The sequence below is a fragment of the Mercenaria mercenaria genome, chromosome 1 (assembly GCF_021730395.1).
Source record: "Mercenaria mercenaria strain notata chromosome 1, MADL_Memer_1, whole genome shotgun sequence".
NCBI lineage: Eukaryota > Metazoa > Mollusca > Bivalvia > Venerida > Veneridae > Mercenaria > Mercenaria mercenaria.
In genome coordinates this window covers 107,832,077-107,904,165 of record NC_069361.1, presented here as the reverse complement: position 1 = coordinate 107,904,165, position 72,089 = coordinate 107,832,077, and the positions used below count along the sequence as shown (strand labels likewise).

The following is a 72,089-nucleotide window of genomic DNA, read 5'->3' as shown; positions in this document are numbered from 1 at the left end:
GGGTCGAAAACTAGGTCACCAGGTCAAATCAAAGGAAAAGCTTGTTAACACTGTAGAGGCCAGATTTATAACTGTATATTCATATCCTAATGAAAATTGGTCAGAATGTTAATCTAGATGATCTTTAGGTCAATATGTCAGGTGAGCGATACAGGGCCTTTATGGCCCTCTTGTTTATAAAAAAATTCGATAGTTGCAAAAGAAAAAAATGATTTCAGGTGAAAAACGATGCCAAGATGTTATATGTTTTTGGTTTGCGCATGATGTCATTTAATTAAAAAATACCGGTGTCTCAAAAATATTGTTAAATGATAAGGCAAAATTGTTAAATCTGTCAATATTTGTAAGAAAATTATTTCTTTTTTTTAACCAGTAATACAGACTCTCATTCTCCAATATTCATCATTTGTTTTACTGTCATCCATTCAACTTTGTGTATTTTGTCATATTATATCATGCAAATAAGTTTTCTTCTTTTTTCATATTGATCATTATTGTTTTGTTTTCTTGCCATTTGTATATGATATTCTGTTTGTTGTTTATTGTCATATCACATGCCCAGTCGGGCCTTGATTTATTCAATAAACTAAACTAAACTAAACTAAACTAAAGCTGACATTTTTTCTGGAAAGGTTCAACTGATTCATGAACTTTTTCGAAGTATATAATTCAGTCCTCATTTCATTTCAACCTATGTCTGATAAACTTTTACATCTCAATTTATTTTCACAGGATGTAAAAAACAAGCCATATTTTGGGGAAATGGAGTAGGAAGACGTTGGCTGGTTACAGTGGCATTTTAACAGTAGGTATTTTAGTAACACTGTTTTTTATCTACGGAACTGGACCCGTATTGACAATCGGCAATTTCCGTTTGTTAACGTTATATTGATATCCGTATGCGATTTCGACATTTTCCGAAGGTACGTAAAGTCATATTTTGCTTCTGACCACCGATGAATGCCGAAGTAGCGTATGAACACCGAAAATTGCCGAAAGTCATTATGTGTCTGCTATCTTATACCAATCAATTGGTATCGTGACCTTTTTTACAAGTACAATTAATACATGTCATGTAGTAACATTCAGTCTGCTTTCAAGTTCCTTTGTTGAGTTAAATGGTTCTAATGAGACATTTTCTAACCTATTACATTACAGACTGAGAGTAGATTAAATTAAAAACACACTGTAATATAATTACTAGTATGTTTATTGTGCGTCTTTAAACTGTCCGAATTATTTTCAACTTAAAAAATGGATGAGAGCAGTAGCAGCCCTAACACCTTTTCAGTTGCGATTTTCAAAAGAAAAAAAAAATATCGTGAAACCAAACATTTATGTTCTACTGATAAAAAATTGAATCGCGAAACCGAAAAGATGTTTGTCCAACGTTTGTTTTTTATTTCTTTATGTTTTTGGAGTGATGGTGGTTAGCCTGTATGTTTGAAAACAATCTCTGACAATAGCGTAATGGAGTCGGCTTTTTGGTTCTGGTATAAGCATTGAACTAGCAACCGAACTACCCGGATTCGAATCCCGCCATAGGCAGTTGTGATTTTTCGTCATAAAATGCTTTTTGATTTGTTACTGCTCAAACTCTTAAGAATACAATATTTTATCATATGCATGCAAGATTCATACTTGTGCGAGTGAATTCATAAATCGCATGAAACTGATGTACTGTATATCTTTGCAAACTGTAAATCTAGCAAATGCCGTATTGAATTAATGCCCGAACATGCATTTTTCTGCTTGAGATGGACGGTCGATGGAAGCGAAAATGAGTATACTCAGTGGGTTGTAGCTTTCTTATATAAGAGTTACCACCCTTTTTTCTTTTTCTGTAGCAGTGGGAGTATAAGTATGTGAAAATATGATTTGCTAGAAATTGTTGTAAAAACGGTATTAAGTAAATGGATAGAGCAGCCAGATTTAATAGTGTCTAGATTTGTAAGGTGCACCGGGTCTACAACAATACATAATTAAATTCTTATCATCAGATTTGTTCTAAATGTGCTGTGCTGTCACAGCAAATACTAGTAGGTAAACATTTAAATAATTTCTTTAAATTATCAGTTTACCAAACCTAGTCAGAAGCAAAGTCAGATGGTTCAGGCCTTCTTCAGATAAGCGCCTTAGGCCCATTTGGGCCTTTTTTTTAATAGTAGGAAATCTGTATCGTAAGCTAATAACCGGAGGCGGGCACACTAACAGGTTTTTAAATAAAACTAAAAAATTTGTTTTCTTTAAATTGTCATTTTCTTACATGATTAAGAAAGAATTTATAGCAAACCCGTATTTAAACATTATAAACGCAATAGGCGTAATAATTGCACGAGAGCGCAGCACTTGTGAAATAATTTCGAACGACGTATTGCTACCCATGTGTATAAATAGTGTTCAAACACGGCTTTGCTATAAATTATTTCTTTTCTAATATGTTTTTTTTTTATTTTAATCAGACAGTTGTGTAATGCATTTTTCGTGTAAAGTAATCAGAAAGTTGTGCAATGTCACAGTTCATTTTAAACATGCTAATATGTAAGATATTTGATCAAGTTTGAAAACGTTGAAAGTGGTGTTGCGGACACTACATAGAAGACATGGACACTTTCTAATGCACACATATTTTTCAAAGATGGCAAATTTTAGGTTTAGTCGTGCTAATAACCCACCTAAGGCTCACCATAAACATTTGATAAAACTACATTTTATTTGTGTATATTTTTGTTTATGCATAAGCAATGTCATCTTATTAAATACCATTTATCATACCATCATACAAGATATAGCACAAAATCGACCTGCCTAAAAAACTTTGCTTTATCTAGTCAGTGTCAAGATATCACTTTTGCGGGAACTTTTGAAATCACATATTTTATCAAAATTTTGCATTTAAATCATCACCATTGTATTGGAAATGTCTGAACATAGAAAATGAGTGAGTCAAATCAAGGGTTTTTATTCTGAAACAGAAAAGTTATTGCTATTTTGCACTTTTACAGCACTTCAGCCGGAAATTTTGAAAACATTTTTTTTCCGAATTTTTCATTGACCTGTTATCATTGTATTGGAAATGTTCTAACTAAGAAAATAAATGGTAAAATCACAAGTTTTTATCCAGAAACAAAAAAAAATGTTATTGCATTTTTTCGATTTTCCACAAACTGAATTACACTTGCAAACGTCATATTATATGACGTCAAGTCTGCACGCTGTTACTCTTTCCAATGACCTTTTTCCCAATTTCCTGAGCAGGTAGGATAAATAGAATATTAGATTACTGTCTGAAATTTTTTTAATTTATTCGGCTCGTCTACGAAAAAAATATTAGGCTCGGCAGAGCCTCGCCTAATATATTTTCTTCCACTCCCCTAATAAATTTAAATTTATCAGACAGTAACCTAATATTCTCTATTTATCCCCATGTTGTGTTCCAAGTATCCAACTTATTATTGTATGTTTTATTACATTTTAGTGTCAGGATGCAATAATGCATATTCCAAATGGTTTATTGTATTAAAATTCCTCTTATATTTGAAAACAGGTACCGCAGTAGATGTTTAGGAAGTGCTGATGATTACCTAGCAGAGCAAAACAGTTCCACAATCCAGAATTCCAGAAACAAATGATGCATCATAGTTGGACTAGTGTAAACGGAATTAATGCAGTGGACTTTTATTTGTTGGACAATCCATATTATTCGTTTGACAATTGATTTATAAAGACACCTGTCAAAATGTATTAGGCAGGTATAAAACAAAATAAAAGGCTTCTTATGGTCAACCTTCAGACTATAGTAGCCTGTTGTCAGAAAATTACCTCTTACATTATTCAGGTTACTGCAGACTATTTGGAATAATGATCTTTCCTCGGACATTAAATGTAAAAGCTAATTGCAGGTGACCAGTACATGAAACCTGTTATTCTAGCGACCAGTAGGTTTAAGGTCAAGGTCGGGTGAGCGATTAGAATCGATGAATGTCCGTTGTCCGTCCGTTAAATTTAGTCTGTTTACACTCTAGCATCAACAATTTTAAAGCAATTTTAATCAAAATCAAAGGAAAATCTTGTAAAAACTCTAGAGGTCACATTTATGAACATATCTTTCTGAAACTTGGTTAGAAAGTTTATCTTGACGATCTTTAGGCAAGTTTCGAAACTGGTTCAAGTGAGGTCAGAAACAAGGTCACTTGGCCAGATTAAAGGAAAATCTTGTTAACTTTCTGGAAACTACTTTTTAAATTTAAAACTCATGATAGTCAGATTTTTTTGTCCTGATAACTTTTAGGTTAAATTTGATTCTGTGTCGAATCAAAGGAAAACTGTATGTGTGTGTGTAATAGGGTGTGCATTTTACACTGAATCTTCATGAAATTTGATCAGAATGTTTACCTTGCTGTAATCAAGGTCAGCTTTGAATATGGGTTATCTGGGTAAAAAACTAGGTCACCCGATTAAATAAAAGAAAACTCTGTGTGTATGCAATAGGGGCTGCATTTTATACTGGATCTTTATAAAATCTGATCAGAATGTTTGTCTTGATGCATTCTAGATCAAGTGTGAATATGGGTCATCTGGGGTCAAAAAATAGGTAACCCGGTCAAATAAAAAAGAACAAAACCTGGTGTGCAATAGAGGCCGCATTTTTCACTGATCTTCATGAAATTTGATCAGAATGTTTGTTGTAATAAAATCTAGGTCAAGTTTGAATTTGTATCATCTGGGGTAAAAAATTAGTTTACCTGGTCGAAACAAAGGAAAACTGTGCGTATGCAATGGGGGCTGCATTTTTCACTGAATATTCGGTAAATTCGATCAGAATGTTTGTCTTGATTATCTTTAGGCCAAGTTTGAAACTGGGTCATGTGGGGTCAAAAACTAGGTCATGAGGTCAGAATTAAGGAAAATCTTGTTAACACTCTAGAGACCACATAAATTTAAAACTCATGAGAATTAGTCAGAATGTTTGTCTTGATGACTTCCCGGTGAAATTTGAAAAGTAGGTTACCCGATCAAAAATAACGAGAAACCTATATATGCAATAGGGGCAGCATTTAAAACTAGGTCTTCATGAAGTTTGATCAGAATGTTCGTCTTGAGGAAGTCTAGCTCAAGTATGAATATGGGTCATCTGGGACTAAAACTGAGTCACCCATTCAAATAAAATAACATTGTGTTTGCAATAGGGGCTGCATTTTTCACTTGATCCTTATGAAATTGGATCGATCAGTCTGTCTTGAGGAAATTTAGGTCAAGTTTAAATATGGCTCAACTGGATTTCAAAACGTGGTACCTGGTCGAATCAAAGGAAAACTGTGTGTATGCAATAAGGGCTGCATTTTAGCTCACCTGTCACAATGTGAGCTTTTGTGATCGTCAGTCCACTATTGCTTGTGAACATGATAGAGACCTCAGTTTGCAATCAATTTTGATCAAACTATGCACACAACTTGTATTGGCATAATATCTCGATTCCTTTAAAAAACTAGGCAGATCCCATCATGGGTTCTAGAGTTATGATCCCTTACAGGGACAAAATTTGCTATTTATGGCTTGTGAACTCGATAGAGATCACATTTTGCAACCAATTTTAAACTTGCACAAAACTTATATTGGCATAATATCTCGGATCCTTTCGAAAACTGGCTAGATTTCATCACTGGTTCCAAAGTGATGGCCCCTCAAAGGGCCAAAATTTGCTATTTTTGGCTTGTGAACACGATAGAGACCACATTTTGCAATCATTTTTGATCAAACTATGCACACAACTTGTACTGGCATAATATTAATATCCCGGTTCCCTTCGAAAACTAGACAGATCCCATCATTGGTTTTAGAGTTATTGGCATAATATCTCGGATCCTTTCGAAAACTGGCTAGATTTCATCACTGGTTCCAAAGTGATTGCCCCTCAAAGGGCCAAAATTTGCTGTTTTTTTGGTTTGTGAACACGATAAAGACCACATTTTGCAATCCATTTTAATCAAACTCGCACACAACTTGTATTGGCATAATATCTCGTTGTCTTTCGAAAACTAGGCAGATCACAGTATGGGTTCTAGAGTTATGGCCCCTTAAAGGGCCAAAATTTGCTATTTTTTGGCTTGTGAACACGAAAGAGACCACATTTTGTAACCAACTTTAATCAAACTTGCACATAACTTGTATTGGCATAATATCTCGGATCCTTTCGAAAACTATGCAGATCCCACCATGGGTTCTAGAGTTATGACCCTTTAAAGGGCCAAAAGTTGCTGTTTTTTGGCTTGTGAACACGATAAAGACCACATTTTGCAATCATTTTTGATTAAACTATGCACACAATTTGTATAAGCATAATATTTCGGTTCCTTTCGAAAACTAGGCAGACCCTATCATGGGTGCTAGAGTTATGGCCCCTTGCAGGGTTAAAATTTGCTATTTATGGCTTGTGAACACGATAGAGACCATATTTTGTAACCAACTTTAATCAAACTTGCACACAACTTGTTTGGCATAATATCTCGGTTCCCTTCGAAAACTGGCTAGATTTCATCATGGGTTCGAGAGTTATGGGCCATTAAAGGGCCAAAATTTGCTATTTTTGGCTTGTGAACGCGATATAGACGTTTTGAAATTGATTTTAACTAAACTTGCAAACAATTTGTATTGGCGTAATAACGTGGTTCCTTTCGAAAACTGACCAGATCCCATCATGGGTTCTAGAGTTATGGCCCTTTCAAGGGCCAAAATGTGCTATTTTGGCTTTTGCAGCCATATAGAGACTTCATTTATGGTTTGATTTGATACAAACTTGCAGAATATTTTTAACAACAATATCGCTTGGATTCCATGATGAATCTGTCAGATCCATTCATAGGTTCCCGAGTTACGGCCCCTGATTGACCCCTGAAAAAGCCAAAATGTGTTATTTTTACCTTGTGAACACGAAATAAGTGACATTTTATATTTGATTTTAACCAAACTGACACACAAGTCACAATAAGATTCCATCACGAGTTCTAGTTACTGCCCCTGAAAGTGGCAAAATTTTCTATTTTGGCCATTTCAGCCATATCGAGGTTTGATTTATGCTTTGAGGTAATACAAACTTGCTCAGAATATTTATCTTGTCGATTCCTAGGCCAAGATCAAAACTGGGTCATATTGGGTCAAAAACTAGGTCACCCGGTCAGAGCAAAGGAAAAGTTTGTAAACACTATTGAGGCCACACGTATCTATCTTCATGAAACTTGGACAGAATGTTTATCTTGATGATTCAAAGGCCAAGTTTAACAGGTGAGCGATATATGGTCACCATGACCCTCTTGTTTACTGATTATTCGTGGACTTTGATCAGAATGTTTGTCTTGGTAAAATCTAGGTCGTTTAAATATGGGTCATCTGGGTTTAGAAACAACGTCACCCGGTCAAAAAAGGAAAAAAAAAATACTGTGTGTGTGTGTGTGTGTGTACAACAGGAGCTGCATTTTCACTGAATATTCGTGAAATTCGATCAGAATGATATTCATGAAAAAATCTAGGTCAAGTTTAAATATTGGTCATTTGTCGTAAAGAACTAGGTCACCAAGTCAAATCTGACAAACACGTTGTGTAAGCAATTGGGGCTGCGTTTTCTAACTGGATATTTGTGAAATTTGAACAGATTGTTTGTCTTGATCAGATCTTGGTCAAGTTTAAATATAGGTCATATGGGGTCAAAAAGTTGGATCATTCTGTCAACTTATAGAAAAACTTGGTGTGTGCAAGAGGGGCTGCATTTTTATCTGATATGCATGAAACTTGGTCAGAATGTTTGTCTCCATGAAATCTCTAGTTTGTTTATCTGGGTTACGTCGGTTCAAAAACTAGGTCACCATGTCAGAAAAAGCTTGTTTACACACTAGGGCCACATTTTTCATTTAATCTTCATTGAACTTGGCCAGAAAGTTTGTTTTCACAAAGTCTTAAAGGATTTTGAATCTTGGTTACGTGGGGTCAAACACTAGGTTACTAGGTCAAATCAAGGGAAAGGCTTGTTTACACTGTAGATGCCACTCTTTTGCTCCAATCTTTACAAATCTTTGTTAGAATATTTGTTTCTGTAAAATCTTGGACGAGTTGTAATTTAGGTCTTATGGGTCAAAAACTAGGTCACTATCCCAAATCTTGTTTATACACTAAAGTATACATTTGTGCTCCAATGTTCATGTAACTTGGGCAGAATGTTTATTACATGAAAAACTCGGACGAATTTGAAATGGATGTTTACACTGTTATGGTGTGTTTCTCAGGCGAGCGACCTAGGGCCATCTTTGCCTTCTTGCGTATGATTTTTTTTTCACTGGTATCGACGCAGATTTGTGGAATTTTCAAATTTACTGTCTCTTGCCCCCATTTTCTTAATAATGTCAATAGAATTTGATGTCTTATAAAATTATTAGTTATTTTGTGATGTTATGACTTGTATATTGTGTGACATGTTATGTATAAATCAAAACTAATAAAAAAATGTATATTCCGAGGCATTGTATTCTGTTATAATTGCAGTTTATGAAATAATAGATAGCAGAACCAAGTTATCATGTATTTAGACAATGTTTAAGATAGGTCAGTGAATGATGTCCCATACAAATGTTTAGTCCTAGCGTTCAAATAAAATGGCGAAATATTGTTTTGGTGGGAATTATAGTATGTAGATACGGCAAACACTACTTAAGTAGATACGGGATATGCACGATATACACAGTTTTGGTAATATACTCAGCATACACTGCTACCGTAGGCACATGGTATGCACGGCATACACTGTAGACTGACGTACCTATTCCTAATCTAAGCAGAGTGTATGCATAGCATACCTTTTTTTTGTGGTAGATACATGGTATGCATTGTATACCTTTTTGTAGTATAAGCAGGGTATGTATAGCATATCATTTTTGTGGTAGACTCATGGTATGCATCGCATACCTTTTTGTAGTATAAGCAGGGTATGCATAGCATACCTTTTGTGGTAGACACATGGTATGCATTGCATACCTTTTTGTAGTCTAAGCAGAGTATGCATAGCATACCTTTTTGTGGTAAATACATGGTATGCATTGCATATCTTTTCCTAGTGTAAGCAGGGTATGCATAGCATACCTTTTTGTGGTAGATACATGGTATGCATTGCATACCTTTTAGTAGTGGAAGCAGGGTATGCATAGCATACCTTTTTGTGGTAGATACATGGTATGCATTGCATACCTTTTCCTAGTATAAGCAGGGTACCTTTACGAATCGGGGTATGTATAGCATATGCATGGCATACACTGCGGTTAATATAAAACTGTGATGAACACATGGAAATGCAGCTTATATGCAGACCTGTATCCAAACAAGACAAGTTTTTCATACGCATCCCATTATTGCGGGTTTCGTGTATTGTTACATGAAGATAGTTTAATAAAAGGTAAGGCCTCTGCAACATCTTACTTCAGCAATATGACTATTTAAATCAGATTATGGTTATTATCCGGTAACCTTACTTCCAGTCCGTCCCGTTATTCTGGACCACATCATTTAACAAGGACGAGTGAAAAATCCATAAGTAATTTGTTTTAATGAGACACATGTTCCAGCTGCGAAAATGTGTCCACAGTGAAGGGTTTACACATGTGAGGTTGGACATTTTTTCTCAAAATGATAATAATTCTCAATCTATAAAATAGCTCGTTATTACTGTTTTGCACACACACTATGATTACGCCATACCGACAACAGATGCATGAGGTTTCTTCGCCTACCTACATCCACTACGTGTTACGTCTTTTACAGATATTGGCGTTTATTTTTATAGTCCTACTATTTTCTGAAGTTACTGGGATGAAAAACACAGTTTAAAACATGATTGATATGACTGTTTTGCACGCACATAGTATGATTACGCCATACCGACAACAGATGCGCGAGATTTCTTCGCCTACCTACCTCCACTACGTGACACGTATTTGACAGGTATTGACATTTGTTTTCACTGTCAAATCATTATTTGAGGCCGTGTTGATGAAGAACAAACTTGACAACGGGTTCATATAACTATTTTTCGTCCTCATAGTATGATTAATATTACGCCATACCGACAACAGATGCGTGAGAAGCTGTCGCTTACCTACCTTCAATACCTGACACGTCTTTTACAGGTATTGTTGATTTTTTTGTAGTCCAACTATCTTGAGAAGCATGCAGACTACAATTGAAAACATTGCTCATAGGATTGTTTTGCATGCACATGATTACGCCATATCGACAACAGATGCTTGAGACGCTCTCACTTAACTACCTTCAATACGCGACACGTCTTTGACAGAATTTAACATTTGTTTTAGTTGTCCAATCATTATTTGAGGCCACTGCGATGAAGAATTCAGTTGACAACGGGTTCATTTGACTGTTTTGCATCCTTATATTTATATGATTACACCATACCGACAATACATGAGTGAGACACTCGCGCTTACCTTCCTCTAATACTTGACCGATATTGACGTGTATTTGTGTAGTCTATTTTGAGAGGCAACTGGAATGCAAAAAATCAAACCGTGTGAATATTTCCTTTTTCCCAAAATTGAAAAAAAAAAAAAAAAAAAAAAAAAAAACGCCTATCTGGTACGAGCCCATTTGGTAGGAGATATAGGTTCAGACGTGCATTGGACTTTGCAGTTCACCAGTTTCTTATGGGTGTATCAAAAGATGAGTACGAAACTTGTTTCAAAAATTGAATTAAAAGATATTTCGAAGGTTACTGGACAAAACAATAGAAACACGTTATTAATATCTCTGAGAAAACCTGTCATTTGCAAGATTCCGAACATACATCTTATGTCAATAGATCCTGAAAATAAGGCGATCATTCGAGAGCACTGAGAGCAAAAGGAAACAGCGAAAATTGCAAACTCGGTTGAATTCTTTTCATGGCCAACACTGTCCACGCTCCTTAGCACCGGCTTAAGAGGTATTCAGTTTCAAATCTAAATGTCATGAAATCAATGATCCTGATGAGAGATCAGAAATATGACAGCACTGAAATAAAGTACGAGGCAACATGAACCCCATTCTCGACTGTGTTATTCTTCCAACTGGTTTCTTAAACTTGATGAACTTAAAACATATGTCCGTATGTGTGTTTGACATGTCGCATATTGAATGTAAGTCTGCGCGGTCGTGTCACGCATCTAATGACGGTATATCAAAATAATGATTTAGAAGCATGGGAAGGTAAGTTTAACACAGTGTGTTTTCTTCAAGTGAATTTCAAAGCATATTGCAGAAGGATACATCAAGTATTTAATGTCCGTGTCACATCTACAACACATTCAGACCAGTGTAAGCTAAATGTATGTTAATTGAGTGAAAATAAACTTCAGATATTATTAAACAAGAATATCGACTTTAACATGTTTATTTATTTGTAAACAAATAAGTCACACACTGCTTCAACATATTATTCAGTATAAGAATTTATATTATGGAAGTTCCGAAATTCCAAATTAATGTTCTGGTCTGAGATGTTCGTTAAAGGATTTGTTTAAGAAATAATTTATAGCAAAAGGTTATAACACTATTTATGCACGATGGGCGGTTATACGTCGGACGTAATAATTTCACGGGGGCACAGTCCCCACTGAAAACAAACAAATGTTCTTTCTATTTTATGCTAGTTGGTGAAGATAAACGAATTTTCTGTTTATTACATGCTTACATGTTCAAATAAGACCAATACTTCATAATGATATTCGGATTTATTTAGGCTGCCGTGTTACATATATGATGCGTCCGTTAAATTACTATGGACACTCAGGCACTTTGATTAGGTCTGTGAAATCAACACGACGCTGCATTTAAAATATTTTGTTTAAAAAGTGCACAATCCGCGGCCAAGACAGTAATTAAGTAATCATATTTATAACTTTTCGGGTCAATGCCGTCAGTTCGTTGAATAACCGGAAGCTTGCTTTGTTCGCACTCATTGGTTTAATGGGCGTTCCCAGGCACCTGTAGGCGGAGCTCTGGAAACCTACAGCAGATACGTGACACGACATGGAATGCGTAAGATTTGATGCTAGGTTTCAAACTGTTTAGGTCAGACACTCCTATTACTTTTTCCATAGATTTCCATTATAAGAAATGGCCCTGTCACATGCCACTGCCCCCTTTCTTCATGGCATTTAGAGGCAAAATGCCCACTGACACCTACTATTCTAAATACAGAATTGTAAAGTCAACAATTCAGCCAGGCAATAGTAAAATATTTCAAATTTTACAGAAAACATATTGCTTAACTGATTTTGACACAAATTTTATGATTGTAAACATAACATTTTTATCCAATCAGCTTACGTCTCATTGAATCTTACGGGTTTCTCTACACTTTTTTCAACCAATCAAAAGCCGGCTTGTAATAACAATCTCTGACCTAAAGAGAATATAAAATTTCAATATACATACCTTTTAGTTATTATAATTTTAAAGTAAACACTTACCAAAGTAACAAATGTGTTCTTTTCCCTCTCATCCAAAATACAAGCCTCCTGTATCATTTTATGTATAGAATGTCACAGTGTCTTATGTCAACTGTACTGAAAATATGAAATAAAATTGCATTTTCTAATTCAAATGACCCTCAGGAAGTCAATGTTGATGCAATATGTATAAAAAAACACCTGTATTGAGTGCATGTAGTCCCCTTTAAACAAACACTACTTACATCTAATATTTAGCATAAATGCTGCAGCAGGGTTCTGTTTTCATACCCCACCCATCACTAAAAACAGTGATTTTTTTATTGTCCACACATTTTTTCATCCTAGGGGATTACTTAAAGTGACTTAGGCATCTAATAGACTGTAAACAAACACTAGCTGATGTTTATATAGAGCTTACACACTATAAACATTATCATTACAATACTTTAAGACTTACAGGTCTTTCAAATAAAGCCCCACTGCAGTTGTTTTCATCAGTTTCTGGCCATAGGGCCACAGATAAAAGCTGCTGTTACTAATAAAGACACAATCACTTGCAAAATAATACGGTGGAAGCATAATATTGCAAAGAAAATTAAATTACCCTTGAGAAGTACTTTACTTTCAAATAAATAGCTGTCAAGCATCCCTATAGTGCCATTTTTAGCTTATTTTCACACAATTTCAGACCATGGACAGCCTAAATACATCTTTTAGAACACATTTTTACAATTAAGACTGTCTGTCAAACTACTTGTACATGAAAATAACATTTCTTAGCCCAAAATACCTTAGTGAAACAGTTAAAAGTTGAAATGTAAGATTTATAAACAATTAAAGGGAGATAATTCACTTCTGATATCTAACAATATTTCAATTCTGATAACTCCTAGAACAATTAAGGCATTTTTCTGATGAAGTCACTATTACCAGCACTGAAAATAAGTTATAAAACATGTACATAATGCTGTAAAGCTATTTAGATATGTCTGAACCTATCCAGACATCATTTTGTAAGAATGAGAAATAATTTTCCAGCTCTATCCAACAAAACAGCACACCATAGTCTAGCATTTGATCCTCAGAATGCCTACATAATATGACTGTAGCATGAACACGTTTTAAACGTACAAGTAAAATAGCTATATTTTGCAATATGGATTCCAACTGAACCACACAAACAACACCTTTTACAAGATAAGTGATTCTTGGGCAGTGTTTTTTTTCTCTTTAGACTGTATCACAAACTGTTTATGCTTCTTCAAGTACTTTTTGACATATATTTTTTAGCAGGAAGCTTAAAGATATCTAAATATTCACATTTTAATGTAACTCTTGCTTCCAGTTCAACTTTTGAGTAACTGAATCAGTGAAAAACATCTGAAATGAATTAAACATTATCAGTAGTCACATAAAAAGGACAAATAAAACAGACAAAAATTGCATCCCGCAGACTGTTATTGCTTCAAGGAAAACAGAAAAAAGTTTCCATATATAATGCAGAAGGTTGTATGAGCAAATTTTAAGTTATGTCTGTCTAAAAGAATGTATTTCTGTGTCCTACCTTTACTATTCTTCAACAGTAACCACTCTGGCTCTGTCAGGAAATAGGTTTCCTCCAGTGTTGTCATAAAAATCTTCATGGAACCATTACCGGTCAAGTCTGTATGGAGACCTACATAAAAGATTACTGGAAAAAACCTTATACATTTATCTTACACTCCACCCCTCCTAATGTCCTACACACAAAGAAAATTCTGCCTCAAATTAAGCAGACACCAAATACTGCAAGTATCACCTTAGTCACATGCAATCACCTGTTTAAAATAATACCTTTGCTAACATAAGGCACCCCTGGTGCTGATTATGACTGAAAATATCTACTTACTGGAATAAATTCCTGTAATTTTATTGCTGAAAAACCTTATAGGCTTTGATTATCCTAAAACAATCAAACAGAATAAAAAGATCAAAAATGAATAAAATAACATTTACGCATATGACATATTTCATATTAAACTTTCGTCACCGAGCCTTGCCTCTGCAATATCATAATAGTTATTATAAATTGTTGTTGTCTTTTTCAGTCATGCGAAGGCTTTATGTGTAGATTGTATCAGTAAATAATGGCGACAGCAACAACTGTAAAACCAACAGAAGAGAAAGCCCATTGCTTCAGACTTCTTTCTTTAGTGGTAGACGGAGGTGCACTAGTGCTGCGTCACCAGTTTGACCAGGCTATTCCACCTAAAGATTTATACAATAGACTATGGGATCCTCAAGTTCGTAGAAAGCTGAATGATTTGAAGAGAAAGAATCAAATTACACACTATCAGTTTGATCTCCTTTATCCGCAAATTGGTCAGCCTGTTTCACAAAAATTGATATCAGCTTGTTAACCTGCCTATTGCGCTACATATGTGGTTTAGATGAACAGTCTCAGTCATGGCAAGGTATCCCGTCCTTATCTGATACGTCATTAGAATCCGACATTCACAGAATGAGATTGGTCCGAAATGAGGTAAACCGATAGAATCTAAACGTACATGTTCATAAAATGTATGAGTATTTAGTATTAAGTATTTATCTTAACCGTGACATACTTCTTCATTGCTGCCATTTTCTCAACAGTTAAGACTTTCTTTGCATATGTTTAAGCTCTTTGTGTCGTCAACCTTATTACCTGGTATTGTTTCGTTTAGTTGACATGCATTTTATAATCACGGTTCAACAATTAATTAGAACGTTTTTTTTTTCAGATGTGTCATCTGACATCACTTTCGTTAACTGAACAGGTTTTTTCACGGATATGGAACGAAACAGAGCAGGTATATTTTCAATTTCATGTTTGGCCATACTGATGTTTTACACATGCCAATGTATACTCACCTTAAACTTTATCCGGTGAATTCAGAGCCCGATACAACAGCATTATAATATACTAACAGCTGGAAATACTAACAGCTGGAAAGAGACGTTGTTGATATTTTTGTACTCTTGTCTTTATTTAGTATCATATTTCAGATGATTAACAATACATTACCATATCAAAACTACCAAAGCTCTATCCCAGCCAGCATGACTATATCGGCCCGATATAGGTATAATGTCGGAATGTCGGCAAAATGTACCGATGTAGGGCTGACGTCGGGCCGTTGTAGTGCCGCAAAATATTGAAATCGGTAGATCGACATCAATCAGTGTAACTATTTCGTAGGTCGGATTGACATCGGGCCGATATTGGATTCTCTAATATAACTATAAATTATTAACAAGATAATGCAACATTTTCAAAAAGTGTACATATAGTAGTAAGTAATCCAATTGTTTATATGTGCATATTTATCAAGCAAATATGATATATGCCAGAATTAATCAAACTAGGTTCCAAACAAAATTTGTAAACAGTATTTTTCAAAATTTTATATGTAATAAAGGGAGGTAATAATTAAGATGCATTTTTATTTTTTTGTAAAATGTCGCCATAGAAATATTTATATTTACAAATAAAAAATGAAAATATAAATTTGTTTAAAGTTCTAATTGAACAATTTCCTTAGTGTTAAGTATATACAGAAAGCTTACGTAACTGTATAAAACATGCAGTATATAGTTGTGAAAAATATTATATCAATAAAAACAATAAAGCATCAAACACATGCTGCCTGACATATAAGTTCTCAAGAAAATTACTCTGAGAATTTATAAAGTGACTTGCGTTTTTGCATTCATACCATTCGTAACGTAACGTATCTAATTTATGTACCTTTAAAGAAAACTTTGATAAAGCACTGCGTGTCACGACCACGATATGATCTGCCGATATCATTTGGATGTTGGCCAAATATCATTTGCCAATATCGGACCGATGTCATTACGATGTTGGCCCGATACCGTCTGCTGACGTCGGGCCGACATAATTCCTATTTGCAGCCGAAATTGAAGACGATATCGGGCCGTTATAGACAACGACGTCGGTTTGATGTAGGGCCGATATAGAATGCTGGCTGGGATATTACTAAATATTATCTGAACGATTTCCAGGTGATTATCCGGCTAGGGCATGGAATTCCTACACTAAAACAAGATATTCAGAAGTTAAAGGATTGCAGCATTGATCCAGAGAAGGAAAAGTACTATCAGGAAAAGCTTAAACAGTGGGACGAACTTGACACTATCAAAACCAAATTAACTGACATCGAGAGCAATGTTAAAGACATTGGAAAGAAACTCGAACAATTAAAAGTTACAAATATTAAAAGTCGGGAACTAGAATCACGACAAAGTAACTTAGAACAAGCTGTTCATGCTGACAGGATTAAAACTGACGAAACATATAAACGTGTTTGTGAAAATGAAATGAAAGCAAAGCAGATAGAAGAATCAGTCGCTCAGCTGTCTGGTAAGCACTCCTTCACATAGGACACCTGCTTTATTTAGTTATATTGTACTCAAATGGGTTTTTGGAATCCAATGTCCGATAAATATAATTCATACTTTTTGTGGTATTTCATAGGGTTATGTTTTCCTTCACAAACGGATTTGTACTAGCTTCTCGGACTATAGCCGCCAAAGTGATTTCGTGTGAAGGTCCCGATAATGTTTTCGTCTGATCCAGTCCTTGTATATTTGCATAAAGCATGCTTGTATGCTTGCTTGATTTTAATAGAATAGAACTAAATTCAACGAATGTATGTATACGCATCTATATGCCACTACGTCATAATTTCAAGGTCAAGACTACTCAACTGATTTACTCAATACTTTCAAGTAGCATAATATATATTGCCTATTTTCGGCGAATGCCGTACTAAGATTGAATTCGTGACGTGGATCGACCCATGCCACGTGACTTAAGTTTGCAAATCAGACTACTTGATAACGCATTATATAATGTATCAAAATAAAAGATTTATGCAACACTGTCTGATTGGAAGGTCTATTTTTTCAATCTTCTGATTGTGCAACGCTGAGTGAAATGACAGACAAATATCCTTAATGACGCTGTTGTAAAGCTACGTTTCGCTCAGTATATTTAGCAAGTATAATGATAAATGTAAAAATGATAAGTAAGTATAATAAATATAATAAAACCTGTTCAAATACCAACATATATCAATTTACTGAAAGAGTTAAGTACGGTCTGTGTATCAAATGAATAAGGTAGTGATTAGCTGATAGATTAAAGTTTTCTAAGTAGAGAAGTGTCTTCCACTCCACTGCTGTAATTATTCGTCGTATAATAAACGAAATAAAACGCACCTACGTAACCTTTGTGAAAAAAATCAAAAGAGAGCCATTTAAATTCTTAAAGTGGGGTGTTTAGTTTTGCTATTTGCAAAATGTAGATAGATGATAGAATAGCACAAATGATGTGCACAACATGAAAACTTCTCGTCTTACTACAATTTGCCGACCATCTTTTTAGAAGGTATAATTTCTTGTTAAAGTTGACCTTGGTCAGTATGACACAAACAGCGGACTTCTAAATGCTTCTTAGAACAATGCAAATCCCGTACGAGAAACAATCTATGGGGTTTTCTTACCCTCGATTCGGGAAGCTTTGAAATTAAGAAATTCAAAAAATGAGTAAATTTAACTTTTTTTTGAACGGATGCATGTTACTTTATTATGTATCAAGTTTCCTCCCGTTTGAGAAGTGGGGAAAAGCCATAAATTGTTTATCGAACGGAAAGTTTCCCCGACTGAATACCAAGCATTTGCTATTTACAATTTAGGTCAAAGTGGTTAACTTCTTTTCTTTTTTTTTCTTTTTTTTTTGTAATTTTTATTACATCCTTTTAAGAGAATTGCAGTGATAATGAATATCTCTTCCTACTCAAGTCCTTGAGACATTTTAGCGAACTTTATTTCAGTTAATTACACAGTACTATAGTTTTTACACTTTTCAGAAATTCTGGGGGAAAAAAACTCCATTAGGCCATACCAAATTGACTTGTTCGTCGGAACTACCGCATCAATGATTTCATTCCCGAGAAAAAGAAAAAAAAATTCACCCGCCCGCACGTACATAAAAATCTCCGAAAAAAAAAATTTCTGCTTACACGGTCCGGAATGATAACGGCAAAACAGGTTTTATCGCTGTTTTAATGCGTCAAAGTGATATTGATTGGAATTAATGCGTTCGTAATACATGTAGGCTATATACCAATAAAAGAAATTGTTCTTTGTTTCATATAAAATTCAGCTACTTCAGACCAATTTTGTTACAGTTTCTAGATTTTCACTACGTCGTAGACCTATTTTCCACAAGATAGCCATACATTTGCTTCAAGAAAACGAAAAGAAAAAGGGGTTTTGAATAGTATGCAGTGAAATGCAAGTCAACTGAAGTCAGATACCCTCATATTGCCGCATTTCAGAAAGCGGTCCGCAGAATAAACACCCTACTTTCGTTTTCAAGTAAACAACTCGAAAACATGCGAGTATTAGCATGAAACGTGTCCTATTTTATGTAAAATTCATTCCACGAGTGAAATAATGCCCATTTGGCCCCCGATTTACGCGCACATGCGCGAAAAATGGAAAAATTAGGATCTATTTATTAGGGACTTCTTTCGACTACACCACGGAAGCACATTTTGGACCGAATTACTGCATTATAACCTGTAGCTGATGACTCAAACTCAAAAAGTCAGGAATTATGATGTTGTTCATCATTTGTTTTAAATCTGGATTGTCTGTGCTAGTGCCACACTTGGCCTTCGATGTGCCGGTAGGTGATGAAGTAGGCACGTTCTACGATTGTTCAGTACAGTGAAAAGAACAAAGCCCGACTTGTAAGACGTGCACGGGGATTCAATTAAAAATATTTGGATTAAACATAGAAATATTGTTCAGATAAAGTTTTCAAACCATTTGTTATCAGTTGTTTAGTTCATTATTTTAGATCTAGAGCCAAAGCCAGTGCTTTCTTAAAAAAAATAACGTTTGTTCACAGATCCTGACTGATCCATCACATTAATTGTCTCGGGCCCAAATCGTTTTGAATGAAACTTCTTTAGTACTGCAGTCAGATATTCTATCAAAATGCATATAATCAATTTAAAAAAAAATGTTTAGCTTTTCAAATAAGTAGTGTAGATATAAAAAATAATTTCTGTCGTATTGTAACCCCAATTTTCCCTGTTTGTGTATTTATTTGCTGTGAATTGATTGAAAGAAAGAATCTGAAAAAACAGACCTTCCCAACTCAAAATTTCTTGGTCAGTCAAAGCACAACAAATAACACTTTTAAGAGTGGCCATATTTGGATCATTTTTTTTTGTCCGTCTGTTATCATTTTTGACTGAACTGAACCTCTACCACAAAAACTTGAGCTAGCCTGATCTGTTAAGAAATTATTCCAATGGGATTCGAGCAATGTCGAAGCATTTAATTGTGTACCCAACTCCGTTTGATCTCATTGGTCAAGTGATTTATTACTTCCCCCTCACCTCTACCGTTTGGAGTTTCACTAGGGGCACAAAGTTGCTCATGTGTCGAAGCCATCTAACTGGGTTTCAGAAGATATGTTAATTATTCCACTAGGGTGCCCGTTTTGTGTTAAATATTCCTCATCCTCTGCAGTTAAATGGGCACGCCTTCAGATTAATGTAGAACAATCAAAATTAAAAATAAGACACTCATCCCTTAGTAATTATAAATACAAAATAAAAACAAAGTGATTCAGTGAGTTTTAGCAAGAATTTATTTGCAAAACCATTCATGTTGTCTTTAAAACATATAGAAAAGCTATCTACTGTGTTAGTCACACTGTAAATGTTTAAGTTCTGTGTTATTCTTAAAGAAATGTTAACTTCATGTATAATCATAACTGCCAAAAAAAAAATACCCGCTCGCTCCATGTAAAAGCTACCCGCCTCTGAAAAAAATCAAAATTGAGGAGAAAAAAAAATTTCGCTCGCTCGCTCGCTCCCATTTTTTTGAAAATTTTCCGAAGAACTATGAATCAATTTGCTTTAGAAGCTTATCCATGCCGTTTTATATATATATTATGAAAGCACTATACTATTGTAACTGTATACATGTATAAAACTAAAAGTGTAATTTCTTCTTTTTCAGAGAAAACAAGAGACAAAACAGGAGATGGTCTTCTTAAAATATCACCAGAATTGGAAAGCCTCTGCTGTAAGCATATTCAATGATCTGTGCCGCATAATTTTAGCAAATATAAAATATTTGTAACTATTCATATTACGCTTAGCATGCTTTTCCATGCAGCCAATGTCTTTTAATTTGCTTAATTAGCACTTTTGAAATTTTACATACGTTTTAGAATAACTGTTGTTCATCAGATGTCAAAATTACAATGCAACTAAATAATACAGCCATCTGATTTTATTTCTTTTGATACCTCAACCATGAATCGTTATTAAACGGAAATTTGCCAAAGTTCAGTAGAAAACAATTTTGATTCACATTCAAATGAAGCAGAGAATGTGACAGTCGGTTATTTTGGGGTCTTGTAAAATCAAGAAAAGGAAAATCTCATTTAACAGATACACAAGGCAGAAAAACAAGGCAGCGCCTTCTGACACAATTGTCAATGAATACCTTAAATCGGTCGGTCAGGATTTAGTTATCACAATAACTGAGCTTTTCAATAAAATAGTAACAGACGTTGGTCTAACAAATATGTCAAAAAGGCACGGTAATTCCCATTTATAAAATCAATAGTAAATCGGGATCAGCCCAAGCAAATACAGGTCGATAACTTCGATACCGGTAATCTACAGATTGTTTGAGAAGATTAGTTAATTGACTGAATTACGAGTTCCAACGTTCCATTTCCAAATAAACAGCAAACTGCTTACCAGACACGTATTAGGGCCATAACAGCTTCCTTTAACTTTATCGACATATAGAACTTACAGCAGAGTCTATGCAATGCCTGACACAAGGATTCAGATTTCTACCGTTTAGGCATACGCGTAAAATGTGGTCAATACTCGCTGTACTTTGTAAATTGTATAAATTGCACTCATTCCTGCTTTTCCTGGTAAAAAAAGAAGTTGTCATGTAGATTTAGACATAAAATGAATGGTAGCAAAAGTATCGTGACTGGGCTTAGTAGGAAGTCACGTGCATGTGTTCTTTGAGCCCAGTTACCTTACATCTTGGTGAAAACCTCAAAATGCAAAGCATGTTGGTATACATTTGAAAAGTAAATTAAATGTCCAGGAAAAAGGTAACAATGCAGGCCAAAAACTGAAGTCTTTATAGTAAGCAAGCTATGGAATACGAGAATAATGGAAAAGAATATGATTTTATGTCAATCTGTGAAATGTTGTTTGATTATTCCGGAACTGAAACCAAACGGCAGTTATTCTATAGGTGTTTTGAAACACTGTTTGGTTATGAACTTAAAAAATGTTCAGATAATACTAAGTTTCAGAAGGATGGATTCAGTTACTCGTACAAATTACATAGATACAGTCATATTGCTCACCGTAATAGAGTTTAAAGATTTCTGACCAAACGCGGTATTGATCACGTCTCTAGTTGTGTATAAGCTTACTATTATAAATGATTATCTCTGTCACTTGCACTGGACGACCTTAAACTGTTTAAATGTCGCAAGTGGACAGAAATATGTACATACTATGTTTTTTCTGTAAACATAATCGTAAGGGACATTGCTATGTTAACAATGCATCCAAACAAATCATTTGTCGTGTATCAAAACTGAGTATTCAATGTCTACATGTAATTTGAAGCGTCTTTTGCTAGATTTTATGATAGTTTCTTTTCCTTTTCTGTGTGCATGTTGCTCAGTTTAACGATTTTTTTATAAGTTGACCTGAAAGAAAAGCGTTATTCTATATAATATTGAATTATAGCACTTAGTATGGTTTCAGGTTATACTATCAATAGGATATTTGTGTACTTGTTTTCGTGCGTTCTGTTTATTCGTTTTCTATTATGAGTAAATATGTTAAATCCTTGTTTACCCAAAGGAAATAAAGAATATGTATAAATATTGTGTGTGTGTGTGTGTTTGTGTGTGTGCGTGTGTGCGTACGTTCGTGTGCGTGTGCGCTTGCGTATGCGTGTGTTTTCAAGACTTTTTAAAAATCGACTGTGGTCGTTAAAGTAGTAGAAATATTAGATGGCTTAAATGTTTTAAATTCAAATTTCTGTAGATAAATTTCGAAACGTATGCTAAATTTCAGAAATGTTGTAATTTACCGTTTAAGACATTGGCTGAAAAGTAAGTTTTGTGTTTGAAGATTTGTTAAGAGTATTTCGAGGATATATGTATTTCAATATTTTCAGACACTTTAATTTATTTGGGAAAAGACCTATCTATTTAAAAGTAAGAAAACTGCGTCAGTACAAGGAACAAAATATTGCAGGCAAATTGGCTAATTTTTTCTCGACGTAATGGTCTCATTAAAGTATTCACATCTCAATATTTTCAGCTACGACAAGACTGTATTTGGAAGATGCTGATCGTAATAAAATTTACGTCGAAACAACTGTCCATCTTAAGGCTAAAGAAACGTTGAAAAATTCAAATTGTCTGATACTCACTGGGCTACCTGGAGAAGGTAAAACTACAATGGCTACAAAACTGATCAATGAAACTACAGATACTGATTCCGTCTTGAAGCTAAGAGAGCCTTCAGATTGGAAACTTGTAGATTTAAGTTCGAATCGTTTCAATACAATATTCATTGATGATATATTTGGAGCAGGTTCATTTGATGACAAGTTACATAGAGGTTGGTCAACATACTTGCCGGAAATAGAGAAAGCTGTTAAGAAAAACAAACTTAAAGTAATTATAACAACCCGACATTATATCTTCGAGGAAGCAAAAGAGAAAATGCGCCGAATGCACTTGTTCAAAGAAGAAAACGTAATTTGTCTTGATTCAACTAAGTTGACAATGTCAGAGAGAACTCAAATGCTAAAAAACCATCTAAAACATGCAGATAATGAATTTGCGTCTGGATTTATCCACAACTGCAATACGACATATGGATATTCATTCTCAAATACCAGTTATGGTTATTTGCCAAGACAACAACCAGACACAAGTACATACATATGGGGTGGCAAACGAATAGGATTTCCTGAAATTGTTGAACTCTTCGTTAACTCAGAACAACTATATACACAAGGAGCATCTTTCTTTGAAAAACCAGTAGCGTTCTTCAAAACATGCATGGAAGATCTTTTCCTCGATGAAGAAAAATTCCTTGCATTAATTTTGCTTTGGTCAAGACCACTCCAAAAATTACAATTCCAAGAACTTTGTCAGTCCCCGATTCCATCTGATATTAAAAAGATTATACAAAAATTCAATTTCGAGTTAAACAGACCTCTGTTCAAAGTTTTACGGGAATCATTAAAGCAGCATACAGGTGGATATCTGAGATTTGAACCCAGAACCGGCACATACTCATTCTGTCATAACATTGTGAAAGATATGGTTGGGCTTGTTGCGAGCAAAAAGTATCCTGAAGCTGTTCTACAGTTCGCAAAAGCTGAATTTATCATGCAGTATGTTACAACAGACCCAGGAAAAGATGATGGTTATCATCTGTACATAGAAGAATACATGTTCGAACAGTTGCGACAAGTTATATGCCACGCACTACCCTTTAACCCCTCTCAAAGAAGATCTACGGAGTATCTTTTTCGTCTTGCGTTTGAAAATGTGAATTTAAATGCGTCAGTTCTTGCCCATGATTGTTTCTGCAATAGGTCGTTCATCACTTCATTTTACAACAGCAAAGTTGGAAAAGATCTTTTATCAAAACCAGTTGCTACACTATCTCCCGTGTTTAGTAAGCGATATGGACTTCGTTTACCACGCATGAAATGTATGGTGTACCTTCCTACACTTGCGCTGCTTTATCGAAACACTGAACTGCTGGAAGAATTTTTGAAGTTCAGTTTTGATCCAAAGTCTGTTATGTCTGCTCAGTTTTTGGAGATGTCTCTTTTGATTGCCGTTCACGCTGGGATGACATCTGCAACTTCAATGATGCTAGGTTGTGGGGCAGTTTCCAATGAAAACGTCATATTAGTTGCTGCACTTAACTCAAATATCGAAATACTGGATATTCTTTTAGTTAACCGTCCGAGAGACTACGACACACATTCATATATTATCAACAACAACAGTCCCTTGATTGCAGCATCAAAACAAGGACTTGTTTCATCAGTTGACTGCCTTATTACGCATAAGGTAAACGTAAACCACCGTAATAAATGGAGAAGTTTATCAGCATTGGATAAAGCAGCACAATATGTTCAATATGAGGTATGTCGAATTTTACTGGAAAACGGAGCACAAGTAAATGACAACGGAAACAAATACAAAAGGACTCCTCTCCATATTGTTGCAGATGCGGGTAGTTCGAATAGATATGCAGTAGTAGAAATAACCAAACTGTTTATTAGATGTGGTGCTTCGTTGCATATAAAGGATTCTCGGGGTCATTGGCCAATTCATTGTGCGGCTATACGCTGCAACAACGATGTCGTGGAGACGCTGCTAGAAGAAGACGTCTTTCAAGCTTCTGTTAGAGTCAAATCATATGGTAAGCTATCTTTGATAAAGGGTATGGACCTCTTTCATATCGCAGTATGGAAAAATAACCCGGACTTGATTGACAGACTTCTGCAGTACAACGCTGATCCAAATATGCAAGATTTCTACGGGAGAACTCCTTTTTATTGCGCTGTTTACAATGGAAATTTGAAAATAAGTAAGAAACTCCTGAATGTGGCTGATATTCGTCAAGCGGAGAAGACAGGCCTTACTCCGTTGCATGCTGCTGTACGCAATGGCAACTCGAAGTTGGTCAAAATGATTTGTCCAGCTGCAGATATCAACGCAAGAGACAAGTACGGCAAAACACCATTACATATCGCTTGTGAAACAAAGAATGTAAAGCTATTCAGAATGCTTGTCATATATTACAGAGCAGATGTTCGGATGCTGACAAACGAGGGCGAGACAATATTTGGAATTCTCAAAAAACCGTCAACACAAACACAGAAACGAAAAATGAAGAAGAATGATGCGAAACGATTTTTATCCACAGATTTGTTCGAAAAATTCATTCTCATAGTTGAAAGCGTTGATGTTGAATTTGCACATAGCTGGAAAGACCTATCTTCAAGTTCATTTCTGTAAACAAGTGACAGTTCCGCTTTCCGGGTGAAAATTGATATGTCTAAACAAAACAGATATTTTGGTGCAGTCTCGTTGAAGTATAGCTTTACAAATATTTGGGACATACTCATTTGAAATACATCCAAAATAGTGACACATAGTGTATTAGTCGTTAACAAATGAATAATACAAATAAAATCAAAATATCTGAACATAAACTATTCTGGAAATGAAAACGTTACACGCTTATGCTAGATTAAATGGTCATCCTATCCAGAATGGAAAAATAATACTTGGAATATGTGACAATGCCTTTATTTCAAAAAAGAGAACCTAGTAAGGCTAGCATCAAAGACATGTTGGACGCATGCAACATAATGTATATGCGATAACACAATCTTCCTGTTTAGAATCTAAATAGTTGTATCCTGTGTTTATAAATAAGCTATTGTAAAATTAGTAAACGTGTGATTTAAGTCTTTATTTTATTCAAAATTTTACAATATTTATCTGCAAAATTGTAATTAAAATAAAAAAAAAATATAGATTGTTGTTTTATGCAAAAAGAAAACGTGTCTACCTCAGAATTACACAGCCTAGCTTAAATACTAAATAGCAAGAAACAATCTATGCCTATTTGCGATAGATGTATCAATATATCATCTGAAGCTTTCACAGATTATCTTAAAGATGTGTTCTGCATATAGTCTTGATAAGCTAAACGCTGATGATCAAGTCATCAGAAGCTCGTTCAAGTGGGCAGAAACGGCAAAAATCACTGATCTGATCTAATGTGGCTGAAAGTTGTAATATGTACATCGTCTGACTTTTGCTGTATATTTTGTCATGTAATTTTAAAATGATTCGATCCATCTGGAGTTTTGACCTCTCCTTTTGACCGTAAGCTGAACAGACCTGACTGATACATTAATAGTTGCAATCTAAAAAAATTTTAGGTAAATATATGTTAGGGATAAAAAAAAGGTATTTCTACATAGTGAATGCAATCTGTTGAGGTCAAAGCTTTTGGGAGCAATAGGTCAAAAGTCACTGTGACTTCGAGATCGAGACTGAAATGCTTTCCAATCATTACCTTGAGAACATTTGGGTCGGCAGATGATTTTATGAGGTCAGTAGATAGCCCCTATTGTTTTCGGGTCAGTAGGTCAACTTCCTAGGGCATACTGGTCTCAAGACTAAAAGCGGTTTATGACTAATATGTTATGGTGTTCCGTTAGGGCAGCCGTTGTTTCACTGCTTCCCCCCCCCTCCCCCCGTAGATTGGTATGGGTGACAGTGCGGTAATATGATGCGAAGGTACGATGCGATGGCACAATAATACCATTTGAATGGACGATGCGGAGACGGATATCAATATCTTACTTTCGCGTCGTTTTATTTAGCGTTTTTTGCATCGAATTATCATTGTGATTTTAAAACGGGATGAGGTCGTAAAACAAATACAAAAGGTATTTGTAAACATATATGCCCCATGATGGCATATTAGGAGATACGTTTGGTTTTGTTGGATTTAATGTCGCACCGAAGCTAAAGGTCATATGACGACTTTCCAACTTTGATGGTGGAGGATGATCCCACATGCCCCTCCGTGCATTATTTCATCACGAGCGGGCATCTGGGTAGAACCATCGACTATCCGTTAGCCAGCTGGATGGCTTCCTCACATGACGAACTCAGCGCTTCGAGTGAAGCTTGAACTCATATCGAGATAAATATGTTGCGACCATAGCCATGATGCCCCCAACACAATTGAAGTCATCTACTGACCCCAAGTTAGCATTAATAAGAAGTTTCGTCCTAGCATTCTTTAGTAATGTACAGACATAATGTCGCTGTGACATATACCTTATGATCCTTAAACAGTTGAATTTCGGCCCTCGGCTGAACACAGGCAATTATCCTTCGAAGGTTGTGGCCGTATGCACGAGTTTTAAAAAAATACTCTTTGAAAAGCATTTTCAAATTAAATAAAATAAAATCAACATTTATTTATTGACAAAAGGCGAAAGCAGATGTTTGAAGCTAACAAACGAGGGTGGGACAATATTTGGATTAACAAGAAAACTGAAGACAATATAAAAAAGTGTTGTTAAACGATTTTATCTGGACAGTTTTTAAGGAATTACGGTGGAGTGCGACCTTTACTTTTTTTTATAGATCTATGAAAAATGGACGGAGCAAAATTGAGAATATTTCTGATTTATTCCAGTTTTCCGTTTTAAGCCACATTTGTTTAGTACGCTGTCAAACTTGGCCACTAGCGGCACTTTTAGGGCGTAATTTCTTGGCGTCATTTTCACAGTTTCTCCGAGGTTTTCAAAATATCCGTTTTAATAAGAAGCGGACACGAAAGAAATCGATATATTTTTAAAAGATTAAAAAATTTCCTTTCTTGTGATATAAATTTCATGAATGATCTATGATGTACGTTAAGATTATGACGTATTAAAGCGTCAGACTTACATAAAGCGTAATGTAGAGTTTTGCTGGGAAATTGTCCATTTTTCGAGTATAACATTTTTTCGAGTCAAGGAATTTTGTTTAAATTTCAATCATAAATGCGCAAATATATTTACTTGCGTTTGATTAACAAAAAAAATGTATGTCACCGATTTCGTTTTTTCAGTACGATTTTGTTTCCACAACCCGAGCTAAAATGCGACGTTATTTGGTGGTATTTTTAAAGATACGCTGGAGGTTTTGGACGGAAAATTTGTACTATGGAGATTAATCATTGTCGACATTTTTTCGTAAAATTATATATTTAATGTTAGCATATAATGAAATTTAAGAAAATAACACTTAGGCCTATAATGCGAATTATAACAAAAAAAAGAGAGAAAGAATCCCGGCTAGGTCTGAGCTGTGAACTTTCGGTTTTTATTTCGATTGTAATAAACTTAATTAGCATTCGAGTTTAATGTGTGATTATGATTGAATTACTCCTGTCAGAAAGCGCATCATAAGAAAAAAATATTTTTTCAACTTTATTAGTATTCCATTAGAACGTGGGATTTACGGTGTTCCGTTAGGGTCAGTGCCTACTCCCTGTGAACGGTTAGCACGAAGGTACAACGGTACGATGGCGAAGCGCGACAGTACGATGGCGATAACACGTCAGTACGATGGCGATAACACGTCAGTACGATGGTGACAGTCTGCTGTACTGTTACTCTTCGCAATCAAACTGTCACCATCCTAATATCACCATCCTAGTGTTGCGGTTTACCATCGCACGGTCGCGTTCGCCATCGCACTGTGGCGAGGGTATTTTTTATTATCTTAAACTGACAACAAATATTTAAACGTTTCATGGCTTGCACTATAAGAGTTGATTAAAAAGCATTTTCTCACAAACAATTAATTACAATTACATGTATTATCAATAATTTTCCAGCAGAGAGGGTAATTTTTAATTACAATATTTTGTTTACAAATAACATTCTGTCGGGTGATATTCGTTTGAACAACACCCTATCGGTTGATATTTATTTTTTATACCTAATGAAAGCAATGTAAGATAGGAATAGACCAAACTATTCTTGAACAGTACATTCCAAACAATACTAAGGTATATAATCAGAGTAGAGCGGGTGAAGCGCGACTGTGCGATGGCAAAGTTCGACAGTGCGATGGTTACACTACGATTGTGAAGCGCGACAGTACGATGGCGAAGCGCGACAGTTCGATGGTGACATTGCGATGGTGAAGCGCGACAGTGCGATGGCGACGCGTGAAGTACGATGGAGACACTACTATGGGGAAGCGTGACAGAGCGATGGCGAAGCGTGACAGTACGATGGTGAAGCGCGAAAGGGCGATGGAGAAGCGCAACAGTGCAATGGTGACACTACAATGGTTAATCGTGACAGTGCGATTGTGACACTGTAATGGTTAAGCGTGACAGTGCGCTGGTGACACTTCGATGGTGAAGCGCGACTGTGTGATGGCGAAGCATGACAGTACGTTGGCGAAGCTCGGTAGTTCGGCGGACTGTCACCATCGTACTGCACCGCTTTGCCATCGCACTCTTACGCTTCGCCGTCATTTTATTTTCTGTTTTGGTTGATTGTTTGATAAGACTTTTTTTCCATTACATATCAGCTGAGTTGCAAATTTCTAAACTGAGTAACTGAGTGCCAATCGCGATTCTCTGCGACATTATTTGTGAACTTAAACGCATCTTCTACTTTATCTGAATACTTGAGTGTTGCTTTTCGATCAACCCTTGCTTGATACACTTTTAAGAGTGTATATGCATCTTCGACATCACTGAGGGCATAATATGTCTCCTGCAAGAACTTAGAGTACAATGAAGTAGGTTTACACTGTTTAATATCCTAAAGTTTTCTTTCTAATGTGTAATGGAAGAAACGTCATATCAAGTCAGCAATCCTCGAGTTACAAACAGAAAATCAGTGATAAAAGGTATAGAGTATTTCTTTAAAGTAAAAATGGATAAGTAGACAAACTCAGTTAACAGAAAAAAATTGTACTTGTTGATAGTTCTTTACTTTTCTTACATATAGCAAAAATACGATATCTAAAGCGCACAGTTATAATATTTTACATTGGTATCGTCCATGTAAGTACAGTCTCGTTGTGCTTTAGATAATTTTGAAACGGTAACATGCATGAGTCCATTATAATCACACATTCACAACGAATTCTAATAATAAAAATGATAAAAGATTTTTATGATGCGCTTTTTGACAGAAGTAATTCCATTATAATCATGTATTAAATCGAATGCTAATAAAGTTAAATTGAAGTAAAAGGGCCATAGGAACAGGGGGTGTGGGGGGAGGGGGCAGTGGGGGATGGACCCCAACCCTCCCAATAATTTGACTGATTATGGTACTTATCTTAGCATTATTTTGACAGCGAGTCAAATTTAGCTGATTTTCAAAATGTGTGCACCGCCCCCCCCCCCTCCCCAATCTGAAAATGTTTCTTACGGTCCTGAGTAAAAACAAAACGTTCGCAGCTAAAAACTTACCGGGACTTCTTTTTTTTTTCTTTTATAATTCGAGTTATATGTGTCATTTTCTTATATTTCAGTATATACTTTCACTGAACGTATATTTTACGCTAAAATGTCGAGAATATGTTCGTAATAAAAGTTTTTCGAAATCTTCCGAAACCTTCAGCGTAACTTTAAAAATACCACCAAATAGCGTCGCATTTTAGCTCGGGGTGGGGAAACAAAATCGGTCGTACTGAAAAAAACAAAATCGGTGACATACAATTTTTGTTAATCAAACGCAAGTAAATATATTTGCGCATTTATGATTAAAATTTAAACAAAATTCCTCGACTCGAAAAAATGTCATACGCGAAAAACGGACAATTTTCAAGCAAAACTCTACGTTACGCTTTATGTAAGTCTGACGCTTTAATACGTCATAATCTAAACGTGCGTCATAGATCATTCATGAAATTTATATCACAGGAAAGGACATTTTTAATCTTTTAAAAATATATTAATTTCATTCGTGTCCGCTTCCAACTAAAACTGGGATATGCTGAAAACCTCAGAGAAACTGTGAAAATGACGCCAAGTAAGGACGCCAAAAAGTGCCATTAGTGGCCAAGTTTGACAGCGTACGAAACAAATGTGGCTTATATTAGAGCCAAACGAAAAACTGGAATAAATCAGAAATATTCTCAATTTTCCTCCGTTCATTTTTCATACATCTGTCTGGGAAAAAAATTAAGTTCGCACTCCACCTTAATTCGGGTAGTAGAAAGCATTGATATTTATGTGGAATTTAACCGGTAGGACTAATTCGAAGTGTATGTGTCTGGACAAAAGTGACAGTTTCGAATGAATTAGATATAATCCAGGTTAGTCGGGGATTTATTTGAGAATGATTTTATGATGAAAGAAACAACATGTATTTAACGTGCGGTTTTATGAAAAGAGAAATATTGCAAATAGCATAATGTTGAAAATGTCCCTCATTTGACCAAATGGGTCTAAAAATATGTACACTGTTACACCTACGTTAACCTAACCCTTACCTTAATCAGTATATTGTACACACAATACGCAGCCTATATATGTTGGTACGCCGAAAAAATAATCAAGAACTCGGTATTATTACGGCAGATTTATTCATCTCAGTATTACAAGTGAACGCCTACAAGACCACCCTTCTGTTGATCGTTTCTCCCTTTCAGCCAAGCCAATCCTGTCTTAATGTTACTCCAGTTGTTATCCACTGCTTGCCACGCCCACCCACCGGCATATCCATAGTAGTAGGCATGGTTATACATGTCGGTAATCTTTCCTGTCCCACTTTCTTGTCGGAATTCACCAATTACGAGAGGTTTGTTCAGTCCGAATTCTGTAGCATGGTGCTGCAAATAATATTTAAGAACATTCTGACAAATGCTCAAGTATTGCTATTTCATAAGTGCATCTTTTTAAAAATCAGTTCACTTAATGAAGGTGGAATTATAGTCTTCATATTGCTAAATAACACTGCAAGAATTTTTAAAATCGAACAACATTTGAAAGGATATTATATAGAAGCTTGAAATTTAAGAAAACGACAATGCATGAAGACAGCTATTTCGTATTTTATGACGCGATTGTTATGTATTTAGCTAGTACATTGTTTACGTTTAAATAGAATATGTAAGCGTAAGTTCTTTCGTTCTAGATTGAGAAAGTTCGGATTTTTTTCCAGAATTATGGAAATACAGTCTGCAAAACCACCTTCTGTCTACCCATTTTCTTTTTTATTTCAGACAGGTAAGTCAGTTACTAGACACATGAATTAAACACGGACTGCCACTAACCTGAAATGGTGAATATCCATCAAAGTGACCATTGTTGGCGTAGGTATGCATCTGGTAAAATGTCAAGGTTCCCTGCAATAGAGTACTAATTTAATTAGTTTAGTACATTGCGAATTTTTGTGTCGGGTATCGCATATTAAGCACAAGAATCAATATTTTCATTCTCGCCTACTTTGTATTTCTAACGTCATGCTCTATGGCAAAATCCGTGTTTCAATCATTAGAGCTTCGTTTTGATCAACACTATTATTTCATTCAACTAAACTTGTAAACTAGGTGTGCTTTCACATGCAGCAGAGAGATATGCTACGAAATACTTTTACATTTATGGAAAGAAGACTATATTCTAAGTTCTAACCCTACTTACATGTGCCTTTCCACCAGCTGATGTAAGACAGTGGTCCGAGTACAGGTTCTTAAAGCCAAATTTGTCTGTGTTGGATTTAGGGTTCCATACACCAACAGTAACCATGGCACCCGGATCTGTCGTTCGTATAGCATCTGCTTGCCAATTCACAAACCTTAATGAACGTATACTAAATTATACTATGTCACTAGTCAGTAGGAGGTCAGGACAATCTCTTAAAACAAAACCGAATACTTCTGCAAGAAAACTTACAAACTTTTTCAAAAAGTCCTAAAAGACCTGTCCATAATGGGTTTGCTATAAGAGTTAGTTACTTTGCACTGTGCACATTATGCAAAAATGGAGTGCTTTGTCTATCTATGTAAAACTGAACAAACTGGATATATAAGTTGGCTATGATAAAAGTGCTGATCTAAATAATCTGAATCAAAAGTTAAAACTAATCAATACTGATGAAATTTTAACAAAAGCCTCTTGACATTAAAAAGTGTTCAAAGATTTAACTGCCAGGTGTCAACTCAATTTTGAGCGTAAGACTGAAATTACTTCTGTATTTGAGCGGCAGAATACAGGTGTCCCTCCCAGCCGGCACCGCTGTTATGAAGTTGCGATGTATCGTGGCACGGGTTGTTGCTATGGTGATCCGGTATCAATTCTCCCTCAGGCTCGTTCATGATCTCCCATCCTCCGAGGGCTGGTTCGTTTTTTAAGGCGCTCACCATCGGTTTTAAGCAGTGGTCAATGTAACTCTGAAGTTTGTGCGAATCTTTGATTAGACCATCAAGCCTAAAATAACACATTTACAAGTATACATTAAGCAATTAATATGGCATTGTAGTACACGTACATAATTAATTTTGAAATAAATCATTAAGAATGTACGTTACTTGTGAGTCTGTCTGTTATATGTTTCTTTTTTCTCTCACATCTTATCTCCTTAAAACGGAGCAATTGCTATGCTATTTCTGGAAACATCCGACATATTTTATTCTTCCGGGTAGTAATGCCTTTCAGTCCCTTTTAATATTTGAAGTTGATACTAGTAAGTAGTATAGGCAGCTCTTTGTGTCTAAACAAACGGGCGCCATCTTGGATGACCTAGTTACTATAATTAGTAACTCATTTGCATATAAGAATTCATAATAAGTGCGCGTGTGCGGCGGCCATTTTGAATCTGTACTGTATTGACCATTGCCCACAGATTAAACACAATTATAGATTATGACAGGTAATTAGTTGCTATTTTTTATTATATTCATGTATATAAGCCGGTATAAGAATCGTCACATGTTCGTTAAATTCAACCATCTGGTATATTTTGTAATATTTAGTATTTTCTGTTTAAGGCAATATATAGCTTTGAATACAATAAGGATCTATTCTTGAATTGTGTGGCAAAATTGGAAATTATACACAATGATATAACATTATACATTGCATTGATATTTTAAGTGCAATTTCCATTTTCCTGGCTACAAATTCCATTTTCTTGTATAATTTATGCTATCTTTCAATATCTTATAATTATGATTTGTTTGCTTCGAAAATTACGATTCAATTATCGCCAGGTTTTTCTTATCATTTTCTATCAAAACACTTAACTTTAAACATTTCGTTTCCTTTTCAGAATTTTGGTATTGGAGCATGGAGAAATCAAAGAATTTGACAGTCCTAAAATATTACTAGAAAACAAGAATTCTTCGTTCTATAGTATGGCAAAAGATGCTGGTCTAGTTTGACAGATTTATAAATATTTCCTTCTTTCAACAACTTGCAGTCTGTGGTGTGAGGAATATGTTGAGTGATTTAGGTTCAATGTGCCAACAACGTTATTGATATAGAAAATAGAAAAACCGAAGTAAATTGAATTAAATCTTATTCATTTTTATTATGATTGAAATGTCTGATCAAGTGTAAAGAACAATGAGCCATATTTGTATCAGAAGTTCAGATCTTATAATAGCACACATATATATATTTATGTTTGCTGTTCTAATGATACATATAACAAATGAGTTGATCTGTCTTTTGAGCAAATTTTGCAAAATGTACAAAAGTGAATAATAATAATTTCATTTGGGCATTAAAGGGGACGAATTTGATTGAAATGTTTACATTTCAGCTGTACATGTTGTTTGTTATTTTTATTTTTTTACTGCACTATGAAATAAAAACTGTAACAAACTTTCTCTTTAATGTTTTAATTAATTTCAAAGAGCCGGTTAACAAATTTTTAAATCAAGAACACGGATCGAAAAGGAATAATATGCATTGACTCGCATGCTTTGTGCCGCCATATAAACAGATATTAATGTGCAGAGTAAAGACTCTCTTAAAATCCACCTAAATTTTGCTTACATATTATGCATATGATTTGCTTGCATAAAAATGTTTACAGCATCTCCGTTCTGCTGCTTCCATAAGTTTCCGCCTTATGTTTTAAGTGTGGCGGCTTAAAATCTCTCCCCAGTCTGGTTCATGGAGAGCATTTAACTTCACTATCATATTTATATAATAGAATTCCGGTTAAGCCTGTGTTAGTGGAAGTGAGAGATGGTACACATTTCAATATCTCTCATGAACAGGCTTTATTCCGATAGGCTGAAAAAGAGCATTACTTTGCACATTTTATATCGAGCTCTGAAAGCATCACGTAGACATGTGCAAATGACAAACATGCACACATATTTACATTTGCCTAGTTGACTGGTATATTAACATCATTAGGTGAAGGTAAACACAAGTTACGTAATAATGATTTCAACATCGTTGCCATTAGAAGAATGAAAAATATTCTTACATATCATTCGTTCATTTATTTATTAAAAACATTTAACTAATCAGATATTCCGACACATAACAAATAATGGTAATTAACAGAAAAATGAACATAAATATGAATATGAATAATAATCTATACCCAATGTGTCCATTTATTGAATTTTTTTTTTCAATTTCCATGTAAATATTAACATACATTATACCATTATACTTTCAATCTAAAATGGCGTGTTTTTTTGTGTGTGTTTTATTTTTCAGAAATATAAATTTATTGACTAAAGAACAATTAATCAAACCGAATGAATAGGTGTAGACGTTGTCTCCTCATGCACCTATGTACACTGTACGGTACTATGCTTGTCTTCATATGCAATTGACAACTTCACGACATGTAGCAGTACCAATATTCTACGGTGTTCCGTTTGGACAATCGTGACTTTTTATTGAATCCTAAACCGCGATGTACGATGGTACGATGACGAAAACGCGATTGTGCGATGGCACGATGATGAAACAACGATGGTACGATGGTGAAAACGCGATGGCACGATGATGAAATCGCAATGATACGATGGTACGATGGTGAAATGTCGATGTAATATCGCGTTTTCATCATCGTGCTATCGCGTTTTCACCATCGTATCATCGTACCATCGCGTTTTCATCATCGTACCATCGCGTTTTCACCATCGTGCTATCGCGTTTTCATCATCGTAACATCGCATTATCACCATCGTACCATCGCGTTTTCACCATCGTGCCATCGCGTTATCACCATCGTACCATCGCATTTTCATCATCGTACCATCGCCTTCCGGTGGTCATGCGCAGTGGTACAGTATATGTGTCAGTAATACAGGCTTGATACAATCTCATTTTCACATTGTATTATGTACCTTCTACATCCTAACAAGAATAAGCTGAGTTTGAATAATATCATGTGACTATTACACCCAGCTTTTAATTTACTTTCATGCATACATAAAATATAAAGGACGTGGCCTTGAAGATTTTACACAGTTTTAATGAGTTGAGCACTGAACATTTTGTAAAACATTTTGCAAAACAGCAGAATCTAAATGGTAAATTTCTTCTCACAAAATACATTGAGATACATTCATCTATTTTTGACAAAAATTCAAGTGCAGGGAACTACGCATTTCTAACCCGAAGGCGATGGTACGATGGTGAAAACGCGATGGTACGATGGTGATAACGCGATGGCACGATGGTGAAAACGCGATGGTACGATGGTGATAACGCGATGGCACGATGTTGAAAACGCGATGTTACGATGGTGATAACGCAATGGTACGATGGTGAAAACTCGATGGTACGATGATGAAAACGCGATGGCACGATGGTACGATGATGAAAACGCGATGGTGCGATGGTGAAAACGCGATGTTACGATGATGAAAATGCGATATTACATCGACATTTCACCATCGTACCATCGCACCATCGCGATTTCATCATCGTGGCGTCGCGTTTTCACCATCGTACCATCGTTGTTTCATCATCGTGCCATTGTGCCATCGCGTTTTCGTCATCGTACCATCGTGCATCGCGGTTTAGTATTAAATAAAATGTCACGATTGTCCAAACGGAACACCGTAATATTCTGAACCAAGGTGAATTCTATAAGTAGAGCCAAACTACATCAGACGCATCGTCTACTCTACTCAGTCGCCGAGATAAATCTAAACACGCAGGCGTAGCCATTCCTCGCGGGGGCTGTGGCAGAGAGAGCGTAAGACTGAGGTGCAGCATAAGCTTAACTCATCCCTACCCCCAGCATTTGACAAAAAAACTAACTTTTTCCGTAATAACACCAGATAAAGGGGAAATGTCAATTTGAGAGAGCGTTTAGACGTACTAGACTCAGAAAGAATATGGGTAGGTTTAGCTGGTCGGCTTCCATTGTCTGCTCCATCCCCTCCTCCCCTCCTCCTTCCCTCTCCGCTCCCCTTTCAACCTTCTGTACAATTAGTTTAGTCCTTTTCTCCTCTAAACATACATGATAATCTGAGCCAATATCGGATTTTGTTGTGATAGCGAAAGTGAAACAAAAGAGTATATGAACGATATTTTAAAAATTTAAAAGCGATTACTTAGTCAGTAACCAGAGTAACCAGACTACATCTCATGATATCCAGGAGTCGTATACTTTACTTTAAATGATTGACAGTTTAAATTCTACACAAAATATATCAAAATATTTGGCGGTGGGAATGCCGTGGGCGGGCATTTAGAGTGTGCCCTGCCCGCGCCACTCCCATGTGGCTATCAGCTTCGGCCAAACTGCCTTTATGAGAGAAGGGTCACCATGTTTTTCGGGACCCGCTCTTCTGCTAAAAAGGTGCCATAGTGCTATTTTGCGGCGCCAACTAAGTACTAACATAAAATAATAATATAAGTCCTTGTGAATATGTATAACAGTAGGAGTAAGGATTCGCTGCTGGAAGGATTTGCTGCTATTCTGTGCTATTTTAAACAAGTTTTGCTGCTTAATTTTGCTGCTTAATTCGACCGAACATATTGACAAATAATTTGTGCTGATTATAACAGAAGTTAGTTTGCTTAAAACAATTGAAGATAAAGAACAGTTTGCTGCTTTATGGACGATTCATGCCAATATCCGCCAAACCTAGGTTAAGATTAATTATTATTCATTAAGAGGAATAAGATATTCTTTGTGTATGTGGAAAATAATAAGATATCAAATGGTCATTGGTGTTTATTACTTGTTTGTCCTTTAATACGGTGTTACAAAGAGAAACACAGGGTATGCAGTCAGAAATCAAATGATACAACAGTTATCCATTTTACAGACAGGGAAGAAGGCGGAACAAACTTTCTAAAGGTTACACATATAATAGATAGGTCTCGTAAACCCACTGAATTCCGCATTTTTCCCTGTCAGTTATAATTTGCCTGCTAAACAATGGTATGTTATATACTTTATGACAAGATAAAATGTGCATCGTTTTCACAATAACCCTACAGCCCAATAAATACGACTACGTAATTAATGGACATACGCATAGCAAGCATATAAACAACGAAAATAAAACAGACAACCTAGACGTTTTCAGTAATAGCACTTTTAAGAGCGACATAACGTTGCTGAGGGTTGAATCCCGAGCATGTTTTCTTTAGTATGCTACTCATATTGAAAATGAACTAGACCACAATACAAGGTGATATTTGAAAAAAAAATCATACATTCAAAAAGATAGCAAATACCATTGAAATCCGAATTACAATGTTTAAAGCCCTAGCTCACTCTTCTAGCAACATTTTCTTCTATTTATTAAGCAAATTCATATGGCCATACTCATGTCTTCAAGTCTTTCCCGCCTGGTTAATTATTATAAAATTTAACCATATCCAATTGCCATCTTTTTCACTTAGATATTTCATCTTTAGATATTTACATCCTCATCAAATGTACTTTACTTTACTAAACATATAAATTAATTAGGCGTGTCGAGCCACATTCATTGTAAAACTATTTATACCGTGTTTCGCCATACATGTATTGTGTGCAATACATACATCTTATGTTTTATATGGTAATTGTTTATAGTTTCAAATATAGAATTTAGGTCTAGAATACCTTGTTAATCGACAGTAATTTGTACACTTTTAACCATTACCCTGCTAAATTTCTATATTAAAAATGAACTTGTCCAGCTCTCAATTTGGATAGTACCATTATCTGTTAAAAGGGGTGCATATCAAAAAGATACTGACAGAAAGGTGAACAGTGCAGATCATGATTAGACTGCACGGATGTGCAGGCTGATCATGATCTACACTGGTCGCAAAGGCAAAATCAATCGTGTCCAGCATGATAAGGGTTAATACATGAGTTTTAATCGATCAGACTATGTATGCAAATACACCATGAGAATCAACAACACATACAGAATCTATTATTATCGTTATTAACTTTCTTTCACATCTGTATCGTCTATATTTAGATATTTTTAAGTTAACTTACAATTCAGCAAAATAGCCCCAGTCTAGTAACATATACTGCGGGGGTTTTGGCTGACTTTTCGCTATAAACTTAATTCAGACGATACTAAAGGGAGAATCTAAACACTTAAACAGCTCTTAAGATCTACAATATGACAAGTTAATCTACATAAGTATAGCTAAGCTTTGGGAATACCAGAGGTAAATAGGTCAACAAACGGCTATAAATACGACAAGATTTCCGTAACATCTTCATAATTTGAAAGTGACAGAATGAGACGGAAGTTGGAACGTAATCTGACTTAGGAAATAGGAGGAAATGGAGCGTATTATATGCTCAGATAAATTCTGGGTAAATTAATTCTGTCATTCGTTCATCTATTTATGTGTAATATTTAGGTTAATCAAAAGTGTTTAAGACCACCCCTGAATTATTCAGAGATAATAGAAAGAACTTTATACAGAGGTAAGCTTTTTGAGAATATGTATTTTGTAAAATATTACATGTTTTCGAAAGAATTTTTTGGTTGTTTGTGTATTATTCATCTATGTACTCCCAGTAATGAAATATGGTTAACATGTGTATTTACTTAACTATAACAGTATTTGTCATTTTGACAGCTCTACTTTCGCTTTCATTTTGCCATTTTTCGCAATGTTTTGAAATGCACATGTTTTGTAACATTTTCAAAATTTGGAGTACCTAAAGAAATATGTAAGACACACAACAGTTCTAGATATAATGTCAAAATATTTTTGATAAAAAAGTTTGATATTTTCTACAAAAAATGAATGTGGACATTCAAAGTACCTGTGATTCCAGACAAAATCTACGATTTCAAACAAAGGAACCTCTCTTCAAAGAAACTTTTCCTTATTCTGAACAGTTCACATTTTATAAAACACTAAGGCCTATTAGGCGTAAAAACATTAGCAAAAATTCACCCGAGGGGCAGTTTCAAAACACTTTTCATGAACCTTTGTTCGTTCATAGGTTTATTCATTGATAAAATTTATTTATCAAACTGATACAAAGCTGTTCTCTCTCTTAATTTTTCAGTTCATTCATTTTCCTTTTGGTCTTTCGTTATCACCTTGTTTAATTTTTCAATCTTTACTTTTTTATATTCATAAAAAACTGTACTTTTTTCTGACTTTAGATGTTCTATATCTTGAAAGTCAGCCTGGAATTTTCCATCAAATTTCAAGGTAGTACGTGTGTGCTATTAAGTGAAAACGTACTACATTTGTATTTTCTTTTATCTGTAGGATACGAATCTGACATGGGGAAATGATCGAAAATACCCAGAGTTTACAGAATGTTTCCAGGACACCGTTATATTGCTTGTGCCTAGTCTTTGGTTAATTTTGACCACACCTTTGTACTTGTATATATTACTGCAATACAAAGATTCTCACGGGCAATGGAGCGGGAAATGTTTGATAAAAATAGTAAGTTGCAATAAGGATTTAAAAATATAGTTCTGAATAGCTCTGACGAAAATTTGCGAAACTACTTTTTTCAGTTTTATAAGGATGAAACATGAACACGTGTTGCTGGTTTGTTTAATGATCACTCTTTAACATTACTGAATATTGTTTCGCTGCTTAACATATGTTTTTATGCGTGAAGTTATGTCAAATTCATTTACTTAATTCCGACTACTGTTGTACATATATTGAAGCATATGTATACTATTTTCAGAGTACAGCTTCACTACAGCTATCAGTACGGTATATACAGATAGCTCAGACAGATGATGGGGCGTGGAGCACCCGTAATATCAACCAGATGGTAGAGGGAGTGACACTGGTACGTCTGTGATATCATACTTGAAATTTGTCCCAGAGGCATTTACCATCCTTAAAATTTATCTTCCTAAAACGTATCGCCGTGAAACGTATTGTGCTTATACATGTACAGCGATATTAGGTTAAAGGTCAGTAATTCAAATCCTTCTTTGTTTCATATAAAAAACGACAACTTCATGTCGTCTTTACATATCTTTAGAGAACATCACTTTTTCCTACACCAATTTTTCATGAAAGTTCTATCACAAATTAATGAAAAAATGAAAAGAAAATAGGGGGTTGAATAGTTCTAATGAAATATCAGTCAGTTGTGGTCTGCTACCCTAAAAATGGCGCATATTTGCTCTCCTCCGCGCAGTAAACACCTACTTCCGGTTTCGATCTGCAAAACTTGCAATGTAGGTTGTATAAACATGAAAACCGTCTCATTTCATGCAGAATGTATTTCAATAGCGAAAAAGTGTGATTAAAGCACTCGTTCTACACGAGTTTTTGCGCAGGAAATGGGAAAATTAGGATCTATTTATTATGGACTTCTTTCGACTACACCACGGAAGCACATTTTCGACCGAATTACTGACCTTATTCCTACAAGAAATGTTTCTTATCAAATTTTACACCATTTTCATCTCTATTTCCAAGAAAGATGTAGTACCAAACATATGTCCAAGTTCCATTGTAGACATTTAATAGAAACCACCCCCTACCCATTTACAGGGCTAAATTTTGGCCCTATGGTCCTTTTATTGTATATTTTGGTAAAAGTTTCAACTTTTTGCATTATTTTTCACTGGGATTCTGAAATATCATTCATTCCGTCATGAATAAGACCCAGAAGGATGCATTCTGTGCATTTTCTGACATTCTGGAGACAAAGTATTGGCTTTTTAAAATAAGGTCAAAATTCAAAAATTTTCAAATTTCGTTATTATTTTGCATTGGAAACACTCTTTTATATCATATACAACCGATTTATGACTATAAAGACTAATTGCGATGTGTTTCGAGAAAAGTCTTATTTCAGCTCTTATAGGTTAAAGGTCAGTAATTCAAATCCTTCTTTGTTTCATATAAAAAACGACAACTTCATGTCGTCTTTACATATCTTTAGAGAAAATCACTTTTTCCTACACCAATTTTTCATGAAAGTTCTATCACAAATTAATGAAAAAATGAAAAGAAATTAGGGGGTTGAATAGTTCTAGTGAAATGCCAGTCAGTTGCCGTCTGCTACCCTTAAAAATGGCGCATATTTGCTCTCCTCCGCGCAGTAAACACCTACTTCCGGTTTCGATCTGCAAAACTTGCAATGTAGGTTGTATAAACATGAAAACCGTCTCATTTCATGCAGAATGTATTTTAATAGCGAAAAAGTGTGATTAAAGCACTCGTTCTACACGAATTTTTGCGCAGAAAATGGGAAAATTAGGATCTATTTATTATGGACTTCTTTCGACTACACCACGGAAGCACATGTTCGACCGAATTACTGACCTTATTCCTATTAGCGACAAGTCCTGTAACATTTACTAAGTCGGTTTATCAGACGTCGGTGTGTTTTGTTTTTATATTATTGCTTTTATTATTGGTTTTTCTTTTTGTCTGTAAGCTTATTTATAGTCCCATTACTCAGAAAACCGTTAGTTATGTTAGTGCAAGATACAGGTGACGCTCCAATTATAGAAACAGGTATTTTTAGTGTGCCATGTGTAAAGTACCCATGCACAGGATGACAAATGACATTAAATTTTAGTAGGAGGAACGGGGGCTCGATTTCTTAATCAGACCAATGGACCACTGCGTCCGCTCTTCTGTATAATTATACCTCTACTTGTTTTATCGGAATGTTATATGGGTAATTATTGGTGTATGTACATGGTAAGCAATGGTTATTATCAACATAAAATATTTTCCTCTCCTTTTTTCAGTTACTGGTTATGTGGTATATCGACCGTGAAAGAAGGAAGGGCTTTGTTACCTCTGGAATACAGACTATTTACTGGTTCCTGTCCTCACTGTGCGGTGCCATATTAATGTATTCCAGGATGGTAAAACAGGTACCAGATGTATTGACACTTTTATCATGAAATAATCTTTTTAATGAGCATATCGTAAAACACAAGTTAAGTAGCTATTGACTTAATAATAACGTGGACCTATGAACGCTTTCTAAAATGACATGAGGTATCAATTTACAGTTGAAATGTATATAAATATCTTATTTATTAAGACGAAGATTTTTCTTGAATTTATTTGTTCATATCATCTATTTACTAGCAAATAGGAAGATATCTATGTATATTATCATTTATATATACCACAAGACACAAAGAATATCAAGTATCGTCTTTTTTCATTAAGGACTACGACTCAGGGTCCCGAGAGATTATATTGATGAAATCTTACCTAGCGCTGAGTGTCGTTCAGTTTGTGCTAACGTGGTTTGCTGACATAGACTCATTGTCAGAGGTGAGTTTAATTGTGGGCACCTGTCTCAGTTCTCCTCTCCAGTCTGTGCTTTGTTGTTATTTGATGCCAAATTTTGAATTTGCTCATGCATTCTCTAAAACCACTTTTTGAATACATTGAAGTTAAGTATGCATCTGTCTCCTCAAGATTGGTTTAGATATAAATATAACATTTACTTTAATTTTTATTTCGCCTTTTGCCATCTGTCAAACTAACGCAAAGCACGCATCCGCATTTTTATTATCAGGCATTCGAATGTCAGAAAACTTCATTTCGCTTTCTTCGATTACACATACTATAATGAACATTACTAGAACCGAATATCGTTTTGTTTTTCAGAGAGAATGTAAATTGTCAAGTTCTTCTTTCATCTCACGTTTAATGTTTACGTGGTTTGATGGGTAAGTGTAAACATATCACCTACATCATTTTAAAATAATGATAATATAACAGCATACTCAAGAACTTGTAATGTTTGTTTAAAACAACGTTCACCTTTGTGAACATATAATTTAATTCTTACAATTTGCGTGGGGTTCATCTGAGGTAGCTCTAGGTAAATAATTTCTTCATCTTTCTAATATTGTCTGTTTTGTTTAATAAAAGAAGGATTATTTATTTCCAGATTCATGAGTCTGGGTTACCAACGTCCAATCATTGACAGTGATATATCAGAAATGATGCCTACCGAAAACGCAAAAACAGCCATACCAAGTTTTGAAAAGACATGGGCTTCGGTACAAAATAAAGTAAAAACTGAAACGTGAGTTATTTACATGCATCAGGTTAAAATATAGATAGTTTTATTTATAAATCAAACATAGAACTGCTTCGTTTTTGTTTGATAAAAAATCTGTTGGATACCTTTGTACGAGTATCTTGGATTTATTCCTACATTTTAAGTAATTACTATAAAATGATCTTATTCGCGATTACTCTTTTATGCATAGTCTTATATATGGAGCTGTACTGATTTACTCATCACATATAACTGGTATAGATTTGCAAATTTTCTTTACTCTTCATGATCACGATTTCAGAATGAGTAAAAATAAGGAGAAAGTAAGCTTATTGGAAGTGATTATCAAAGCAAACTTACCAATACTTCTGTCAGCCAATCTCCTTAAACTGTCGTCACAAATTTTCATCATATCAAGACCGTTCATCACTGGGTAAGATTTTTTTCGATATACATACGAAAGTCATCATAAAATGGTTCAAAAGAAGAAAGATTAACAACTTTTAAATATTTACCGAGGTATTTGATTGCAGAATACCATGACTAAATCAAGGTCTTTGTTCCTCAATTTGTTGAGTCTAAAGTTTATATTAGTACTAACATTCCTGATACATTTACGACGTAATTTTGTCTTGTATTTTAAGAAAGTATTGTATTGACCGTCGTTACAACGATAAAACAAAAAGAAGCATTTTTTGTAGAAATATAAATTTTGTAAGTAAATACAGTCCCAGTTAAGGTATGATAAACTTTTTGACAAAAAATACATTTGCAGCAAAGTATTGTATTAATACTGTACAGGTTGCTGGTTGCATTTGTTGGAGATATGAGCCAGCCTGGATGGAAAGGCTATGTATATCTGATTGCTGGAATCACATGTATTATTGGAGATGAATGCATTGGCAACTATGTGAAACATCTGTGTACATCTACGGCTCTTAGGCTAAGGGTCTGCCTAAACAGTACAATCTTCAAAAAGGTAATAACTTAAAAATCCATGATTTGGCTTTACAAAACGATATTGTATAGAGAAAGGAGACATAGGAAGACTGTATGCAGTGTTCATGTGTGTCCATTACTAACTAATTATGCCATTTTATAAAAGATATTTCTATATTGCGTCAAAAGAAATAAACGACATACATATGGCATATTTCTACCGACAGTCAAGAAGAAGAACTAACTTGCATTTATACTTTCAGTCAATGCGAATGACGAATAAAGCCCGTTCAGAATCCACCGTTGGTGAAATAGTCAATGTTCTTAGTCAGGATGTCGGTCAAGTTCAACATTTTATTGCTTACTTCTATTGGATATGGTGCGTTCCGTTCGAGCTTGTGGCGACCTTTGCAGTTCTATATTACACCGTAGACTATGCAGCAGTTGCTGGCGTCTGTGTGTTTGTCATTGTTATGCCTCTAAATGTTTTCATGGCACGAAATAGTCAAAACACGCATTTAGCCCGCATGAATAAGAAAGATAAAAGAATCAAATTGATGACGGAAATAATGAATGGGATCAAGGTAAGTAAGCATATATAAACTCTAAATGTTTTCATGGCACGAAATAGTCAAAACACGCATTTAGCCCGCATGCATAAGAAAGATAAAAGAATCAAACTGATGACGGAAATAATGAATGGGATCAAAACAAACTAACTATACAGTTCCTTCTACGTTTTTGTCTAATTTCCAATTATGAACGTAAGTTATATCAGCCATGGTCGCTTGAAATTAACCATGAATTTTCAATTACTAAGATATATTGTTAAATGATGATTTGAATGAATTTTAGTCAGACTCAGATAAATTATGGGTTTCAGATTTTGAAATTGCATGCATGGGAGATGGCCTTCGGAGAGAAAATATTGGAACTGCGAAAAGACGAAATATCAATCCTTCGAAAGCAAAAAATCTTTGGTCTCATCGGATCCTTATGCTGGAGACTTGCACCAGTCATGGTATTAAGGATATTTTCTCACCATTATTCATAACTTGATATTGAAGAATGAAAACATTTTGTTTGTATATCGCATTTAAAAAAAAATAATATACATCTTTTATATTCTTTTGTGGGATGCCATATTGACAATGAAGTACATTAGAGAGTTTCTAAAATAAAACTACACTTGATATTAAGTAGAGTAACATAGTGTGGACGGACTATGCTATCATATGTTTACTTAATACGAATTCTAATTAAATTGATGCTGCAATTACATTTAAGATGACCTTGGTGACGTTTGGAGTGTATGTTAATATCAGTGCGAATCATATGCTTACTGCCGAGACTGCCTTCCGCGCCATGGCTACATTTGGCATGCTGACACACACGTTCAATGCATTGCCACACATCGTCTGTCACTTTCTTCGGTCTTTTGTATCCATAAGAAGAGTAGAGAAATTTCTGAATAATGATGAAATTCCAGTAGACATAGTGGCTCATAACTGCTCTGGTATGTTGTTTTTATGATTGCATAATTGCCTTTAAATAAAAGTAACTGAAATTGTGGCTTGCATATATTGTATGTTTAGTAATTTTTATCCTATGTGTCTGTTATGGAAATAAGACGTTAATTGTTTCACTTTCTCTTTTTTATTCTTAATCATAGCTTGCATTTCCTCTACCGCCATAAACTGGTTTAATAAAACCGAGCCTGCACCATTTTCCTTTTTGTCATAATTGGCGACCTTTGAGTTTCCGCTTTTAATATTTGTGTAAGCGGATGTGAAACATATCTCTTTTTGAATTTCAGATGATGCTATTAAGGTAGAAGACGGTACTTTTACTTGGGATGAAAAACTTGGACCATGCCTAAAAAAGTATGTGGCTTTATTAAATCTAAATGCACTTGATAACGAAAGTTTAGTAATGCTACCTGAGTAGGCCATAAAGGACATTTATTACAAAAAATATACCTGTATCAAGATATGAAAACACGACCTATTTAATATATAGTCAATACCTACAAATAGATGCAATATAAATATGTAGGAACAAGTTCTTCTTCTTAGAAAGACCCTTTGAAATCATAGAACGCAGTCATGCAGTATAAAAGCATACCTAGTTTGACTGAGTCTGTACATACTTAATTCCTGTTTGATATTTATCCTTGTTTTTAATATTTAACACCTCTCACGCCCCTTAGCATCTATAACTTATATTATAAAAGCATTGAAATGGAATCTATGGTTAAAAACTGATGGAATAAGGAACATTACATTTTCTTCTGTAAAATCACATTGAACTTAAAAAGCAATTAGATTTACTCATAGTTTGGCTACTTTTTGCTCCAGCATAAATATGTCGATTCCCAAAGGAAGTCTTGTAGCAATTGTTGGGACTGTAGGATCAGGGAAATCGTCATTGCTGTCGGCAATCCTGGGAGAGATGGAAAAGGACACAGGAAATGTTAATGTTGATGTATGTAGCAAAAATAAAATAAATTTAACTAAATAAATACATTGAAATGAATATTTGTTGCAAGTGAAGACATTAGCAATAAGGCACTTATATGAACGAAACTAATGTTTTCCTACGAAGAACATATGCTCGACTCTATAAAGAAAAATAATGAAAATGTATAACTGAACGAAGTGCATAAAGTAAGAAATTCCGTTATGTGTTTATATTTCATTGCCTTGGTACGCACAATACTAATTTTGCTTTTTTATATAGGGAAGTGTCGCGTATGTTCCTCAGCAAGCATGGATACAGAATAACACTCTGAGAGACAATGTTCTGTTTGGTAACAAATACAGAAAACAGACTTACACTGACGTCATTGACGCATGTTCTTTGAAGAGAGATCTGGACATTCTGCCAGGAAAAGATCAAACAGAGATTGGAGAAAAGGTTTGACAATTGAATTTCATTTTGTATAAAACCTGAAAGTTGATTGGATTTTCCATCAGAATTAGTTGAACATTCACATGATGTAGACAACTTCTTTATTTGAAAATGCGGGTGTTTGTAAAAATATGCTTTTCAAACTCATCATGGCAGCAAATCGATTATTTGGTCTGTCTTAAACTTCTTTTGTAATTCTTTTAGGGCATCAACCTAAGTGGTGGACAAAAGCAGCGTGTCAGTATGGCTAGAGCTGTGTATTTCAACTCTGATATTTATCTGCTAGATGACCCGTTATCTGCTGTAGACGCGCACGTGGGGAAACATATATTTGATCGTGTTATCGGCGGAAAAGGCCTCTTGAGAAACAAGGTAAACCTAATACATCATTGCCTTGTTAGTTTTCTTAGGACATAAAGACAAGGAAAATGTTTTGTATCGTTTAGAAGCAATTAAAAATGTCCTTTCCTGCATGTTTTCATTGCTAATCGTACTTATTTCGTTTTCAGACGAGAGTGTTGGTTACACATGGCATAACATGGCTGCCGTATGTTGACAGAATTTTTGTGGTAGAAAATGGAACAATATCAGAGACAGGTACATACCAGCAGCTGATGAGTAATGAAGGAGCTTTTGCGACGTTTGTGCAGAAATATCAAAATGACGGACATATTTCAGACGATGAGGAGAATAGAGTTGAAGGTTTGTACAAAACAATATATAATGAATTATTGCCTGTCTACATTTAATACACAGAAAGATCTGTAAAATATCTATGGAGAATTTGTAAAATATAGAACTGCACATATGAAATATTTAACTAAAGTCTATGCTCACTTACAAAGAAAGAGCACACTTACTACGGACTTTTTTATGGTAGGCACAAACATTGGTGAATTTGATGTTCGGTTTCAGTTCAAATTCACTCCATGTTATGTAACGACAGGGTATAGTGACTTTTATTTTTTCCAAGCAAATTTGATATTACATTAGATTACTTATCGTTCCAATTCACGATATCAAATTAGAAAAAAAAAACAGAATATGTCACAGAAAAAAAAATAGTCCAACAAAGAAAACACAAATCAGAATTTCGTCTAGTTGTTATATTCTCATAAAGTATTTGCTTTGTAGAAGTGATACAGTCAACGCAAGAAACTATGGACACTACAGCAAATGACTTGATGAAAACACCAGATAACTGTATACCTCCGCGTAAGTGTTTATACTTTCAAGTTATAGTGAACAAGAAACATTAACACCGTATCATAATGAAAAGGACATATAAAGAGAATGCCATTATTGTGAAGTACCTTATCATTTCATAATTCAAAGAGAAATATGTGTTGCAGAAATATTGCTAGAACAGTTTTTATATATTCATTTTGATATTCATTTAGAACTCTTTTATTTGTCCTTTTTCAGTGAACAATTTGTTCTTTGAATCAGATAGCGGATACACTACTGAATCCGAATCAACGTCCGGACATAGGTATCTATAATTGTCTAGATCTATTTTCAATGTTTATACCTATATCAGTTTTCATACGACAATACAGCGGTGAACAACGCGTCAGCAAAGATCATTCTTATGTTTGGATTCCTTCAACAATGCATATGTTAAATGTAAAAATTACCGCCATGCATATCTTAATAAATGCCTTATGGTGTTTAACTATTTCAGCCAAAGATATGGAGTATATTTGTTTTATGTAAAACCTATACATTTGAGAATATCACTGTTTGAAGCAGTGGATGTATCTATATATTTCAAAAGAAAAAAACGCTGAAAAACATGAAATATACTCAAATGTTTCTTATTTCATTTGAGGAATTAACTCGTCGCTCTTCGAATCTAACAGACACACCCATCACAAATCTAACTCAATTTTTCACTATCTAGCATGTCAGGAAGTAGTTCAGAACCTAACAGAAAATTTGTGACAATATTTTGAATAGATCCATTATAAGAATTTTTTTGAAATATCTCAAACTCTTCATGGAGTTATTGTTAAGGTAATATCAATGATATTTCGTTATTTCTGATAGAAAAGAAGTAGACAGGAAGCATGAACTGTTCAGAAGGTCGATTTCTAGGACAATTTCAATGGAAGACAAGCAAGTTATCAGCAACGTAGAAACCGAAACACAAGACCATATACCGGAGAAGAAGGGTGTTAGATTAGAAACGTTTGATGATAAGAAGAAAATGAATGAAGAGAGAATCAAACGGGAATCGGATAAGATCTGTACAGGAAAACTTATTGAGGATGAAGAAATCGAAACCGGGGAGGTATTTAAACTTTTAATTGTCTCTGTGGCATTTTTTAATATTTAACTTTCAACCGTCTCTGATTCGAACGAAATTGTGGTCCCTTTGACTCATATTAGCCATAGTTTAGTATATTTTCATTTTAATTGTTGTCATCTTTAATATTTTTGAAATGATCTCAACGCCTCACATTTACATGTTTTGGTTATGAATATTGAATAAAATCATTTTGCATTCTTTTCAGTACGACTTATAAATAATCAAAGACTGACAAATTTAATACTTGAAACTCTCCTAAGTATACAACTCGACGTTTTGTTACAGGTTCAGTTGAAGTACCTCCTACCGTATTTCAAAGCAATAGGACTTCTTTCTTGTGTGGCGATTGTGATTTGTTTCATTGGATTTAAAGTATGTGAAATCGTGCGAAGTGTGCTGATAAAGGAATGGACTGAAGATGAGTCTCTGAACAATATAACAGCTCTTCCAAGTGAAAGTGAAGAAAGATACAAACAAAACCAGCATTTTATCAAACTTTTTGCATTGTTTGGATTAGTTCACTGTGAGTTACATTCATGATTGTATTGGTATTTGAAGTGGTGTATGGATATAACCGTACATTCCCTAATTAACACCCTCACTATTTATAAACGCCCATTCTTTTTATTTTTATACAATAATCTTTTTTTTTAAGTTAATTTAAGTGAAAAGTAAATACTAGCGCGACGAAAGCGGCATAGGTTTTAAAATACGATCGCTTGAAGCTGGATTTAATAGTCAATATGTACTTAGAAAATGTAAAAAAAAAACCAACAGACACGTCCCTCCCCTTCCAAAAAATGGACCATTTTCGAAAATTAAACGTCCACGTCGGGCCGAAAATAAGGGAATATACGGTATATAATCTAATATTATATATAATCTTGCAAAATCGTGTATGATATGTTTCTACATTTAAAGATTGTGGTTTCTTCTTAACTGAGTTAACATTCCACTATGACTGTCATAAATTTGCATATTCTTTCAGGCATTGCCAATATATCACAGGAAGCTTTAATGGCGTTAGGCGTATTGCGAGCTGCTAAAGTTCTTCATGAGGAAATGTTGAAGAATCTTCTCCGTGGTCCAATGTCTTTCTTTGACACTACACCTGTTGGTAGAATTGTACAAAGGTATGTTATAATGTATTTTAAAGTTTGTATGTATGCATCTTGAATACGATTGAAAACTACGTATATCTTAACTGGAACTGTCAATGTCGTCATATCTCTTATTTTACCTTAATCAATCAATATTAATTAAGCTTATAAAACCGGTCTTATGTTTTAGAAATCTATTAATTTTCAATAGTTTAACTTAAACGTTAATAACGTAATCTGTAGATATACTGGAGTCAAATAAAGCAAAGCTTTACAGCGCGTGTGAGGTAACTTTTATATGTTTCACTACATGTGCAATATGACTTATTTATTCCATAAAGTTTCATCCTAGGTAATGCAAAATTATTTGAATAAATAACTTAAATGTATATTGTTTGATCTTGGTGAATTATGTCCATACCGTTTAACCTTAATGTCAAATTTTCAGGTTTTCAGGTGATATCGAGCCTTTAGATGGAGATATAACTGGTCATATAAATCATTTACTTCACTGTATCATCGGGCTCATCGGTGTGTTTGTCGTTATAATGATGTCTTTACCAAAATTCATTATAATGGCTATACCCATTGCTGTAGTTTATAATGAAATTCAGGTAATTACTAGACCTTATTCTATTCTGTTAATAAAGCATGTGTCATTTATTTGTTACATGTATAAATTACTCTTGTTAACTTGTCGATAATTTTCTGTATACCTGTACAATAACCTCTACCAATCAATTTTTTCTAATGAGGATGTGCTTAAAACTAAGGTCATAATGAAAGCTTTCAGCTTTAATGGTGGAGTAAATTGTAATTATTCATGACTTTTACGATGTTATAACAATCTACAAGGCTACTTAAGCACTTACGTTTGTTTTCTTTTGTTTTTAGAAGCGATTTGTACCGATAAGACGCCAACTCAGTCGTATAGAATCGAAAAGAGGAACGCCAGTCCACAGTCATTTCACTGAAAGTTTAAACGGAGTGCACGTGATTCGGGCATTTGGTATGCAAAATGAGTTTGCTTTGCAATCTTCAAGAAAGGTTACCGATATATGTGAAATAAATTTCCACAACCGAACAGTAGATAGGTATGCATATTCGGCCCGTTTCCTTCTTTGGGCAACAGATGATCCTTTAACGCGTAATACATGAAATTGTTCTTCGAGCATAAAATATTTGAGCTGCATTGTTTTTATCTGCCTCATTATCTCTGCATTCAATATTACCGGTCAAATAAATGTGCTTTTTACACACTATTTATCATATCTGTATACCTTAAAAACATGGAATGATAGGATTTTGACAAAACTAGATCTGTCTGACAAATAAGCCGCATTAGCTGCCTCCAAGATCATTTTTCTACTGTCCGAAAAGATTGCTTGTTTCTTAACCGGTCAGCATAATGCAATCTATTCCAAGTAATTTATTTCAACATTCGTTATATTTCAGGTGGATGAACGTACGTCTAATTTTGATGAACACGTTTTGTTTTGCTGCGACAACGTACTTCGCCATCCAAGAACGGGAATATCTGAGTGGGGCCCTGATTGGAATGGCAATTACCTACGTTTTCAAAGTATTTATTTGTTTTCATTATCAGTCCTTGCAACATATAAGGTGATACTTACGTCACATGTTTGAATTAAATCACAAGTTAAGTGTTTATGTCACATTCCGTATTGGAATCGTTATTACTTATCAATAGTGAAGGTAACAATTCTTTTTCTAACTCCCTTTACTGTAAATATAAATTATTTTGTGTCTTTTATAAATCTATTAAGCGTATCGTTTTGTGTTTATTACCAGCTAAACGGATCTTTAGAGGGATTTGTGCGAGTATCTGGAGAATTAGAGAAGGACGTGGTCTCTATTGAACGCATTGGCCAGTACTCTTCCATCAAACAAGAGGTAGAAAACATGTATAATATTTATGTGGAAATAACTGAAGAGATCCATTAAAGGTTGATTGAACGTTTTAATATAAATTCTTTGCAAAATGTTTGAATAAATTAATTCCTTATTGGAATAAACTTAGTCACAATTAAACCCTCTAAGTTATTCGTCTGTGTAAATTGTATGCCAACTAAAGTAAATATACGATTTGTCTGAAGGTATGCATAAGTTTTTCTTCTGATAGAATTATAAACTTTTTAAATTAACTATAGGCACCTCTGTATACATCAGCAGTTCTGGAAAAGTCATGGCCAGAGAATGGAGAAGTCGATATTTGTAACTACTCCCTAAGGTATAGGGAAGGTCTTGATCTTGTACTTAAAAACATCAACGTCAGCGTCAAACCAGGTGAAAAGGTAAAGAAATAGATCAGTGATGTTAAGATTTTTTTTAAATATCAATTTTGGAATGATCATCTCTGACATTAACATCAACGTCAGCGTCAAACCAGGTGAAAAGGTAGATAGATCAGTGATGTTAAGATTTTTTTTAAATATTTTTTAAATATCAATTTTGGAATGATCATCTCTGACATTAGCATGGCTTTTTCCTTCCTTTTAAGTAGATCATAAATTCTGATAACTCACAGTTCGATTTGAGCATTCAATTTCACATGTCAGTGTTATTTTAAATGATTTCTTTTTCATTTTAATACTGTAATAATTGCTCTGAGGGACAGTTACCTATGTTCATTCAAATTTATTTTAGTTTAGTTATTATATAAAATGGTTGTATTTGTTATGTCGCATGACTGATGTCGCTGTCACAATGTGCATTTAAGCCCTATCTTCGGCCTGAAAGTGCTAACATAAAATATTAACTATTATACATGTATTATTTTAAATATTTTAGGTTGGAATAGTAGGTCGCACTGGAGCGGGCAAGAGTTCCTTGACTTTGGGGTTGTTCCGTCTCGTTGAACCAGCTGAAGGAAACATACGCATTGACAAATATGACATCAGTGAGCTGGGACTGTTTGATTTAAGATCAAACTTAACTATATTACCACAGGTATTTTATTAATGAGAACTATTTCAAATGTTCTCTTGCAATATATACATCCTGATGAAGAATCAATATGTCATAGCCAAAAGTATGTTTTCATACTGACCAAAATATCATTTTCAGTTAGATTGTTATTCCTTTTAACCACATCAAAAGTGCGAAAAGAAGATAGTAGATAGCATTTCCGCTCATTTCATTGACTACACATAAGAATTTTAAGCAGGAGACCCCTAATCACTATTTGTTTTATTTATACTTACAAGCAAATGGAAATATTTTCTCAGGTTTGAAAATATCATTCATCTTGAGATGTGTCATTTCTAAAGATGATAAAGACAAATTAATTCGTAGGAAGAGACGCCGGTACAATTGCTTTCGTGGCTATTTTCTAAATTGACATGTTTTATGTCTTGCAATTTCAGGAACCTCTTTTATTCTCTGGTACTTTGAAAAATAATCTTGACCCGCTTGATACCCACACTGATGAAGAAATCTTTACAGCACTGGAACATGCCCATCTAAAGACGTTCATTGACACACTTCCGGATAAACTCAATTATGATTGTGGTGAGGGAGGACAAAACCTCAGGTAATTGCAAGTCGCTGTAAATATAAAGTAAAAGCAATGTCCATGTGATTGTTGAAAAGCATCCAACACATTACAGGGCCAGCCATCCCGTAATCTTAGCCATCGATCCTGTGAGCATGGGACCAGTGGATCTCAAGAGAAGAAGCAATAACGAGACGCCTTGTTGCCAATGCGAAATTTTTCAGGCGATGTTTTCCACATATAGAGCTGTTGCCCGTAACACCGCGTATATAGTTATAGCCTATTGTATTATCTACGCGATGAAAACGTGTTACATATTAGGCACAAAATTTTACTACAAAATGACCAAAAATCCCCACCTGATGACACCTATCGCATATTAACTACAACGGATTAGCCTTAATACATATCTTCCTTATTGGCCTGAATTTATATATATATGGATGACCATTTCCGATCTGACAGAATTCCATTAACACAGCCAAGTTTTGTTGAGTCTTGGCCTCTTAAAAGACTCACTTTGTCATACATTTTACATAACTACTCATTAATTGGTATAATGAATATAAATCTAGATATACTTGAAGCCCGCCCGCTTAGCTCAGTAGGTAGAGCGTTGGTCTACGGATCGAGGGGTCGTGAGTTCGATCCTCAGGCGGGCTGCATGTTCTTCGTGACTATTTGATAAACGACATTGTGTCTGAAATTATTAGTCCTCCACCTCTGCTTCATGTGGGGAAGTTGGCAGTTACTTGCGGAGAACAGGTTTGTACTGGTACAGAATCCAGGAACACTGGTTAGGTTAACTTCCCGCCGTTACATGACTGAAATACTGTTGAAAAACGGCGTTAAACCCAAAACAAACAAACAAACAAACAAGATATACTTGAAAGATATTACTGATAGAGAGCTTACACTGAGAAAAGCATACTGTGAGTATTTTTCCAGACAAAATTTGTTTATGACAGAAGATTAAAATTAAACATACTGAAATGTAAAACGGATTCTGAAGTATACATATATTCATTATGATTCGTATACATTTACATATATCATTTTATTTAAATTATATTTAGCCAAATAGAATAATCACTATAATATTAATATTTATGTCAATTTTAGCATGGGCCAACGCCAGCTGATCTGTTTAGCTCGTAGTTTATTACGAAAGAGCAGCATTCTGGTACTGGACGAGGCGACGGCGGCGGTAGATATGAAAACGGATGAATTGATACAAAACACGATCAAAATGGAGTTCAAAGACTGTACTGTATTGACCATTGCCCATAGATTAAACACAGTTATAGATTATGACAGGTAATTAGTTGCTATAGTTTATTATATTGTTGTATATAAGCCGGTATAAGAATCGTCACATGCTATTTAAATTCAACCATCTGGTATATCTGTAAATTAAGAAATTAATGTAGTATTTTCTGTTTAAGGGAATATAATATCTTGAATACATTAAGGATCTATTCTTGTATTGTGTGGCAATATTGTAAATTATATATTATATAATGATAAAATGTATAACATCATACATTGCATTGATTTTCCAAGTGCAATTTTCATTTTCCTTGTTATAAATTCCACTTTCTTGTAATTTATAATATTTATCAATACAGAACATCATATAATCATGAAGCGTTTGCTTCGAAAATAACGATACAAATATCGCTAGGTTTTTCTTAACTCTTTCTATCAAAATAATGAAAGAATATTGACTTAACTTAAAACATTCCGTTTCCTTTTCAGAATTTTAGTATTGGAGCATGGAGAAATAAAAGAATTTGATAGTCCTAAAATACTACTTGAAAACAAGAATTCTTCGTTCTATAGTATGGCTAAAGATGCTGGTCTAGTTTAATAGACTTATAAAATATTTACTTCGTTTAACAACTTATTTTCTGTATGTGAGGAATGACGCTGGATATTTTGAGAAATTTAAGTGCAATATGCTAACAACCTTATTCATACAGAAGATTCTTAAGTAAATAGAATTGTGACTAATATCATTTTTATTCTCATATAATCTAGATAAACTGAATGAAATACATGGTCAAGTAAAAGAATCAAAAGGTCAGATTTTATAATTGATATATAGCACATAGTAAGTTTGTTGTTCTAAAGGTAATAATGTCAGATATATGTAACAGACAAGTTACTTTATTTTTAGCTCACCTGTCACATAGTGACAAGGTGAGCTTTTGTGATCACCTTTCGTCCGTCGTCCGTCGTCAGTCCGTCCGTGCGTCAACAATTTCTTGTCTGCACGATAGTGGTTTCATTTATGATTTTTTTAACCAAACTTGCACACAACTCGTATCACCATAAGATCACGGTTCCTTTCTTGAACTGGCCAGATCCCATTATGTGTTCCAGAGTTATGGCCCCTGAAAGGGCCAAAATTAGCTGTTTTGACCTTGTCTGCACAATAGCAGTTTTATTTATGATTTGATTTTTACCAAACTGGCACACAACTTGTATCACCATAAGATCTTGGTTCCTTTCTTGAACTGGCCAGATTCCATAATGGGTTCCAGAGTTATGGCCCCTGAAAGGGCCAGAATTAGCTATTTTGACCTTGTCTGCACAATAGCAGCTTCATTTATGATTTGAATTTAATCAAACTTGCACAAAACTTGTGTCACTATAAGATCTCGGTTCCTTTCTTGAACCGGCCAGATTCCTTAATGAATTATAGAGTTATGGCCCCTGAAAGGGCCAAAATTAGCTATTTTGACCTTGTCTGCACAATAGCAGCTTCATTTATGATTTGATTTTAACCAAACTTGCACACAACTTGTATCACCACAAGATCTTGCTTCCTTTCTTGAACTGGCCAGATTCCTTCATGGGTTCCAGAGTTATGGCCCCTTAAAGGTCCAAAATTGGCTATTTTGGCTTTTGCAGCCATATAGAGACTTCATTTATGGTTTTATTTGATACAAACTTCCAAAATATCTTCAACAACAATAAATCTTGGATTCCATGACAAATCAGATCCAGTCGTAGGTTCCAGGGTTATTTTATATCTGATTACCTCCCCTGATTGTAATCAAAATGGATTTATATCAGTAAGTACTTATAGGACTTATTTGAAATTTCATTATTGTTATTAGTTGGACTGAGACAATCAGGGTAGATAACTATGGACTGATTTTATGTCAAGTTACCTCCCTTTATTTCAAATTAAAATGGGTATATCTCCATAACTAATGAAGATACTGATCTGAAATTTCATTTATGTCAACAGATTTATTTGGCAGATCCTTCTTTTGTTCACTTACAATATTTTTTTTTATTACTTCCCTTTTACGTTACTATAAATAGCTTATTTTTAGTAACTTTTTTATTATTGGCCGTAGGGAAAAACCAAGACCACTTTTCTGTGGGACAACATGGATGGTACCTCCAATTTTTAGGTGTATTTTGACATATCTATACCCTGTAAGATTTTTTTTTCTTTTTGGTTAAATTTCTTCCATGTTGTTCCTGTCCTTTGGACTTAGATATTTTTTCTGAGGGCCTTCTTGTCCTCAAGTGCAATGATAACAGGTGAGCGATATAGGGCCATCATGGCCCTCTTGTTACAAATATACATATCTTGTTCACCTTTAGAACAAATATTAAATGTATAAAAGTCAATAATAGGGAATTTATCCCAGAGACGGTAATGCCCGTAAGCAATTATCCGTTTTTGTTGACTGAATATATCGAGGCAATTTTTTCGATGTCTTCCGGTTCCGTTTCATGTCTTTTCCGCAGACTGGTTGTCTACATGAGTAACATAGCATCCCGAATCAGTTACAGAAATTCGTAAACCGTGCCAACATGTTTCTTCCACTTCTTTTACTCAAAAATCATACAAGAAAGGTTCGCCTCAGCGAGCCGGTATTACGATAGGAATTTAGTGAGAAAACAACATGAACACACCTAGAACTCCGAACGTTCTGAAAATTAGGACCAACCTTGATTCCAGCTTCATCGTATCAATATAACAAAACAAAAACGGACACCAGCTATTACTTTTTGCAAATTAACCAATAGAAATCGGGCTTAAAAAGCATAGATTTACCCCCATGTTTGGCAGCCATAAGTATAGTAAAGCAAATATGTCCTTGAAACGAAAAGAGATGTCATAAGATCAAAGCACTGAAGGTACTGATAGGGAGCCACGGTTAGTGCATACTGCACTTGAGCTCAATTGAGTCACACATGCAACAGAAAACTTTCTAATTTAGGACACAAGTGATTTACTTTGTTGGATAAACATGACATAAGTAACATTACAAATGTGTGATCGTGAGCCAATACGCAGTGCAGAACTGAGTTAATTCGGGCTCTTTTCGTTTCGTTTCGCGTCTTTCGGTTTTTTAAACTAACTCTGTACAATGAAGTTTCCCGTGGAAGAACGCAAGACAAATTGTTGAAACAACTAAAATTAGTCAGATATTCATATCAATGCTTTGTCTTTCCTTAAAAAGCATGCACCTACATATTCAGGCACCCATTTCTGCACAACGGTTTTATGCATATGCTGTGTACATGTCCAAATCTTACCTGAGAAAAAGAACGAACCGAGCCGATTTCTAGCCTTTCTAAAAGCTAATCTTGTAATCATAAAGCCGGTATGAGAACGCGGCGAATAGGAAATAACGTCGCCGAGACATCGGCTTTCCGTAAATTTTGTAAAGAATGGTATTTGCTGTAACAGGTAGGATGACAATAAATATAAACTTGATGTTTTCAAGTAAATAGGTCTCTCTTTTGAGTAGTGAATTGTTTCTTTGTACTATATATTTTTAGCCCACCATCATCAGATGGTGGGCTATTCAAATCACTCTGCGTCCGTGGTCCGTCGTCCTTCCATCCGTCCTTCCGTCCGTTAACAATTTCTCGTTATCGCATCTCCCCGGAAACTACTGGGGGGACTTTGACCAAACTTTGTCAGAATGATGTATTGATACCCTAGTTGTGTCCCCATGAAAATCAGACTGGTTCAACAATTTTTGAATGAGTTATGGCCCTTCGTTTATTTTTGTACTTGTTTATCCTTTTAATTATATTTATTTATATATTTTTGAATAGTAAATTTTGTTAAGTTGACGAAGAATAAACTTTTTTCTGTGCAGTATACTAATGACAAGAAAAAAATCTAAGATCTATGGAACGTGTTTATATATGAATTCAGGACAATAAATGATAAGTTCCCATGAACAAAACAATAACTTGATATTTACCAGAGACAAGTGTAAAGTGACAATTAGGTGATAACAATAATTTCATGAGGTATACTTAGAGGGGAAAGGTGTAGTAATGTAAGATATTGAAACAGACTATAAGCAGAATGTTAGAATATGGTAAGTGCGAGGTTGGCATGCCCTAAATGCGTTTAAACCCCCAGTTTCCTTTATATAGGTTACTAACCGTTCCATTGCGGTGCCCCTATTTTCAACTGGTTTTCTGTCTGTCTTGTATTGTCTGTTGCGTATGTCTTCTTGTTTGTTTTAAGCGTTTTTTCCTCCTCCTCGCTCTCCCTATCGACCCCTCCTTTCCCCTTGCATTTGCGCTCCTTTTTGCATCCCCTCCCCCTTTACTTTGAGTTAGTGTTCGTGGCTCCCCTTTATTTTGGCTGCCGGAATCCTAAGGCGGTACGCGATTGTTTTTACCTGGTTATAGGGGTGCGTTTGTGTGTTTGTGAGTCTAAATCGGTGCCCTACTATGTTCTTGTATCTTACTTGTCAGTTTTTCGGCGAACGCCGTCTAAATTCGTTTTCGTTACCTATGCCACGTGACTTCAGTTTGCAAATCAAACTACTTGATAACGCATTGTAGATAATTTATCAAAATGGAAGATTTATGCAACACTCTGCCTGATTGGACGAGAGTGTCAATTTCTTTCACTCTGTTGATTGTGCTACGCTGAGTGAAATGTAGACAAAGCGTTTATCCTAAACGACGCTGTTCACAGTTTTAAAGCTAACTTTGGCTCAGTATATTTAGCAAGAATATTGATATATCTCAAAATGATAAGTAAGTTTAATAAATATGATAAAAACCTGTTCAAATACCAACATATATCAAATTAAAGAAAGAGCTGAATACGGTCTGCGTATCACATGAATAAGGGTGTGATAAGAGTCTTTTATGTAGAGAAGTGCTTTTTAAAAGATTTTCCTTGTTACAATTGTCGTCTGTATATGAAAAGGTTTCTTGCTTTTGTGACTTATTCAGATTGCATATTAAAATGAGTACTTGTTTGCTTTGATATATTTGTAATAAATTATTTAACTGATTTATTATACAAATGTATATGAATATTTTTCTTTAGTATGGTATGCAAATATTGAACTCAGCTGAAATCTGTTTTATTATATATATGCTATATAATGACTGAATCTCATTACACTGAAATGAAGGTACGCTGCATACAGTTTATCTATGTGATATGACTACGGTCAAACTTTGCTTATGAAACAGAAATATTGAAATAATTACAATAATTGAATTGTATGTTTTGCTTGACCTTCACTTGTTTATAGGTGTGACGTCATTGTCCAAAGATTCATGAATAGCGAATATGCATTTGTTAAAGCGGGATCAGTTGGCCTATTTTAGAAATAAATAAAAATAATAAATAAAAAAATCCTTTAATTGATTTTTTCTCATGTATTCTAATCAAACTTGATTTGTAGCATCTTTATACGGCCCGCAGCCAACTTTGTTCAGCTGGGACATTTAGCCCCTTTTAGGGGCTGCTAGAGCTAAAACTAGAAATGCCTTTATACAGCGTCTCATGCACAGCTTGGTGGATCTTTGTCATACTTGGTTTGGAGCATCATTATAAGGTCCTCTTCCAAATTTATTTATATAGGAACTTGGGCCCTATTAGGGACCACTATAGCTAAAAGTAGATATGCCTTTCTTCGCATTAACCACTAGAATGTAATGGATTTTTATCAAACTCGATGTGTCACAATATCGTAAGGTCTCCTGCTATTTTATTACAAATGGGGATAGCGGCCAATTTAGCTAAAAATATAAACACGTTTAATGACCTCTTCTCATGAACCGCTTCATGAATCTTCATCAAACTACTGCTGTAATTATTCGTCTAAGGATAAACGAAACAAAATTGCAACCCTACGAAACCTTTGCGAAAAATTAAAAGAGAACCATTTAAATTGTTAAAGTGCGGTGTTTAGTTTTGCAATTTGAAAAATGTTAGATGAAAGATGAATGTTAGATGAAACATTCATAAACTTCTTTCCTTATTACAATTCGCCGACCATCATTTTTAAAGATATTTCTTGTTCTATGTTAGTTAGTTAGAGTTAGGTGTGGTTGTGTGTTTATCTTTGGTACATGAATGTCTGCGCTATTGTGGTTTACGTTGTAGTGTAACTGTGATTAAGGAACGTAGCATTCCCTTTGTATATTCATCCTTGTTCTACTTTCCCCTTCAACTTCCTCCCCCACCCACCCCTTTTTTTACCCCTTACCACTTCCACCCCCTCTATCTATATTTGGCATAAATTTATATGTACTTGGTAAATTTTTGAAGCAACCCGTCTGTGATATTTTTCCACTACAGCTTCTTTTTCTTGTGGGCCTACTTTGCAAATGCGTGGCTCTGAGGCTGTGTTTTGGGGGCCCTATGCTTCCGAGAAATCTACCCTTACCTATTATCTTTGGAGATTATCTGAGTCGTATGCATGTTTTTGTATAACAAAGACATGAAATAATTTCAGAGTTGTTTAAGGTATTACATACTCGCCCCACTTTTGAAATACATGTGAACATCATGAGCATGTCCTAGCCTCTGGACCTGTTTGGCTTATCGGATGTAAATGCAAACACAAATGTCTAACAAAGTTCAACCATATATTTGAATAATAATTCCTTTTAGGTAAAACAAAGGCGATAACTGTCTAGACCTAATACAAGGTACAAGCAGTCTGATTGGTAGATAAAGGGAGAAGAAGCAAAATAGCTTGTATAACTAGAAGACAGCGGGTCAGCCCTCTCCTGGACTTCAGCTTAGTATAATACTACTGATACCAGATTTGTGAGCGCAGCAGGCAGAATATTTCTTTAAAAATGCTCTGAGATCTCAGTTCTAGGCGTTTAGGGCAAAAAAAAACAAGGAAGAATATCCAACAGGGAAAGCCACGTTCAAAACACGCAGTCCCAAAAGACACCACGAACAAGAAAATAAACACAAAGGACAAACAAACAAATATTAGGAAACACAGTGGGGCACGACTAATACAAGGTACAAAGCAGTCCGACTGGTAGATAAAGGGAGAGAGCAAATAGCTTGTAAATAAGATGACAGCGGTTCAAGCCCTCTCCTGGACTTCAGCTTAGTATAATACTACTGATACCAGATTTGTGAGCGCAGCAGGCAGAATATTTCTTTTAAAATGCTCTGAGCTCTCAATTCTAGGCGTTTAGGGCAAAGTTGACCATACACCGCTGTTCATGTTATTGCACTCATTGCATCATTGAAGGTTCCATGCAATCTGACTAAAGTTTTGATGACAGCTCTTTCAAATTCATCTTTCTGTATAATCTGATTTTCAATATTGCTATTTTTATTTCCAACAATCAATTTTGATTTTAAACAATCAGTCGACTCGTTTCAACAAGCGTTAGGCTAAAAGGAACTAGACTCAGCTTTTAGCTAAAATAATTTTTCTTTAGAATAAAGGTTTGATTATGAATGCTGCTCTTCCCTTATATAGAAGCAAAAGTGTTACAGATACTAACCTTATTATGTTATTATAAAATATTAAATCTAAAAGCAAATTCAAATGTTGAAGCCAGCAAGACTTTTGAAGCAAACCGAAAGTCATGATATTTTTATATATTGTCTTCCCCGGGGAAAGAACTGACTGGGGTGGGGGAGACTGGGTAACAAATCTTAAAGTCAAGAACATAGATTTAATAGGAGTAATGTTTAGACTTGTATGTTTTCGTGCCGTCACTAGCGAAGATACTAGCGTGCAGGGTGAAGTTTCGTTTAGAATTCGCGAAAAGTTTGTTATCATTTATAATTGGTATAAAAGTGTGTTCGGCATCTCGACCTTGCTGCTCCTATACGTTAATGTAAATAGATTTTATGTGTTGCGGCTGTATAAATTCTCTCGTGATACTATATTTTCTGATCCATTGGGATATTGGATATAATTTAACTTTGCTGAAATAGAATCCCGCTTAAACTGGTGCTAGGGGTTATGAGGATGTTGCACTTAAATCGTTGCTCATTAACCGAGTTTGCTATTATATTGCTTGTTTGTGATATATGCTACGTATTTTTTATAACTGTTATTTGAAAAAAAAAAAGCAAGCAATAAGTAAGTTATAAGCTTTTAAGTCAATTTACTACATTCCTGTATGCTACATTTATATCGAAATCTGAGAACATCACACAAACATACGACAATTACATATAGTTCAATATTAACATCATAAAAAAGGATCAAGTTAATTAAAAGTCTAAAACAGAAATATATGGCTGACCAATGATACAATTCAACCAAGATTCTCGGGTAACGTTAAAAGTGCAGTACATGCATGAGATAACATAGTTGTTATCAATACATCGATCGCACATGTCAAACAAAGATTAGTACCTATGTCATTCGGGGGAGATTAGATGTCAACGTTATCAAGAGTGAGCATGAAAGTCCCCATGAGATTTGGACACATGTTCATTTTTGTGAGTATTCATCAACATTACCAAACGTAGGAAAACTACATTCAAAATACATTAACTGTATAAATGTTTAAAAATGTCCCGAATTGCTTATTTTAAAACAATTTTTTCTACATACATAATGATGACACTAAAAATTATTTAATTACATATTAAATAAAAATACATTACAGATTTCGAGAGAAAAAATATGTACAAATCTGGACATTGTGTTAATGTAAAATGATGGCTTTTTAACTAGTATTAATGTCTCAGAAAAATTTGTTTCCACCCAAGGCGACTATCCACTTAGGTATACGGACGAAATCCGGAACACACCATGATATCCAAGAATATCCAAACTGTCTTAAAAGTACATTTATTTGACGGAAATCTGACGGCCCATGTCCCTCTGCATCTTTAAGCCCATACCTTCGCGCCAGATCACACGTCTGTACAATTTTCCCGCTCATTTTCAGCAAATCAGGGTCAGTAGCCATGGCAGCTATACACTGCCCTGCAAATTCAGTAGTTTCAGCCTTTTCGAAATATTCCAACATCTTTTCTGGTTGTCTCATTGACTTTGGTAGAGTTGAGTCACCCTCAACTTTTGGGTCCTTCACATTGTCCCTAAGCTTTGTAAGAACACTTTCCGTCCCAACGGCACCAGGCCACAAACTAACGAATGCCACATTGTGTTTCTTTAACTCAAATCCGCAGTCTGCAGCCATACGATCACAAGCTTCTTTTCCAATACCATAAGCGACGTTAAACAAATACCGGAGGCCACCGGCAGACGACACATTTACAATCAATCCTTGTTTCCTTGGTACCATAATTCTTGCAGCATACACAGAACATATGTAATGGTTTCGTAGTCCTACATTGTTTACATCATCCCACATTGCTGGGGGTTGCTCCCAAAACTTCAGGTTCATTGAATTGAAAATTGCATTTACTGCCGAATACGCGTTATTCACTAAAATATCCAACTGTCCTTCATTTTCTCTTTTAACTTGTTCAAATAGTCTTTCAATATCGTTGTCTTTTGAATGGTCACACTGTACTGGGACACAAGTTCCACCACGAGCTTCAACTTCCTGTGCTGTATCTCGTAAAGAACCGCCCACTTTTGATCCCTTTGGTGGATCTAAAGTCCGTCCAGTTATATACACTTTAGCTCCTTTCTCTGCTAGTTGGAGGGCAATCCCTTTTCCTATCCCTCGCGTTGCACCTGTAACAATACAGACTTTTCCTGCTAGCGGTTTAGACGACATCGTTACAAGTTTGACAACTGACGAATGAACACTCCTGTTGAATATACAAGAAAGATTAGTGTATTTGCTTTGTACTCGCTTCCCACTTACAAATAACGACTAATATTTTAAAACCATTGTACTATATTTCTTTCTGTTATTTCTTTTCGTTTGTTAACTATTCCCACGGAAAACACGAATCAGCGTATTAAATTTTTATTTTTATTTTATTTCATTTTTAGAAAAGTGGTTTATGTATTTTTATTACGACTTCATATCGTCAAATAAAAAAAAGAAATATGATTCATAATTTCTTATAACATCGTGACATCGTATTTTTATTTAGCGTTAAGTTTTATTTAACTTAAGTCGGCGTGTATAGTTCAAGAAGTGCCTGTTTCTCTTGACCTGACCGGGACTCGAACCTCTGATCATAAATTTAATATCTGAAAATGTACTTTTCGTTTGCGATGTGTTTTTCCGTGGTTCTTACATAGATTTATTTAAGTCCCTTTTCAAATATATATTATATTCGTGAGAATAAACCTCGCCAAAATGTTTGACGCAACCATTCGCAATATTTATATATTTATGTCGGTACGTATGTCTCATAAAAACATGTTATATCTGTATAATGGCTTAAGGTCGAGCGGTTATTGGATTTACCTGCACTGGAAAATAAATAGTGTCGATTGTATTGAGGTCAACTCCCACATTATCAAAGTTTATTAGTACAGTTCGTTTATGTAAACATTAAAGATTGCGTTTTGTAACCTTAACTCAGGAATCCATATTTTAATTTGTCTTGTATAAGAAAAACGTGAGCTCGGGCTAAAACAAAACATAATCAAAAAGTAGAAAGGTCATTTTGCAAGTAGAGAAAATTTGGTTTGAAAACGTGTAAACACGTATGACCCAGTAATCGAACTGTAAGTCCGCTTTTGAATGTATGAATGTTTAATTTGAAAATTATCAATTTAATTTTTAGAAATCGGGTAAAGAAAAACAAATAAAATGATACCACCATATTTTTCAGATATATTTTCATTACATCTTTCGATATTTAGCAGAATTCACTTTTCGTTGTATCTGGTGTTTCCTAAAGTTATGCCCGTTATTTAGTATAACGGATTTTTGAATAATTCTTTGCAGAAGAGTGGATATAAGCAATAGTAACAAAGATATGACAGAAAAACAAAGGTTGCCGAAAAACTTTAACCAAGAAGGGTAACGCCGACGCCGACGCCGACGCCGGGGTGAGTAGAATAGCCCCCCCCCCCACTCTTCTCCGAATAGTGGAGCTAAAAATGTGTTAATATCTTTATTTTCAGTCCAACGGAGTGACATTGTCTACAGTGCAACAGATTAAAGACCGGCTAAGTCCATTTCATAGGGGAAGAAAAATCTGTTTAGGTACAAAGGAACATCTAGCTAGTGTATTTGCAAAATTTTCTTAAGCGTTGGTTCGAATCTCGCATTATTCAAGTTTTTTTTTCTGTAACACTAAATTGCATTTAGTTCTTTTGATCAACCTTATTGACGTGCACAGAATAGTTAAAGCAGTTATTGACAAATACCAACTTAGCGTTATTAACGACAACAACTATCAAACCGACTCAGTAGTATTGCTATGCCAGTATAAATGGAAGGTCTGATAACTATGCCTTGCATGTGCTTGTATATTTTCGAATCAGATTTTGATTTTTCTATCCATTTTTATCAATTCGGCATGCGAATTGCAATTTAGTGTTACAGAAAAAAACTTGAATAATGCGAGATTCGAACCAACGCTTAAGAAAATTTTGCAAATACACTAGCTAGATGTTCCTTTGTACCTAAACAGATTTTTCTTCCCCTATGAAATGGACTTAGCCGGTCTTTAATCTGTTGCACTGCAGACAATGTCACTCCGTTGGGCTGAAAATAAAGATATTAACACATTTTTAGCTCCACTATTCGGAGAAGAGTGGGGGGGCTATTCTACTCACCCCGGCGTCGGCGTCGGCGTTACCCTTCTTGGTTAAAGTTTTTCGGCAACCTTTGTTTTTCTGTCATATCTTTGTTACTATTGCTTATATCCTACTGTAACTTCACATAAACATTGTCCAGTAAACAAACAATGTTTGTATAGGGGCTGAGCCCATTATACCCAAGGTCAAGGTCACCAAGCTGTTATACTTAGGTTATTTTTTAAGGTTAAAGTTTTTCGGCAACCTTTGTTTTTCTGTCATATCTTTGTTAATATTACTTATATCTTACTGTAACTTCAGATAAACATTGTCTAGTATACAAACAAAGTATATATAGGGGCTGAGCCGATTATACCCAAGGTCAAGGTCACCAAGGTGTTATACTTAGGTTATTTTTAAGGTTAAAGTTTTTCGGCAACCTTTGTTTTTCTGTCATAGCTTTGTTACGATTGCTTATGTCTTACTGTAAGTTCACATAAACATTGTCCAGCAAACAAACAAAGTATGTGCAGGGGCTGGGCCCATTATACCCAAGGTCAAGGTCACAAAGTTGTTATACTTGGAATTATTTTCATCTTAAATTTTTTCGAAAGCTTCGTTTATAGACATATCTTTGGTACTTTAAAAGATAATTACTTGAAATTAAAAACATTTCTTTATAATCATCATCTGCATATGTGGTAACAAACCCCATAACTCTAATTATATTTTTGACAGAATAATGTCCCTTTTGTACTTAAACTTTCTTTGCAATCTTCGCTTTCTGGATATTACTTTAATGCAGTATAAGATAAACACTTGAAACTTAAAATGTGTCTTTATCATCATCATCTACATGTGTGGTAACAATCCCCATAACTCTGATTTGTATTTTTGACCAAATCATGCCCCGTTTATACTTAAATTTTTTTAACAAACTTCGTTTTCTGGACATAACTTTGGTACTATATAAGATAATGACTTGAAACTCAAAATATATCTTTACCACCATCATCTGCATGTGTTGTAACAATCCCAATAACTCTACTTTGTGTTCTTGACAGAATTATGCCCCTTGGTGTATCTTCCTTTTAAAGTAGAGGTCTCTTATTGAGATATATATATTCATTTTACTGTCAAATCCCCGAATAGTGGAGCGCGCTGTCTTACGGACAGCTCTAGTTAGTCAATAGACTTTGAGCTGACAATAACCCCCCATCCTCCCTCTAGGGAAATTTCTACGCTATGATTTTCTTAAAGCATATAATATGAGCTATCATTCCAGAAATTCTGCCATCTGGCAGTCGGGTTCTTTTTACGTTACAGCCTACTTTATACGTTACCATTAATAATTTCTAGAAAATACTGACTGGCACTACAGTTACCCATAAATGGTTTAATAGCTACACAATATGTCAATATATAAAGACAGAATATACAGATTTATATCTTGAAGGTATAATTGACACTTATAGGCATGTGCTTTGCGTTATCAAAAGTACGTTACCAAAAATTGTGACGAAAATAGAAAATATAACTATGTGATTTTATATTTTATTTGAAATGTCTATGTCAAAGGTGTTATAAAAAGAGGTTGTGGTTATAACAGATGAGAGCTTGACATAATTTTACCGACTGTGAAATATTTCTAACTATTATGAAAAAATAAGCGATAAAATATTGTAAAGAAGATAAAATGATATTATGTTGACAATATGCGTTTCAAATCTATAATAATTGTTTTTTTTACGAAAGTCGAAAAATATCCTTGATATGGTAAAATATTTTGTTTAAACAGATATGTAACATGTACAAATTCCATAAATATGTAATATATATTTTAAAACGTATAAATATATCATAAAGTATAAATCTATGTAACGAAAATTACTAATTACATAAATTATATATAGTTTTCTTTAAACAAGAGTAACAGAAAATCATTTTTCATGATCATTTTTCATGATCGTGAAATGAAACTGATTTCATTGAGTGGAAAATGAAATTGATTGAAATAGAAATAAATAAATAAATAAATAAATAAATAAGTGATTTGCAGAGAGTGAGTGCTCAAACTTGTTTCATATATATGGCACCTTGGAATTATTCAAACGGACTGAATGTTCATGCAAAGAAAAAGTGTTTGAAATAAAAAGAGAATTTCAACAGAAGTGAGCAGTTCAAATCAGAAATCAGAAAGGGTGAAAGTGGCAAAACTGCTCAATTTTGGTTAATGTATGTAGACATAATTCACATAATATTGTTGCTCATCAAAGCAACACAGATTTATGCTTTTGATTTACATATATCATATCTGCACAAACTGTTCTCTTTGTTCTTCGCATTTGACCGCAACAATTATGCCCGTTCCCTTCTCGTTTACCTGTTAACATTATTGAATATTGATCCAGGTGCAGAAGGGCTACTCTGAAGTAATTATTTTAGTGTATCTGGGTCTTCTGTACCAGCAATATAAAAAAAGTATGAAAAGATATGTAATAATCTAGGAGCTAGTCTACTAGACTGACAGCTCTTGCTGCAAGTGAGTAATTATAACCCTTAAGGGGACGCATACTTTGAAATTAGAAAAAAGTGGGTGGGGTATGATAAAATTTCCCTGCAAAAAAGCACAAGGTTTTGGTACATGAAATGGATACTGTTTCAACTGTTATAAGTACACAAAGGATTGCTCACTAAAATAAAAATGAGAAAACTGAAACAAGAAAGTTATTGTTGAATTACATAAGACTTACTGTGTACATTCAAAGTCAACAATTAAGACTTTTTGGTGCGAAAATAATAGTGCTTCACCTTGTCCAAACATTTATCAATGTCCTACAGATTCTAATTTAAAGAAAGAATGTGAAATATGGTCACTGTCTTGCTTTTCATTTCGCATATGTAAGCTAAAATACATTATTTAGTTTGTTTACTAAGTAGTGCATAAGAAAAGATACGGTGGTCAAGGAATGCCACATTCCAAAACTAAAAGAGTATATTCCCCTTAATACATTAAACATTTATCGTTACAGAAGTCTAGTGGCCTAGAAATGTTGCCATTATTAATTTTTAACTTGGTATTCATGAACTACAATGCACTTAAATATCAAAACACATTCAACAAACTTTTGAAAATGTATTGTCTTAAAAATCGCTAAAATAAGGTATGAAATTTGGTTGAGAGGTCCAATCAATGTGTATATGTGCAAAAGTAACATTCTAATCTTGTTCACAAAAGTTACTAATACACAGCAGGCATGTCAATGATCAAAACTGGACGAATATACAGTTATCCTCACTTTAATGTCATTTATAATTTGTCCTTGAATTCTCCACCATACTTTACATAATTCTGTTTGCACGAGTTGCACGAGAATGCTGTCATTCACGTAAAAAATGGGGTCAAATAAGTTGTAAATGCAGTATCATCTAAACGTAATTAATGGATTATGCAGTTCAAGATAAACTTTATCTCATAACGTAACGAACATGTATAATGTTGTAACAACAACTTTACTTACACTGATTTAAGTAGCAGTCGGTTTATAAGTGATTTTATTGATTTGTTATTGTTGTCAAAAAGTATAACGGAAGTGCCTCACAACTGAAGCGGAAACCAGTTTGATGCGCAAAGTAGTCCAATGTAAGTAATATTTTTTGACAAATGTCCACAGATATTAATTATTTTCTAATATTAAAGACGAATATCTGAATAGGATTCATTATTTGATAAGAAATTATAATCATCGACATGTTTTTTTGAAAATCGTACACGTG

General features: G+C 34.7%; 4 protein-coding genes across 7 annotated transcripts in view; 2 read left to right on the top strand and 2 right to left on the bottom strand.

The window, feature by feature from the left end:
• LOC128547396 (uncharacterized) overlaps positions 1 to 26,123 on the top strand; it is a 37,180-nt gene extending 11,057 nt beyond the window's left edge. The window contains exons 2-6 of one of the 2 annotated variants that reach the window (XM_053520128.1): positions 14,576 to 15,009; positions 15,248 to 15,316; positions 16,533 to 16,890; positions 20,574 to 20,639; positions 22,934 to 26,123. In XM_053520128.1, coding sequence (XP_053376103.1) covers positions 14,989 to 15,009; positions 15,248 to 15,316; positions 16,533 to 16,890; positions 20,574 to 20,639; positions 22,934 to 25,665 — 3,246 coding nt within the window. In that variant the 5' untranslated portion in view covers positions 14,576 to 14,988 and the 3' untranslated portion in view covers positions 25,666 to 26,123. Of the gene's footprint in view, positions 1 to 732; positions 806 to 3,547; positions 5,453 to 14,575; positions 15,010 to 15,247; positions 15,317 to 16,532; positions 16,891 to 20,573; positions 20,640 to 22,933 lie in introns of those variants that run through there. The other variant, XR_008366502.1, reaches the window with a different exon arrangement.
• A 5,642-nt stretch (positions 26,124 to 31,765) lies between these two features.
• Positions 31,766 to 33,639, bottom strand: LOC128550051 (mannan endo-1,4-beta-mannosidase-like). Its single transcript, XM_053528004.1, has 4 exons — positions 33,386 to 33,639; positions 32,840 to 32,993; positions 32,473 to 32,544; positions 31,766 to 32,028 (listed from the first exon to the last, which is right to left on the bottom strand). The coding sequence occupies exons 1-4, from the start codon at positions 33,637 to 33,639 to the stop codon at positions 31,795 to 31,797; spliced, it is 714 nt and encodes a 237-aa protein (XP_053383979.1). The 3' UTR covers positions 31,766 to 31,794.
• A 6,025-nt stretch (positions 33,640 to 39,664) lies between these two features.
• LOC123527246 (multidrug resistance-associated protein 1-like) lies at positions 39,665 to 57,487 on the top strand. 3 transcript variants are annotated; one of them, XM_053520115.1, is made up of 31 exons: positions 39,665 to 39,959; positions 40,877 to 41,059; positions 41,313 to 41,420; positions 43,348 to 43,476; positions 43,781 to 43,888; positions 44,228 to 44,289; positions 44,514 to 44,651; positions 44,929 to 45,060; positions 45,429 to 45,606; positions 45,830 to 46,150; positions 46,450 to 46,587; positions 46,854 to 47,082; positions 47,383 to 47,449; positions 47,924 to 48,050; positions 48,306 to 48,482; positions 48,681 to 48,848; positions 48,986 to 49,178; positions 49,611 to 49,691; positions 49,902 to 49,968; positions 50,526 to 50,769; positions 51,073 to 51,310; positions 51,776 to 51,920; positions 52,336 to 52,501; positions 52,782 to 52,981; positions 53,343 to 53,469; positions 53,700 to 53,801; positions 54,059 to 54,202; positions 54,699 to 54,857; positions 55,274 to 55,440; positions 56,524 to 56,718; positions 57,160 to 57,487. In XM_053520115.1, exons 1-31 carry the CDS (start codon positions 39,927 to 39,929, stop codon positions 57,269 to 57,271), a joined length of 4,638 nt encoding a protein of 1,545 aa, XP_053376090.1. In that variant the 5' UTR covers positions 39,665 to 39,926; the 3' UTR covers positions 57,272 to 57,487. The 3 variants fall into 3 exon arrangements, with proteins under 3 accessions (XP_053376090.1, XP_053376083.1, XP_053376096.1); XM_053520108.1 differs by having other exon boundaries at positions 43,348 to 43,485; XM_053520121.1 differs by having other exon boundaries at positions 39,938 to 40,073; positions 43,348 to 43,485.
• Positions 57,488 to 64,767: 7,280 nt separating this feature from the next.
• LOC123527256 (dehydrogenase/reductase SDR family member 1-like) lies at positions 64,768 to 66,426 on the bottom strand. The gene has a single exon (XM_053520103.1). It carries the CDS (start codon positions 66,382 to 66,384, stop codon positions 65,380 to 65,382), a length of 1,005 nt encoding a protein of 334 aa, XP_053376078.1. The 5' UTR covers positions 66,385 to 66,426; the 3' UTR covers positions 64,768 to 65,379.
• Positions 66,427 to 72,089: the final 5,663 nt, after the last annotated feature.

Coding starts and splice junctions, on each gene's coding strand:
- LOC128550051 (XM_053528004.1), bottom strand. CDS start 33,639: ATGTGTTATTTTAGGCTTGATGGTCTAATCAAAGATTCGCACAAACTT. Junction 32,994..33,385: donor TCTGCCGCTCAAATACAGAA/GTAATTTCAGTC, acceptor ACGTTCATTAAG/GTTTGTGAATTGGCAAGCAG. Junction 32,545..32,839: donor CAGCTGGTGGAAAGGCACAT/GTAAGTAGGGTT, acceptor ACTCTATTGCAG/GGAACCTTGACATTTTACCA.
- LOC123527246 (XM_053520108.1), top strand. CDS start 39,927: ATGGAGCGTATTATATGCTCAGATAAATTCTGG. Junction 44,290..44,513: donor ATGTTTACGTGGTTTGATGG/GTAAGTGTAAAC, acceptor ATTTATTTCCAG/ATTCATGAGTCTGGGTTACC. Junction 53,470..53,699: donor CAATTACCTACGTTTTCAAA/GTATTTATTTGT, acceptor GTTTATTACCAG/CTAAACGGATCTTTAGAGGG.
- LOC123527256 (XM_053520103.1), bottom strand. CDS start 66,384: ATGTCGTCTAAACCGCTAGCAGGAAAAGTCTGTATTGTTACAGGTGCA.